A 69,571-nucleotide genomic window follows, 5' to 3' on the forward strand; every position below is an offset into this window, starting at 1 on the left:
GAGCCATGGAAGTTGTTAATTTTGTGAGGCTTGGACGGTGCGAAGGATGATTTTCCGTTATTGTAATCATCGGAATTCAATGCATTGAGCTTAGTGATAGATATATATATATGTCAGCGGTGTTGAGTGAAGGTCATTAATTTCCCGCCATATTGGTTGTAGTCCTCAAGTTGCATATTTGACAATATTCAAGTTTTAAATTTCCAAATTTAAATCTTTTTAGCATCTCTTATTTTTTACCAATGTTTTTAGTGAGTTCAAAATGTTTTTCTAATTTATCAATGCTTGGAACGAACACTGAGTTCCTTGTTTACATACCGATTTACTAGATAATTGATAATTTAATAAAATATCTACTTTGAAAGCCATGCAAGTGAGCCATTTGTCCCTTTTTAATTTTTACCATCTCTTCCTTTCTCCACAAAGTATTTTAAGTGATATATCCTTAGCTCGTGACATTGAACTTAGTTTAGTTATGACTTCATGCATTAAATCATCTATTTCATCCTTAACCAATTAAGGTATTGATAATTCACTCATTTTACTTGGTCAAGAAGCGTTCTCTCAAAATATTAGGCCACTTATATTTCTTGGATTGAAGCACCATTCCCATCATTGCACTTAAAGCTTTTAACCCAAAGTTATAATTCCTTTTAACTTTGGTTATTTGATCAAGCTAACCAAAGGTGGCCATGTGTGATATTTTAATCACATTTTCTTATATTCTTGCCATGTGTCTTTTTAACTCAAGTTTGATCTTCTAAGGTTCATTCTCCCTGGCCACATTATTGAAAGAAATCGTATGATAATGCCACTTGTGATTTTATTTTATTTTTTTAACTTGACCCCCTCTCTTGCATTTCCACCTAGTATTTTCTTTAACTTCTAGTCATCATTTCTCTTAACTTGAGTTACTTTCTCTTATCCTTCTTAGCCTATAAAAAGGTCTTCTTATGTCTTTAAGTTTCAAAAAAAGAATTTCAACTTGTTCTTGCAAACAAATAAAAAGAGATCTTCCTATTTTATTTTCAAATTCCAATCTTTTTGTGTGAAAGGAAAGATTCTATTCTCGTATTGTCAAAGTTTCAGAATTCCATTTTTCAAGAACTTACAAGGTGAACTTGTGGGTTATTCTCTTTTCTTAAACTAGTTTTGATAAAAAGGTTAAGAGATATTAATCTTTGTTCTCGATTGTGATGCTTTGAAGATTATTAAAGTTTTGATTTTACTCAAGCCTTCTATTTGAGGCAAGTGAAAACTCTAGGGTTAAATTAGATTGATCTACTTAGTACTTTTGACTTAGTTGTTTGATGGTTGTTAATTTTAATTTGAACTTTGATGTTAGGGGTGAGAAAGTTTTGCATAATTAAGTATTAAATCGTTGTATTTATTTGGCTTAAATTGATGAGTTTCTACATGCCGAGGTTGTGATCAATCGATTTCCATGAGATTCAATTGAATCAAAAGTGGGAATGATGAGATTAAACTAGTAAGAGATATTTTTGCAATTCAACTAAGTTACCCATTTACTAACTAAACATTGTTGATTATTGGGTGTTGATTATTGGGTTGTTGATGTTATTTATTGTCGATTATTTGGGTTATCGATTTTCACCGTAGTCAATTCTCTGATAATGTTATCATTTCCTTGCTTGAAAAATGAAAAGAGGTAAGAATCTCATTAATATTATTCACATATATGATCATTGAAATGGCAACATAATTATATTTCAGAAGCAAATTGCATGAATAAATGTTTTGTATCACATGTTCATTTTTATAATAAATGTTGTTTTCATTGTTGATGTAAGGAAAATCATATGATTATAATGTTATCATGTGCATTTTTGCTATGTGAGTAAATATAGAAAGTATTATGAAAAGCTTTATTCATTGCTCACATATCAGTAGCGATGATGCCCCAGAGTTGGTATGCCCCTAGAGTGTTCGGGATGTCTCGGAGTGAAGATGCTCCATAGAGTCAGGATTTCCCGTAGAGTTGAGATGTCTTAGGACTTTGGATGAAATGGGATGAAATGAGATTAAATAATTAATATGATGCATGACCATGTGCATACATATCTATTAATGAACTAATTGGTGATAATCATGCATCACAATGCGTTATGTCATATGTTTGCATTTGAGTGAATAATCATGTATGATATCATTTATGGTTTGCATCGACATAGCATGATGGTAAATTAATGCATCTATTTATTCAATTATCTCTCACAGTAAATTTGTATGCAAATGGATCATTATGGTTTGAATGTACCTTGTTGAGTAGTGAGATGATCTCTTACCTTTGATTTGTAGATTTCATTTGTTAGGCTTTGGTTTATTCTTATATTTTTTTAAAATTTGTGGGATGGATCCACCTTTGTGCCATGTTATAGAGTCTCCAAATATATAGAGTCGGAATATTAGGATATATTTGTACCGAAATCCGAGATAGTATTTGTTAAACATAGCTCCACTATTTGGGTGGCTGTAGGTTTACCTGAGCTTCTTCCTACTGTTTTATCACATTGTATATTGATGTAAATGGCGAGATGGTCGAACCTTTAAGAGAGTTTGGTGGTCCTCTTGGACATGGCGATGAGTGAGACGTGATGATGCCGGAAATCATCAACCCTTGAGTTAGGTGGTGGTTAATTAATGTACAAGCTCACTTTTATTTAGTACAAGTGTAATTGTGTTAGGTGACCCTGACCTTTCCCAGAACTATGTTTTTTGTTTTATTTAATGTTGTATAAAGATGGTAACTAGTAGTGTTAATATAAAGAAGCATATGTATATTGATTAAACTCATGTGATTTTCTTGTAAGGGATGTTGTGAAAATTTATTATGCTTTCACATGCGTAATCATAATGATGAGTACAAGCGAAAAAGACTTATGCCACACGTGGCGTTCTTGGGCATCACAATTACACTCTTGAGAATCATAATGAATTACAATCCCCATCCCGCTAAAATTTTAGGAATTAGTTGATAGTTTGAATAGATTCATCTTTTTCTTGGTTTTTGACTGAATATAGTTGAGTGGATTTCCTCACATAGGCATGGCAGCTCGGGTAGTCATACAATTAGAGAGATAGTTTAGTTTGATCACACTACGTCATGTGAGGGTAGCTTCAAGAATAGCATTGTGATGAACCGTAGCTTATAATTAGGCTTTGAACTTACTTTAGGCAAGCTTATGGGCTTCATAGTAATTAGACGAGGAATTTAGATTGATCTAGCAAAGCTCAAAGTAATTGAAGAGATGCCTCCTCACTAGAAACTTGAGCAAGTTCAATCATTCTTTTGATGGCTCCGTTAATGGATGTTGAGAAATTTTTGTGTGTCTCAATTGATTGGAGTTTTGGGTTGCTTCTCCCCCACCTCTTAGCATTCTAGGCCCCTAAAAATATATATATAAACCCGAAATCAAAAAGAAAGAATAGAAATTGAGCCATCTTTTGTCGAGAGAGGCTACCTTCTCTCAAGCTAGTAGTCGGCTAGAAGCGCTTTGGTGCTATTTATCATGTACTTGTGGGCCTCAAGACTCTGGAAGAATTCTTTCCAAGGAAAGAAAATCCCATGGACCGACCCATCGTCTCCATTCTTCTATTTAAGGCAATTCGTGTATTTACTCAAAAAGGTCCCTATCAATCTATTTTAAATTTAAAACGTATCTATAGGCCTAATCTATTTGAACTATCAACTAATTTTTCAGGTTGAACTAGGAGAGTCTCTTAATGCCTTCTTCTTCTTCTTTTTTTCTAACTGGAGTTATTTCACAAATACTTGTCATGTAATGAAGAAGGGGATAACAAGCATATTTGGAGAATGCAGTACGACGAAGAGTTGGATGCTCCATTTGGGATTGATAAATTGATCCCCAAAAGGAATCTATTTAGTCTCTCCTCTATGATGATTTACTTCTAGGGCAAGATCTCTAGTTCAAGTCCAGGAGATCCTGTTGTGCCATGAGAAGTATTTGTTGGGGGTGTCAATTGTTTGGTTTGGGTTTTCATGAAATCCAAACCAAACAGAACCAATAGAGTGAAAACTTAATCGAATTGAATATAAACTAAACCAAAAACCTGATTTTGATCCGGTTTGGTTTTTCAGTTTTCTTTTTTTAACCTACTTACTAGAATTGAACTAAATAAAAGAGAAATTATAAGTTGTGCATTGAATTTTTATTGAGAATTTTGATTTGGCTCAATTAATTGAACTGAATTGAAATAACCCAAACACAAACAAAAAAAAAAAAAGTGATTATTTTTCATTATCTGAATTTTAAAGCATACCGAATTGAAAATGTATGAAATTTCAATTCATCCTTACATCCTTAATATCCATATTTGGAGGAGTAAGCAAACTTACCTGTGAAGAAAAAGTTATAAAGGACTTTCAAATGTCCAAGCAAGTCGAGTACGCAACCAACCGTCATACATAAAATAGCATAGTTATTTAATTGGGTTTGATTATTTATCAGATCATTTAAGAAAAATCTTCCGAGAAAAAAGGTCAAAAAAAAGGTGGAGTGGCTCAGCAATGACATACTCATGTAAGAACAAATCATCCCCATCGGATAGGCCAACCACAGGACGACACGTGGCGAGTGTCGTTTTCGTTACATCACTTCAGCTGCGCAACTGCCCTCTCTCTTTTGCATTTGAAATCGTGTCATCATCACGCGATCGATGGACATTCGAGCCGGAAAAGGTGGCGCCGTCCGCCCGGGAAGCCACGATCGCCTGCGCCAACCCCCACGCTGCGCTCCCCCTGCCCAACCCCGCGGTCAACATCTCCTCGGCCTCGACTTTCCAGGGCCGTGGCCAATCGGGCGCCGCCACGCGTCTCGCGGCCGTTCGCGCGCTCCCACTGGATAAACCATCGACGCCCACGGGCTGGCGCCCAAAGCGTGATTACCATCTCCTTCGCTAAATCGCTGGAAAAGGAACCAGCGGCATGGCCTCCTTCGTCGGCGACTCGCCGCCGCCCGCCGCCGGCTCGGCCCGGCCCCTCGACGGCGACGGCTACGCCGGGTTCGACTACGAGGCCGACTCGCTGCCGCCGGCGTTCGGCGCTCCGCCGTACGGGTCGGCCGAGGAGGCGGCGGAGGGTGGCGGGTTCTCGCCGGAGCAGAACGGCGAGGGTTCCCGCGGGGGTTTCGGCGAGACGGACAGCCCCATCCTGCCGCCCCCGGCGGACATGCAGCCGGAGGAAGGGTTTGCTCTGAGAGAGTGGAGGAGGTGAGCTCTTCTTGCGGCGTTTGATAGCGTTTCAGCTGATGTTTAGAACTGATCAATTTTCATAGAGAGAGAGAGAGAGAGAGTGATGAACTTGAGCTTCTCATGGACATGAATTTGATAGATAAGTGTGAATAGATTGACTACAGTACAGCTCGAACTGCGCGGAATCAAAATTGCAGATGCATGGCAGTCTTTTTTTTGTGAGTTACGCAGATGATGACAAGCTAAAAGCACCGAAATTACTCGCTTTTCAGAGTAATCGTTGAATGGAAATGAATTGATTGCTTCTTGTTCATGTAATTGATGAAGACTTGGGATGCAATTTTTCAGGAAAAATGCGATCAGGTTGGAGGAGAAGGAGAAGAGGGAGAAAGAGCTGCTGGCGCAGATCATTGAGGAGGCGGAGCAATACAAGATTGAATTCTATCAGAAGCGCAGCATATCGGTGGAGAACAGCAAGTCTTCCAATAGAGAAAGGGAGAAGGTAATGAATTCATGCAAATTTTCTTCTTTTTCCGGCGTATACTATGATCCCGGGGTAGAACAGATCAGTTAATTGACATGTGAATCAGAGCTCGCGCTAAAAGACAGTTCTTTTCTTGTCTTTTTTATTCTGGTATGCTAAGTTGCATCTTGTGAATGTTTTATGCAATTTAACTCAAATTGGAAGGTCGTATATACTAATAAAACCTCGCAAGTTTACCTTTTTCTGGACAAATAGAGCATTCTGTGGAGTAACTCTCTTTCTTAAGGACTCTGTTTGCATGATGGACTAGAGCTATGGAAACCTCTGCTCTCCGGGATGTCCGACTGTTGGATTCGATTGGACATAATATTGAATTTTGATTGTTTAGAAATGTTTGTGAGAGATCTTAGCAGCCGTAAGCATCCTGTGGGTCTGTAAAACTCGGTGGACAGTATATCATCTATAGATCAGCCTTTTGAAGTTACTCTAACTCCTTTCCAATTGATCCTTGGTTGTGTATTCAATAAAGTTTGAGGAGAGCTAAGCATGTAAATACCTATTTAATTTGCTTCCCGTACTTGAAATTAGAAATGGTAAAATCTTGTGAGACTATCTTTAAAATCTACATTCTTTTTGCAAATGATCTTGTAGAGCCAAACATTAGTATTGAAGCTCTAGTGTTCCACTTCCTTGGTTCACCTGTTAATGGTATGACTTCTGTATGCTCCTTTCTCTTTTATCGATCTCATCTGCCGATGGCAAGCTTAGAAGCTTCTGATGTAAGAAGTGTTTTGGTAGTCTTCTACATACTGGACTGATGGGATACAAGGAAGCAAAAAGAATAGACAATAAAGACAGTTTTTGTGAAAGTTTCTAACCCAAAACTTGAGTTATTAGGTTGAGAAAGCTACATTTCTATGTGGCACAAGTATCGTATTTAAGCTATGTAGGATATTCTTTAGCACCCCTCGCATGCAAACCCAAATGAAATTTTTGTGGAGTTAAATAACAGGAAATGAGATAAACAAGAAGCATGTGTGAAATAAATGATAGTTGCGGCATGAATGCGGAACTAGACTCTGATTCCTTATCAAAAAGCTCAAACCAAAAGCTTAAACCATTAGTCGGATTGAGACTATCTTGAACATTAGGATCACCACGAACTCGTATTTAAGTGACATTGGATATACTCTTTAACACTTTGGAACAAGAATCTTCTATTTAAGATGTTGTGCAGTCATTTGATATTTTTGCCGTATATTTTTTGTCGCCAGTTATTCTTGGCCAACCAGCAGAAGTTCCACACTGAAGCTGAGAAGGACTATTGGAAGTCAATTGCAGACCTCGTACCCCGTGAAGTTCCAACAATTGAGAAAAGGGGGAAGAAGGAGAAGGAGAAGAAGCCCTCCATCGTGGTTATGCAGGGACCGAAACCCGGGAAGCCAACCGATCTCTCGAGGATGCGTCAGATACTTATCAAACTTAAGCACAATACTCCTCCCCATATGAAACCTAAACCCCCAGAAGCAACAGAATCTAAAAAAGATGCTAAACCTGTGGCACCAGCTGCTGGTGCAACCACAGCTGCTCAAGCTCCCCCTAAGGCTGCTGCAGCAGCAGCTCCGAAGGTTTCATCTAGTGCTTGAGCGCTCTTGGTGCGGACCTGCAATTGATGGTTGCTAGTATTAAAGAGTTATAGATCCATGTCAGGACATTAAGTTCGAGTGCAGTAAATCTTAGGACTTTAGTTTATGTGCATGTTGTATAGATCCAGTCTTTTTCTGTGCAGAATTTAGAAAAAAAAAAACTCTAGCCCTTGTACTTTTGGTGTCAGTTTTGTCAGTTTTAATATTCTGGTGTGTGTGTTGTGTTTATATTGTCTCTGCTTGTAAAATTTCTTGTCCTGTATCATGCTGTTTCAAGTTCTAGTTTTCCTCCTCCAGTACTTCGCTTCGTTGGTTTTATGTCATGTTATGGAGAGTATTCCGATGACCAAGGTCTGCAACACAACCCTCCTAGCAGAACAGCGGTTACTGTTGGTGAAAGGCTTCCTGGTTACTGAGGGATGGTTCTCAGGTTGCTGATTTGGAAATCTCACGCCTCGTGCTTGGAAATGAATGTGGGGTCAAATGAGCATTTAATCGTTTCGAGTTTCAAAAGGTCCTTATAGCTGATATAGATGTACCTGCAGCATATGTTTCAACGTTTATTTGTTACCAGTTCGTCCAGTTTGGCGTTCCACTTTCGTTTCTTTGCCCTTCTTTTGCGGTCATCCAGTCGGTTTCTGGTGCCTGAGGAGACACGTTAGTTGCTGGAACTCCTTTCCCTATCAAAACAGAGGTACACTGGTACAGGCCGAGCATCTTAAATGTCGAGATGTCGATGGATGAACAAATTTACTGGCGTCGCTTTCCTAGCCAAAATGTTTCCATCCCGTCTTGAGAAGTGCATCCAGAAAGGCACCTAAGAAATCTCACCCTCTCCGTATGACAAATCCTTTTGACACAGCGTGCACGACAGCCGAGAAGAGAGCAATCAGAACCATGAAATGACTTTGGTTTATATTGGCGAACCATTTCTCGAAGTCATACAGATGAATGAATCAACAATGCCTATACATAAGTTCTAAACAGTGTTATTCACTGAAACGAAAGAAGTTATCTATATCCTCAATCCACATGCGCTCTGGTACCTACTCACTCAGAAGCCGGTTCTTATTGAGAGCATCATTAGCACGAAGAAATACTCAGGAGTATGAACAATTGCCAAGTAAAGGTTGGGGAAAAACTCCGGTACTTGGGTTTCGGACCTGCGCCACGTTCATTTGGTAACAAGTGAATCATCATCTAGGAAGTATTAGGCTCGCACTGTCGGAGCCAGTGTGAGCCAGGGTGCTCTGTGGATTGGACGCCTGCTTGCCCTTCCGGGCCTGAGAAGACGCTGAAGAACTAGCAGCACCGCCGGCTGACAGCCCAGAGTTATTCCTCTTGTATACGCCGGGCTCCGTCAGCGACTCATCCTTAAGGTTAACATTTCTTGAAAGCATCTCCACCACTTGCTTCATAGTCGGTCTTTGGTTCGAAGCTGCTTGAGTACAAAAGAGCGCCACCTTGATATAGCGCAACACCTCGTCTTCCGGATATTCCGCCAGCTCCGGGTCGACAATCTCTAGAAGTCTCTGTTCCGCTTTTAGTTTCCACGTCTGCTCGGTAATAAGCAGTAGTCAGCATATGCACAGACCAATCGATGCAGTAACATATCTTAAGCCATTCCAATCCATAAAAATTGAAAGACCAAGACATGGTTCTAGCTGCAACAACATTTTTGCAATCTTGTCATTTCAATTCAAACATGAGACCTAATCTCAATGCACGGCTTTCTTCCCAATGCCACTATTGTACTCATTACAAACTTATACACCGCTGTGACTAGTACAACCTCAATCATAAAAGATGCAAAACTGCTATTGTAAGTTAGAACACTTCTATTAAGAGTCTCGAGTTGCTATAGAATATCATCCATGCGCCTGATAAAAAAGTGCACGAGAAACACAGGTAAATCATCTGAATTGTGAACTTTTCTGTACTTAGTCCAGAAACATACCCATTCCACCAAAACCATGAGTTCCTCCCCAAAGGCAGCTTTGCTACTACTTCTGCCACTAACTATTTCGAGCAAGAGTATCCCAAAACTGTAGATATCCGCCTTCCTGGTCAGCTGGCCGAAGAGCGCATATTCTGGAGCCAGATAACCTCTGTGAGAAACCAAAAGAGATAAATCACATAGATATAAAGCCATGAGGTTAACAGATCAAAGTTTAACCAGAATTGTTTGAGTTAACTCAATAGTGATCTCGCAGAAAGGATATGTGGTCAAACGCAAGAGACATGTATATCAGAGGGATACTATTTCTGGTGAGTTCATTCTTTCGCTGAAAACATCCCAAATGATTAAAGTAAAAGAATATGAGATAACCACATTTGTTGCAAGTGCTAACTATACATCCGGTTTGATCTACCTTAAAAAAAAGGAACAGAGGAAAATAAGAAAACCAGACATCCCGGTGAAGAAAATTAACCTGAGAATGGTCCTAGAAAACCTACACTACAAGTATGAACTGTCTGCAAAAGTTCCGAGCAAGAATATAGCCTAGGCAAGCCATGAGGGATATGAAGCACAATAATAATTACTCTTACACTGTTCCTGCTACTCGAGTGCTCAAATGGGTAACGTTGTCTGGGAATAGCTTTGCCAGCCCAAAATCTCCAATTTTTGGATGAAAATTTCCGTCAAGAAGTACATTACTGGCTTTAATGTCTCTGTGGACAATAGTCGGTTTGGCTTCTTCATGGAGAAAGGCAAGGCCTGATGCCATACCCAGACAAATCGCAACCCTCTGAGGCCAATTCAGAATGACATGTTTGCCTTTTGAACCTGCATTACAAAACTAGGAATCATAACAAGTTGAATAGTGGAAGCTTTATGCTGAAAATTTATTTCGGAAATTGTTGACCAAGTCAAGAAAAGATGTCTGTTCGATCACTTATGAGTATCACAGACTTTGAAATATACACTAAATTCAGATAAATGAGAATTACTGAGTAAAACACTAGCGAGGCTATTGTTCTCCAGGTACTCGTACACCAACATTCGATTCTTGCCCTCCACACAACAGCCAATGAGTTCGACGAGGTTTGGATGATGAATATTCGATATCATGTTGATCTCTGTTAGGAATTCTTTCGTTCCTTGCTTAGATTCTGCTGAAAGGGACTTAATCGCAACTTGAGTACCGTCTCTCAGAACTCCCTGTGCCACCATGCAATATTATTATCAACACCTAAGAACATTCTTTGCTGTCCAATTCAACAGATGCTTCAATGGGCTCACCTTATAGACAACTCCAAAACCGCCTCCTCCAAGTTTATTTGACGGATGGAAGTTCCCGGTTGCCGATCTCAATGAAGGATAAGAGAAAAGCCTTACGTTGTTGGTCGGAATCTCTGTGACAGGCAAAACAAATTACAGAGGAACAGTAGAAAACAGTAGGCTGACTTCGACATCATTTCGTGACATGGTATATTTTAGGATACAGTTAAGAAATATCAAAACTTGCTTTCGTGAGTATCTGGATTCAGTTGGCATGCTCCTCTACGAGCATAGGTCGTTTCTTATTTGAGCTTTGCTAAGCATAGAATGCTGCAAATTGGAAGTTGAACTAATCTGAATTACTTTTGCAGCCAGTCTGCTTATGCTTCAAAAGGGAAAATGCCATTAATTTTGGCCGGTGACTCGACTTAGGTACTCGCATACCTACTCGAAACCTGTAACTGAAGCCATAATCATAAAGACTACGGTTTTGACCAAAGCTTGCCTTTCGGTATCAAGAACTCAGAACCAGAATCGTGCTTATTAAGCAAGAACACGGTTGTTGCATAAATTACCCTCAAGAAACATCAGAATGAATGTTCTGATAATGTGAGGGTGAGCAAAAAATTTCTTTCTTTGTCCGAAAATTTTCACATAAACCAATTTTTCATATCCTCAGCAACTCTCAGGGATGCTGATGACGATGCCAATTAGACATCGAACAGACATCAATCGGCTTTCATCGGAATTCTTTGCTCAAGAAACCCCATGTTAAAGAGAAAAAGAGAGAGAAAGAAACAGCCCAAGATTTAAAAAAAGGAAAAGAGTGAGATTTAATCATCCTGCATTTGACAATTTGGAAGCGCAAGAACTTTTGGTATACTTACCATCTCCCTCGGCCTGAGCTGGGCTGCTATTTCTTTTACAGCTACTGAACCCACCAAAGCAGCCACAACTCATTGCTTTGCGCATCTCTCTACACGTAGTAGTACTCAGCTACCTCCATTTTTTTCACCTCATCTCCTCATCCTCTCCACCCTAAACAGACCCAAAATACAACCGAATAGCTGTTCAAAATTCAGCAAAACCACGCTCAAAACTTGAAGAAAGAGCAAGAATATAAAGAGAGAGAGAGAGCAGATACAGACGAGTACAAATCAGTTACTCTGACCCGACTTCCAAACTGCTGAAGAAACAGAGCCGGGGTGGGAAGAACTTGCAGGAAAATTTCAGAGAAAAAGAGTTGAATAGAGGAATCCGTATTTTGGAAAAAAAGATCCATATATTGATAAAACAAGAGCCATACGAATACCTCCTCTTCTTTTTCTGCTGGTAATAAATGGGAAAGAACGCGTGCAAAAGAGAGATTGCCACCGAAACATTTGACACTGACCAAGACATGGACAGAGAGAGAGAGAGAGAGAGAGAGAGAGAGAGAGGGGGGGGGCAGTTCTCCAGTTTACCCAGAACAGACCTTCGGCTCCTTTTCAATCCTCGTACAGCAATGTCGTCAGACGAACGATTCACTCCAATTTCTTTGTCCAGCCCACCAAGAAAGTCAAGAGACTCCTTTTCCACGCACGCCATGTAAACGCCCCCAAGAGCGGGGGGCGGGGGGTGGCTAGAAAAGTTGAAAAAAGGCCTCGGACTCCATGGAAAGACGCCACGGATGGCGACTTCTTTCGGGGTCCTTTTAGCTGCGTCCCGGGGAAAAGCGTGTACCGACTCGGCCGGCACCCTTTTCAGTTTTCACATCATCGGTTCTTGAGAGCCGGCAGATGCGGGCAAGGGCGATCCTGGGGAGAGATTTTGCTCCTAATCATTTCAGTTTAAGTGCATGGATTACAGGTCGCTCTACCAAACGTGGGGCTTCGGTTTCTTGAGGATGTAACCCACCCCACTCCAAGCCTCTTTCCCTCAACCACCCCTACGACCTCGGGGCAAGGTAAGTTCCCCAAGACACGACACTTTGTGCTTCGCTTCTCCCTCGTTTAAGAATTTACTATTATTAGGTTGTCGGATTTTCTAAGTGAATTTTCAAACGTGCCTCTATAAATTAATCATTAACAAGTATAATAATGAGGAGTATCATAATTGCCCAAGTGGTTTAATACACTTTCGAGAACAATAGAATTATTATAGCTAGTTTGTAATCTTGTAAAATTTTCTCGACGGCACCCAAAACTTATATTGTAACTCAGAATCTAATCATAACCCCATATGATGTTGGGGATGATTGGAGATTCGAATTGGTCCAAAAATAATGACATGAGATAGTTAGAACAAAATTGTGATGTCAAATCTCATTTTTTATCCTAATGCTTGATATGACCTTTCCTTCTCAAGAAAAATCGGAATGCATATTTCAAAGAAAATATTTCTTTTAAATAAGCGAGAACTCCTTTCATGTCTATTTTTCCTTCCTTCTGTTTTTTATTTTTTTTTCCCCTCAATTTACTCACTGTATTTTCAGCTTGTAACACTCACAGGGGGAGCTGTCGACAGCAGTGACGTGAGCATGACGTCAGCAACGCACCACATGCTGACATGTGAATGCGCACGGTTTTCGGGTTTTGTTTATACTTTTGACAAATGAAAAGCCCCATGACAGCCACTACTCACAGGGGGGAAGTCAACGTCCCGACAAATCCATCCACGTAATTGACAGCTGGTCTGAGAATTTCTTTTTTCCTTTTTTTTTATTTTTGCTGTGGCTGCACCTCTATGAAATTATTAGGTAGTCTCTCGTGTGACCGGGAGTGAGCATTTGGCCTAGGCCGGTACTCATATTGATGGGGACTGAACCAGTCCTTGCTTTTAGGGCTTCTAGATCTTGTACTGTATGAGTTGATCTTCGATCTTCAAAATTTAAGGTTAATTCAACCCGAACCAACCATGCACATAATATTTTATATTTAATATATTATATAATGTGTTTTTGTCATATTCTAAATTATAGCACCTCTTCATCTATTTTCTTTGTAATTTAATTTGTTGTGAGTAGAAACCAAGATCAAATGACCCCAAAAAAATAGAAACTCCCTTTACTCGCCTCAACCTTGCTCACTTGCCTTGGCCTCATTCACTTTGCTCACAACTTGCCTCGCTCACAACTCGTCTCTCTTCACTTCACTTGCTTCACTTGCTTTGTTACTCGCCTTTGTTCACTTACATCACTACTCACCTTTATTCTCTTGTGTCGCACGTTCATTTTTATGATTTGTTGCTTTTAGCAAGTGTAAGTTTTTATTGTTATCTTATCTTATGTTTACATTTGATATGTATTAATGTCCATAATTTAGTTGTTCAATGTCACATTGTTGATAAATATATAATTTAAAATAATGCATTTTTTTAAGGAATATAAAAAAGGAAACAAAATAAAAAAAAAAAATTGGTCCTAGGTTGACATTGAAATCGAACCGGATCCATATGATCGGTCCGGTCCCCAATCCCAAAAATTACTGATCAACACTGTGTGAGTTGATCCCTAAGCTAGGTGTTGGATCGGTCCAACCACCGTCATGCTCATCCCTACTTGTGACAATGAAGTGATTTTAGCTGCGTTTAAGCAAAAGTTAAACCGCTCGAACAAGGAGAAAGATCAAGAATTGAAGGATTGAAACAATTCCTCCTTACTTATTTTTTTCATTGGCACTGAAAACCTTGATTTCAATTTCCAAAGTGTTTGCACAGAACCTTCTTCGTAAATTTTTCAAATCTACGGCTACACTCTAATTGACAACGAAGGCGCAAACTACAAAGACGCGATACTTGCAAGGAGAAGAGAGGCTTGGAGATAGATGCCGTCTCTATCGTCGCTCAGTCCGCCGCCAAGGTTCCCGCGAGATGAGTCTTCACATAGGTGCGCGATCAACGAAGTAGAGAACGGCCTGATTTAGGGCTTAGCATACGAAGGACATTCAATTTGGGAAGAAAGAGACAATGTTCAATTGGGGAAGAGGGAGACGACTCCGTTTTCGGATAAGGAGATGATCCAAAATGGCATCATTTTATAGACACGGGCGTTCTCATGTAGGGGAGAGAAATGATTTAAATAAGTTGCGTCAACATTTTTCGTTAGTCAAATTGGACAGGACTAACGAAACAATCCGATTGCACCAACTTGTCGAGTTTTAAATGTTATTACACTTTTTGTAAGTTTTAGGATTCGATTATACTTTAACGATAAATTTTAAAATTTTCAATGCACTTATCCCTATATTTGCCTTTGTAAAGACTTCCATGATTATAATCTAACTTTCCCCTTTTTGCTTACCATATCTTTTAACTTATTGTAATGGTGCGAGACGACTCTTTTCATGTGAACTAAGGCCTTTAAAAGAAGTACTTAAGGGTCTGTTCGTTTTATGGAAAATTAGCAATTATTAAAAAATATTTTCCCAAAAATCATTTTCCAGGAAAATGACAATATTTTATGGTATTCGGCTAAAACCTAAATATATTTCGAAATATATTTTCCGGTGTTTAGTAAGGAAAATATTTTCTAAGACTTCACCACTTAGGCATATGTTACTTACCGACTTATAAATCCATCAAATATGAACTTGCCTTTACCAGGCAAACTTACTTCATATATTTGTTCCCTCATTATCGCTAAACGCAGATTTTAAAAAGAAACAAAAGAGAAAAGAAGTAAAGCATATACAGCCCTCATGAGAATCTTCCAGTTAAGTAGCATGTTCTCCATCTGCATCTTTTGTGTTTTAATAAATAAAAGAAAAAAAGAAGCAAAGCATGTAGAACATTTTGTTTGAGCAATGTACAAGCTCAAGGGTAGAATAAATAAATAAAATGATTAGCAATAATGCGGCGCGAGCTTGAGATCAACGAGCTCGAGGTTCACCTAGCAACGGCCGATAACTAACCAAGAAAGAAGAAGATGGGAAACAAAGAAAAGAAAAGAAAAGGAAATTAAAAATAATTCAAATTAAAAAAGAAAAAGAAAATTAAAAATAATTCGAACAAAAATAAAAGAAAAAGAAAGTGGATGAGAAAGTAAGAATTTGTAGAGATATGAGATAAGAGAGATCAAGTGAAAAAAATGTTTTACACATTTGAAAACATTTTCCCTTAACTTAAAAGGTTTTTTTCCTTTCATAGAAAATATTTTCCCAAATGAATTCATTTTTCGTGAAACGAACGTCAAAAAATCCGAAAAACATTTTCTGGAAAATTATTTTCCACGAAACGAACGAAAACTGAGTCTTCATTTGAATGTGTCACTCGATAAGATCTTTCCTTGATTTAATTAGGTCTTGGGTCCCCACTAACTCCTTACCTATCGCGACGGCCTGTTCATCGTCAGTATCGCGCAAATTGGAGAATCCCGGTGCTTGACGGAACCTGTGATGACAACAATCTCCATCATTTTTAGCATTGACTGGCCTGTTGATGTCCACCCAGCCGAATAGGCCAAAAACCTCACCAGGCAAAAAGGACAAACCCCGCACTTCCAGAAGGAGCACAGCTTTTGATACAATCCGTCACTCACTTTAGAGCGATGCACACGCATGTATTGCTCCACAATTTGCCCCCTTGATTAATCTGGCGATTCATGTGCCTCGTATCGTGTTTCTTTTCTTTTATTTTGATTCAAATGATTAAATGACTTATGATCTTAACTAGCTTTGATGAAAACATCTTGTATTTTGTTTAAATTGTGTATCATTCTCGAAAAGAATAAGAGATGCGCATCACTTATGAACCTCGCGAACCATCTAATGCATCTTATATTGAAAATAGAATGCGCGATATTCCTTCTGGTATATTTATTTCGAGCCAATGTAGTCGAAATCAAGTCATGCAAGTACTCGTTCTAAAAATTTAAGCGTTTGAAGAATCATACAACATCAAAAAATGATTTGAAAGGAAGCGAGAATCTATACACAAACTTCCAAGTTGTTATCGGTGTTTTCACATAAGGAAATACATTTAAATGAAAAAAATAAAAACAAAAAATTCAGTAAAATCGCATAAACTGGGCAACACCCGGACAAATTAGTGGACATTTCCGCAGATATAATAGATCAAGGCAAAGAAATAAATAAGTCTTACACCTGTATTTATGCCCATTTTTTATTTCCTGCCCGTTCGAAAGTCTTGAAAAGGAAAACACCACTTATTACATCTCCTCATGACTTTCACTCTAAAAATCATTAGATACGATTCTACATACGTTTATCTGGACATGAAAATAGATTTTGGATGTTTTACGCTAAAAAATAGTCAAAACATGCGTGCAGAAAAATTTAGGAGATTGAACTTCATTTTCTGTTGGTAAGTAAGGTTTCATAACCAAAATTCACATTTATCTAAGTTGAGAGAGTACAGTCTTAATGAATAAAAAATTATCCTTAGATATAACATGACATGTACGAGTAAAGACGTATGTGCTTTGTCCTTTTCCAAAGCAAATGATTCTTAAATCTTCTTCCCACGTTTTGGTGATTAGTCAAAGGCTGATGTTGGCACACCCTATTTAAGAAAATGACAATTGCAAATTAGGGGTGTGCAATAGGAACCACACCAACGTGGAACAACCCAGACCATCTGGTTTTGGGCAATTCCCAAAGAGAGCAGTCTGATTTCTGATTCCCACTTTTGGAATTGATTGCCGATCGGTCCGATTCTCGGTTCCAAGGTGGGAACCGGATGGACCAAACTGACCTGATCGGACTAATTAATTTTATATGTATAATATATATTTTTTAAATTTCTTAAGAAACAAATCCTAATTCCTCTCAATTTCTCTCATTTTTCATTTTATTTTTGACTTAAAACAGCAAATTTACTAGTTCCATCGAATTGAACCGAACTGGTTGATCAATCGGTCCAGTTCCCGATTCTACCTCAAAACCAGATCGGTTGGAACCGGACCGGACTAGAAACCGATTAGTCCTACTACAAATAGCATAATAGAAAATACATTCTCAACATTTTCAAAAATAAAAAAAGGCTTACGTTTTTTCCACGCTCTAAATGACTATAACAATACCTAGATTATTGAGTTGACGAAAATAACTTCAGGAGGCTGATGTTTGAGAAGATCTAAGCACGCCCTATTGAGAAAATCACAATTGTGAATAGCATAATAATAAAAAAAAATTTAACTCTTTCAAAAATAAAAAGGACTTACATTATTTCCATGCTTTAAATGGCTATAATACTACATAGATTATTGAGTTGACGAAAAGAACCTTAGAGAACTAATTAATCAAGACCACAAATGGAAAGGGTGAAGGTGTAAAAGTCATGCATTGTCATAAAAATACAAGACTTTCCGTATTAACAAAAAGAAAAAATGTTATTTTCCATTCGTTTTTATAGACTTCTTTTTTTGTTAGAATTTTTTTATAAAGGATTCATTTCCTCTCTTCTTCTTTTTAACGTGCTTAAGCTTATTTTTATAAATTATTTTTTTGTAATGAGTTTGCATCTTTTTGGTGATCTTTGTTATTGACATATTTTAAATATAAATTAAGGTTAATACCACAAAAAACTCTAAATTGGTATATCCGTCACAAATTTATCCCAAACTAATATTTTGACTATCAAAACTTCAAACTAGTACATTTGTGACAAATTTACCTTGAACTAATTTTTTTATTGCCAAAAATCCCAAACTAGTATGTTTGTGACAAATATACCCTTCATTAAATTAGATTCATACCATAAAAAATCACAAAACTAGTACAATTGTAACAAACGGAAAGTAAAATTTCAAATTGGTACATTAATCAACTATCACGTATCATCCAATTCAATAATTTGACAGTAAAATTTAACGAATACTAAAAAAGATAAATTTATCACAAATATACCGATTTGAAATAATTTTGTCAAAGTATACAAATTTGCAATTTTTTATGGTCAAAAAATTAATTTATGGTAAATTTGTCATAGGTGTATCAATTTGAGATTTTTCATGATATTAACCCTATAAATTATAATTTTAAAGAGTTCACAACTTTAACCAAAGAATTATTTATTGAAAAACTTGAAATAGGGAAATTTACATTTATGTAAGTTGAGAGAGTACGGTCTTAATGAATAAAAAATTATCCTTAACCATAACATGACATGCACGAGTAAAGACGTATAGCCTAATGTGCATAGTCTGTTTCCAAAGCAAATAAATTTTCTTCTCGCATTTCGAGAATAGTCAGGTGCTAATATTTGAGGAGATCCAAGCACGCCCTATAAAGAAAATGACAATTGCAATTAGCAAAATAAAGAAAACATTCTTAACTTTTTCAAAAATTAAAAAAAAAAAAGGCTTATTCTATTTTCACGCTCTAAATGGCTGTAACACTCCCTAGATTATTGAGTTGATGAAAATATCTTCAAGAGGCTGATGTTTGAGGAGATCTAAGCACGCCCATTAAGAAAATGAAAATTGCGAATGGTTTAATAAAATAAAATAAAAAAACTGTACTTTTTCAAAAATAAAAAAGGATTACGCTATTTCTATGCTCTAAATGGCCACTCCCTAGATTATTGAGTTGATGAAAATAAGCTTAAGAGAATTAATTAATCAACACCACAAACGGAAAGAGGTGAAAGCATAAAAGTTGCACATTATCAAAAAAAAAAAAAACAAGATTATCTGTGTTAATAAAAACAAATTTATTTTATTTCACCACATTATCTTATTTTCCATTCGCTTTTATGTAGACTTTTTTTTTTTGTCAGAATTTTTTTTATAGGCTTCATTTCCTCTCTTCTACTTTTTAATGTGCTCAAGCTGATTTTTTGTAATGAGTTTGCATCTTTTTGATGATTTTTGTGATTGAAATTTTTTTAATATAAATTATAATCATAAACAGCTCACAACTTTAACCAAAAAATTCTTCTTAGAAAAAATTGAACTAAAGAATTGTATACAACTAGAAGTTATTCTAGATTGAACTTTGGAGATACATAGTAAATAAATATTGCAAATATTTTTAAATAACAGAATCTTAATCATTAAATTTATCGAATACTTGAATATAAGATCATTCTCGTAAAAAAGCAATGAGTATGTAAACTTCCTCGATTTGTTGGGAAAAAATAGTTTAGGAAATGTTAATAAAATTAGAGTTAAGATCCTAAAAAATTCAGAATTGATATACTTGTGATAAATATATCCAAAACTTTTTTTTTTACCATCAAAAATCCTAAACTGGTAGACATTTGATAAATTTACCTCAAATTAATATACTTGTAATAAATTTGTCCTTCATTAGTTTTCGTTAAATTTTATTATCGAATTGCCGAATTATGTTATTGGCGTACCGGTTTGAGATTTTCCTCTCTATTTGTCATAATTGTACCATTTTTGTAGTTTTTTGTAGTATCAATCAATTTAATTGAGGGTATATTTGTCACAAATATACCAGTTTTGAGTTTTTGGCAGTTGAACAAATTAGTTTTGAGTAAATTTGTCATAAATATACCAATTTAGGATTTTTTGCAATCATTTGAGGTAAATTTGTTACGAGTGGTACCAATTTTGGGTTTTCATGGTTAAGAAATTAGCTTAAAGTAAATTTATCACATATGTACAAGTTTGGGGTTTTTTAGGATATTGATCATAAAAATTATTAGATTGATTAATCTATAGTAAAGGTATATTTTTCCTTTTTCATGAATCTTACCATTAATAGAATCTTGGGAAAAGTATCAAAAAGTTCTAAAGCTATTACATCAACACCAATTTAGTCTTGAACTTTTTATTTGTGCCAATTTAGTCATAAATATTTTAACATTGTGCCAGTTAAATCTTCTTAGCTAATTTTGGCCATATTTTGCTGGCGTGGACTCATGCTAGCCTACATGACACCATCGATGTTAACGTGAATATTTTTTAATAATATATTAATAATTTTTCAATTCTTTAATTATTTTTCTCAATTTTTTTTATTTTTTTTTTTCCTTTCTTCTTCCTTTGACCGATGATTGACCACCGGCCATGACAGGGTAAGTTGGCCTCGCCAAACTAGCGAGGGGAGCCCTCATCGTGGGTCACTCTCACCCGCCCAAGCCTCGCTTGTGGCAAGCAACAACAATCCTCACCCAAGTGAGGGCAACTAGCCTTGCCATGGTTGGTGGTTGGTCACGGCCAAAGGAAGAAGAAAGGCAAAAAAAGAAAAAAAAATGAAAATATACTATTAAAAATTGTCCACGTCAATGATGCCACATATGCTAGCTGACATGCATGTCAATCAAAATCTAGTCAAAATTAATTGGAAAGACTAAATTAGCATTAGATCAAAAGATTTAGACCTAAATTAGTATAGAAAAATATTTATGACTAAATTGACACAAATATAATAAGTTTACGACTTTTTTGACACTTTTTCAATAGAATCTTAGCGAGAGCTAGTTTAGACCATATAAATCTTTGAGGGTGTCTAAAGTTATTTTAGGATTAAAAAATAACATGACCATAAAAAAATAAACAGCTCTTTATAAAGATATTTTTCCTTCCTTTAATCTACCATTGTTACCGACCAAAAAAAAAAAAAAATCTACCATTGTTTACCAACAACAGTATCATAACACGTGATGGAAAAATTATCCACTCAATCATAGACTTATTGTACAAATATCAATTCAGTTTTAAAATTTCAATTTTATCAATTTAGCCTTAAATCTTTTCTTAAAATTTCAATGTAATTATTCAAATCAATTTTTGTTGAAAATTGACAACTATCTTATGTGGTATACATTGTCATGTCAATAATTTCCAATGAAAATTAGTTAGAATGATTAAATTTTTATAATTCCACGCATGTAGTTAAGATTAAATTGACATATATGCAATAGATTTAGGAGTGACATATATGCAATAGTTTATAATTCAATAGATAATTTTTCTGAAGCACGACCTATGGTCATCGACCCGTCTAGGTTTATTAGTTATGATTCCAAAGTTCCCAAGTTCGTGGATGTTGGTGAAAACAAAAGTGGACTCCACTTTTCATTTTATTTTATTTAAAAAAAAATTATGGCGTTTGGTCACTGGTCAGAAAGAACGGACCCGACTTCAAAGTCCTTTTTCACTTCGATGTGTACAAACCTCCTCATTTCTTATTATTGACCAATGCCCATTATTGACCAATGCACTTTGTTCATCCATATCCAATGAGGAAATTTCCAAATTTTTTAATATATTGGTTAAGAAGCATCTCAGCAATTTGACTACTGTAGCACCGCCTTATTTTAATTATTTAACGAGCGTCCGAATAATTTATCGATAAAATCCCTTTCAAAAAAACTTAAAAAAATCTTGAGGATTTAGCAGACCCTAATAAGATTTAGGAATAGAAAAGGTAAAAAATGGAACACTCCCTAGATTATTGAGTTGATGAAAATATGTTCAAGAGGCTGATGCTTGAGGAGATCAAAGCACGCCCATTAAGAAAATGAGAATTGCGAATAGTCTAATAAAAAAACTTTACTTTTTCAAAAATAAAAAAGGATTACGCTATTTCTATGCCCTAAATGGCCACTCCCTAGATTATTGAGTTGATGAAAATAACCTTAAGAGAATTAACTAATCAACACCACAAAGGGAAAGAGTGAAAGCATAAAAGTTGCACATTATCAAAAAAATACAAGATTATCCGTGTTAATAAAAACAAATTTATTTTATTTCACCACATTATCTTATTTTTCATTCGCTTTTATGTAGACTTTTTTTTTGTCAGAATTTTTTTATAGGCTTCATTTCCTCTCTTCTACTTTTTAATGTGCTCAAGCTGATTTTTTGTAATGAGATTGCATCTTTTTGATGATTTTTGTGATTGAGATTTTTTAAATATAAATTATAATCATAAACAGTTCACAACTTTAACCAAAAAATTCTTCTTAGAAAAACTTGAACTAAAGAATTGTATACAACTAGAAGTTATTCTAGATTGAACTTTGGAGATACATTGCAAATAAATATTTCTAATATTTTTAAATAACAGAATCTTAATCATTAAATTTATCAAATACTTGAATATAAGATCATTCTCGTAAAAAAGCAACGAGCATGTAAACTTCCTCGATTTGTTGGGAAAAAAATAGTTTAGGAAATGTTAATAAAAATTAGGTTAAGATCCTAAAAATTTAAAACCGATAAACTTGTAATAAATATATCCAAAGCTTTTTTTACCATCAAAACCCCAAACTGGTACACATTTGATAAATTTACCTCAAACTAATATACTTGTAATAAATTTTTCATTCATTAGTTTCCGTTAAATTTTATTATCGAATTGCCGAATTATTATACATGACAATTTATTAGTGTACCGGTTTGAGATTTTCCTTTCTATTTGTCATAGTTGTACAATTTTTGTAGTTTTTTGTAGTATCAATCCAATTTAATTGAGGATATATTTGTCACAAATATACCAGTTTTGAGTTTTTGGCAATCGAACAAATTAGTTTGGAGTAAATTTGTCATAAGTATACTAGTTTAGGATTTTTTATGGTCATTTGAAGTAAATTTGTTACGAGTGGTACCAATTTTGGGTTTTCATGGTTAAAAAATTAGCTTTGAGTAAATTTATCACATATGTACAAGTTTGAGGTTTTTTAGGATATTGATCATAAAAATTATTAGATTGATTAATCTATAGTAAAGGTATATTTTTCCTTTTTCATGAATCTTACCATTAATAGAATCTTAGGAAAATTATCAGAAAGTTCTAAAGCTATTACATTGACACCAATTTAGTCTTGAACTTTTTATTTGTGCCAATTTAGTCATAAACATTTTGACATAGTGCTAATTAAATTTGTTTAACTAATTTTGGCCATATTTTGCTAACGTGGACTCATGCTAGCCTACATGACACCATCGACATGAATGTGAATATTTGTTAATAATATATTAATAATTTGTCGATTCTTTAATTATTTTTTCTCAATTTTTCTTTTTCTTTTTCCTTTCTTCTTCCTTTGACCGATGATTGACCACCGGCCATGACAGGGTAAGTTGGCCTCACCAAACTGGCGAGGGAGCCCTCATCGGGGTCACTCTCACCCGCCCAAGCCTCGCTTGTGGCAAGCGACAGCAACCCTCACCCAAGTGAGGGCAACTAGTTTTGCCATGGTTGGTGGCCAGTCACGGCCAAAGGAAGAAGAAAGGCAAAAAAAGAAAAAATAATGGAAAAAATAATTAAAAGTATATTATTAAAATTTGTCCACATTAATGGTGCCACATAAGCTAGCTGACATGCATGTCAATCAAAATCTAGCCAAAATTAATTGGAAAGACTAAATTAGCATTAGATCAAAAGGTTTAGACCTAAATTGACATAAAAAAATGTTATGACTAAATTGACACAAATATAATAGGCCGATGACTTTTTTGACACTTTTTCCATAGAATCTTAGCGAGAGCTAGTTTAGACCATACAAATCTTTGAGGGTGCCTAAAGTTATTTTAGGATTAAAAAATAACATGAGCCATAAAAAAATAAACAGCTCTTTATAAAGATATTTTTCCTTCCTTTAAGTCTACCATTGTTTACCAACAACAATATCATAACACGTGATGGAAAAATTATCCACTCAATCATAGACCTATTGTACAAATATCAATTCAATCTTAAAATTTCAACTTTATCAATTTAGCCTAAATCTTTCCGTAAAATTTCAATGTAGTTATTCCAATTAATTTTTGTCGAAAATTGACAACTGTCTTATGTGGTCTACATCGCCATGTCAATAATTTCCAATGAAAATTGGTTAGAATGACTAAATTTTTATAATTCCACGTAGGTAGTTAAGATTAAATTGACATTCATACAATAAGTTTATAATTCAATAGATAATTTTTCCGAAGCACGACCTACGGTCATCAACCCGTCTAGGTTTATTAGTTATGATTCCAAAGTTCCCAAGTTCGTGGATGCTGGTGAAAACAAAAGTGGACTCCACTTTTCGTGTTTTTTTTTTTTTTTTTTTATGGCGTTTGGTCACTGGTCAGAAAGAACGGACCGGACTTCAAAGTCCTTTTCACTTCGATGTGCACAAACCTCCTCATTAATGTATCCCATTATTGACCAATGCCCATTATTGACCAATGCACTTTGTTCATCCATATCCAATGAGGAAATTTTCAATTTTTTTAATATATTGGTTAAGAAGCACTCAGCAATTTGACTACTGTAGCACCGCCTTATTTTAATTATTCAACGAGCGTCCGAATAAATTTTCAATAAAATCCCTTTCAAAACTTAAAAAAATCTTTGCTCTGAGGATTTAGCATACCCTAATAAGATTTAGGAATACAAAAGGTAAAAAATGTCTGGCGTGGACCCATAAAGCTGGACACCGACCGGCGTACGTCGTTGTCTCCGGACGATCGAAATTCTTCATGCCGGCAGCAGCAAATTTAGAAAATTCATCAGTCAACGATGATCAAAATTCCATTATTTTTTCCGGTCTTAATCATTCGACATTATTCAGCCGAAGAATAATTCTTTCACTGGGATTGTGCATAGCGCTGATTCCACCAACGCGCATACGCAAACATCGTACCGAAAGACATTTCATATCTTTCCAGACGTTCCAACTTTCCCATGGCTGCAATTTTTCCAGATGTCCGGATGCTTTCGTTTAAGTCTGGTCCAACATTTCGGGGAAAAAGAAAGGAAAAGTAACGTCTGTTTCAGGGAACATCTAGCGTAGGAGACGGGGCCGGATTAGAAACACGGGCATTGTGCGTTAAAATCTCAGACTGGCGCACTTAAGATTGATCTGATCTCGGACTGGGGTCGAAGGGAGCATGTTAGATTGCCTTCGACCGATATGATTTCGAGCAAAATTGATTTTGCCTAGTCGAACAGGCAGAACAGAACAAGACACCACGCTCGGGTGTAACGATTTCTTAGCCAAGCAAAACTACAAATTAATCCAGCATGATCCCAGGTTTGTTCTATTTTGCCCGACCAAAGATTTCAAGTCTGAGAAGTTCACTTGGAAATCATAGTGAAGGCATGAAACTGAAACCTAATCTAAATTTCACTCTGTCATACACAAGAATTTCACCCAGAACCAAAAGGTAAAACACAAAAAGATCAGGTTTTCTATAGTATAGCCACTTTGCTCTTAGTTTTATTGTTTTGGGCTTGGGGGCCTCAAATCTGCAGAGAAGAGAATCATCGTTTGCTTGAAGCCTTTCAATCAAAGTTGAAAGCCCAAATCCTCTTTTTTTGGGCAACTTTTTGGGCAAATAATGACCAAAAGATTCTTAACCCGGATCTGATTTCAGAAAAACATACAATAATAAATAACCATATGCGAATGAAATGCACAAATTCGGTCTCTTAAAGGCATGACAAGAATTAAAGAAGCAAAACAATGACCGGTCACCGAGATGTGTTCAGTAAAATCCAGAACATCCCGAGTACAAGTAAAAGAGAGGCCTGGAATGGTTATTATAACAGTACTCGAGATGATGAATGAGCACTTGTGTTTTGGAAAATGAATGAATCAACAGATTCCCAACATGAACATACAACAATTTTCCTCCATTTTCTCCAAAAATTATTGACTAATCTCTTCAAATACAAAATTGGTGATGTGAAACAGAAGAAAGTAGTAAATCTTAAATTTACAAAAGCCTGTTTTACACCTAAGCATTTCAAAGACTGATAGATGAAGTTGAGAATTACGGAATGAAGCCAAAATTTAATGGCTGACCCATGAAAAGGAAATAAGAGTATATAAAACTGGGTTGATGCTTAGAAGAGACAACCGATAAAATGATCAACAAATTCACTCCAGCCTCAGTAGAATTCGGGCCTATCTTGTAAGGAGGAAAGTGGACGCTGATTAGTTTCTCTTTCAACACGACCCATTCTCTGAGGTGGCCATACAACGTGGGTCACTCTTCCACGAATCAAACCTAGAGGGATCTGCCAATGAAATGCATTAAATCCATTAAATGAAATGAGAGATTACATCTAGACCACATATAGATTGCGTGAACCACATGCAAATAAGCCTCCACACTTCATCAGAAGCATGTTGACATTATCCTCAGAGAAGAACCGACATAGCATAAGAGTAAACTTTAAAGCAAAGGCAAGTTGCGTGTAAGTAAACACCCAACTCCTACAAATTATTACAAAAAGATTGTACCTAAGCAAGGGGATCAATGCAAGCGCAAAAAGTCTTGAAAGTAAATATAATCTACACGTCTAAGGCACTGATTATTAATAGGATTTCTCAGCTCATTCGGGTCACATGTTGAAAACTTCAACCACTAGTTGTTCCAAAAACACAATGTTCTATCATGCAAAACTCTCTTTACGGCTTCCAGAGAAATTATCCAAGTAACTTAAAAGATCAGAAACTTTTTTTAGCATTCCATGGTGGCAACTTGTGTACAACTTCTCCATCCTATTAAGATAAGAAAGTCTACAAGATCGTTGAGAAAACAAAAATTCCCACAGGACATTACCGAGTCACAACTTTAGTGGCTAGTCAATATGATACAGATAAGCTGTGATATAAAAACCTAAATGTAAGAAAAGACTGCCAACTCACCGGGCCAAAGGATCTTGAATCCAGACTAGAAACAGAATTATCTCCCTCAACCCAAAAATGTCCTTCTGGAACCTTCAACACATCGTCCATATTGGGTGTTCCTATCCAGTCACCTGGCAATCCTATTATCCTCTTTATGTGTTTCTCCTTGTGATTGCTTGGCGAGCTGCAAGAGATTTCGTAATCAGATTACAGAAGCAAAATGATGCTTGAAAGAGTAGTTACACAGATGATCACCACATTTCAATTTACTTAAAATTCACCACCCAATCTTGATAGAACATGAAGATTGCCAAAAAGAGGAGATTCAATGATAGGCTCCCCTGCTATTTCCAAGGTCGATGCTGACGTCAGAGAATTAAGATCCCACACCAAAACCATTTTTGGCACAACAGGTTCTAAGACATCTAATAGGCTATTATTACATTTTAGTAGTTTGATGAGGTCTTCAACATCAAGGGTCCAGCCCTTCCCAGTCTGTGTCTTGAATCTCAAAAATTCGTCAAGGGTCCTCATGTGCATAATGACAGCAAGTGGTTTATATGGTATCAGAATTTTACATATCATGTCTGCAGCATGTTTTGCTCCATGTATCTTGTAATTGTGAGATGATATGACCAGATCAGATAGCACAGATCCTAAGCAGTGAGGTACACTGGTTTTGAAATACAAATTAAGCATCAACAACAGGAAAGAGACAGTTACCTGAAGACTACAACATCACCATGTGAAAATCTGTACTTGTCAAGGCAAAATTTCTCCACCAACACATAGTCATCTGCACTGAGAGCGACTATCGGTCAGCATCATAGACACTTGGACACATAAAGATAATAAAGCAGTTCACCACAATTTGAGTGATCTTGAGCTCATAATGTTTCAAATAATCATCTGTAGAAACATCAAAGGACACTGGTACCTAACTGGTGTCACTTCTTGGATTAAATGCTGGAGACATAGACGAGCCACGAACAGACACTATACTTGCATATCGATCTGAAACAGTAAGCCCAATCAAACCAACTGTAAAATACTTTTTTGTGATATCCCATAAAAGGCTTCGTGTTCCCATAGCAAAGTCCTGTTGTGAATAGACAAACTTCATGAACTCCTTCAAGCCATCTATATCATGCAGTATGATCAACAGCAAGCACCACACGAACAGGAAGTGCCTATCAGAAATGCATTGGCATTCCTCAATAGTGAAAGCAATAACTCCCAGAAGAAAGTTGAAATTTACATAAGGCATAAAGAAATATGCCTCAATTAAGGCTTGTACATTCTTGATGACTTTCAGAATCAAGTCAATGACAAGAAGTTGCCATCTAGAATAGACCTAACAATGGACAAAATGAAAACAAAGGACACTCAAGATTGAGAGACGACAACTGAACTGAATCTCATATACCTACAAGAATTTGCCATACGGAGAAACTGCAGAATGGTAATGCAGCCAGTTCAGAACACTGCACCATAAAACATCCACCACCAAGGCCCCAAACAATGTTAAACATGTTGGTCTATGTGTGTTTGCTAAATCGGCCAGACCCATGAGTTGTATCTTAAGCCCATGGCCTTGTAGCCTGTCTATTTCTAAGAGAGCTTCTCGCTAGTCTTAGGGTGGTCTGAAAATTAGAAGACACGAGAGAAAAGAGAGATAGAGGGTTTAGGGCATTCTACTCGTTCAAGGTTGCTTTTGCATTCATGATGGAAGGCATGAGCGTGAGTTTTCTAATTCTTCTTCTACAAAGTTGTACCAAGCTTCCAAGTAAGTAATGTTAGCTCTTAGAGAAAGTGGTTAGCACATGCTTGTAATTCGCAGTGGGTGTTGTAATAGCTTGTGTATGGAAGAGCTCACTGCATGTTCTAGGTGTGGTTGAACCTCATGTATTTTAATGAAATGGATTAGTAGATTCCATTGCCCATTGTTTTTCTCCTTTTACATAGAAAGGGTTTTCCACATTGATTTTGGTGTTGCTACAGTTTTCAAATCCTCTCTTCTAGCTTCCATTATCTGATTGTGGCCGTTGGTGGTTGCCTTGGTTGGTTAACTTCATGTCTCACCTACAAGTGGAAGGTTCTTGCTTCCCGACAAAACAATACCCAGCGAAAAGGTGAGTCAAATCGTGACAGCAGTTACAGACTTACAGTAGAATAATTAAACAAGATATGCATCAGAGGCAAGATATTGGACAAGGAAGAATGGTGAATGGCCCGTGCCTAGCTCAGTGGAGGGCAAAGAAGATTCAACAGTAATCTAGGATTCCTGTGCATGAAGTTTGACCTGTGTAACAATTACTCAAAGTCGAATTTACTAATCCCGTGCCCAATATCTCTGTGACATATCTCACCATACTCAGAAATACAGAGGAGAGGAGCTACATATCCATAGAGAACCACGGGCAAGAAAACTAGCCATATTTCCCCAACGTCCCGTAACATCACCACCATTTCACATCAAAATAAGCCAGACAAGCCCTGACTCCAATTCCACCACTTACTGGAAAATGCACAAGTGAGAAAACAACAAAAATTTTAATCAAATCAACCGCAATGATGACAGAAGAACAAAAGCTGGGAACCCAGTAGAGAAGAGGTCGAAATCCAAATCATTGTCAAAAACTCACCGCCAAGAACCAACCAGATACCAAAAGTTTCTATGAAAGAAGCGAAATTTCAGAGCATCCGCAAATGATGTGCTAAAATCTTGCGACAAGGCCAACGCCAGAGAAACTGCCAAAGAAAGTGATGAAAGGAAACTCACCAAATTAGGTTGTGGCTGCCAAAGATAATGGAATTTCAGAGATTGGAATCAGTGGCGATGAATCTTGAAAACTATCGTGCGTGAGAGAGAGAGAGAGGGGATTATACAGCTCCCCACTGATCAGAGCTGCGTGACAGCAGGAGCTACAGCAACGAGCTGGAGACTAAAGCCGCTTCAGTGAAGCGTGAAGAAAGAAGGATTAATCAACCAAGAAGTCCGCAGTACTAATTGACAGAAAGAGAGCAGAGCAGATACCAAACTTTCAAAAGAGAAATAAAGATACCATACGTTAAAAAAGATGATCCAGAAATCTGCATCATTACCCAAAAGCATAATAGTTAATTCTAATTCGCTCCCATTTCCTTCCGGAATAAGGATTCAGCAATCGTTGCTTGTTTCTTTTGCACAACAAACTGTAGCCCGTCTCACTCTCTTCCTCAGCAAGCTAACAACACAAGCAAACGCAGCCTTTCACTCAAAACAAGTAAGGCCACTTCGTTTCGCAGAGGAACCTCCCCAGCCCACCAAATTCACATTCCAGACAATCGAAGCTCTCACCTTTGAAATGTCTCTTGAATTCACCAAGGCCAATGATGAAACCCCCGCAACCAAGAAACGCCCAAGATCAAATTTTTCAGAGCCGCGGCGAGCTCAATGAAAAAACCCCACAACACCCTCATCCGAGATCCTAGAATCAAACCCACCAACGCCGAATCGAACAGCTTAGAGCGGAAGAAACGACGTTCTATGGAACTACGATGAAGACCAAGACAAGGGAAAAAAAACTCAAGACAGAGAGAGAGAGAGAGAGATGGAAATGGGCTTACTTAGATCAGACCTGAGGGGAAGAGATAAGCGACGGAGGCGCGCGACGACGGCGCGCGACGACGGCGCGCAACGGGAGCGGCGGCGGACGACTAATGAGAGATGCGCGACGGCGGGAGCTACAGCGACAAACCGGAGACGAAGCGCGAAGAAGGTTGCCACCGGTTTTCTTTTTCGCCCCTTCACTATTGATTAATTACGCAACCTCCTTAAAGAATAAAGCATGCTTTATTGCTTTTTATAAAGTAAAAAAGCAAATTTTGATTTTATGTCAAAATTTGAAAAATTATAATAGCATGAGAAAAGTTAGGAAGCACTGATATTTTTCAAAAACCTTCGTATTATTTCAAACACCCTAACTCTCGATTAATAGGTGTCGAAAATCCAACACATGGTCAGCTCTCTTAACACGCTTCGACATATCATTTTAACATGCATGGAATTAATTTTAATAAATGAGCGGTCAAAATGCAAATATATAAAAAAAAAAAAATAATAAAAATAATAAAGGGGAAAGAAGAAAATTTTTATTTTCTTCATTTGTAACTCTCACTTCCGACACAATTCTCCCTCCTCTCAGTGAGTGCCGCTCCTCTTACGGCGTCATTCAAAATCGAAACAATAAATGATATTAACAAATGATGAATTAATTTTACCAAAAAAAAAACAAATGATGGATTAATATTTTCAATGTAAATTCATTATAGGCTCTTTTTTAATATTTATTTATTTCTGAATTTGAATCAAATTAATTTAATTGAAATAATCATAAAAATGATAATTTATTTTATATATATATATATATATAACATATATTTAATATATAATGTGTTTCAATATGTCGAAATTCTCTATTTTTTGAAGGGAAAATGTCACAAATAGTTCCTGAACTTTTATCTAATATTCAATTTCATCAATGAGTTTTCGATTTGCTCAATTTTGTTCCTAAACTTTCATCTAATGCTCAATTTCATCCTTGAGCTTTCAATTTATTCAATTTAGTCCCTGAACTTTCATCTAATGTTCAATTTCATCCTTGACTATTTGAAAATTGACTAATTTCGTTCTTCCGTTAGTTAAAGTTAATGGAATTGTCTTACATAACTTTTAGTCTCTTAAATATAAAATAAAAAAAGGACATGTGGAATATCCACATGAAAATTACCTTTAAAACAAGTCAAATTGTGGCCATCATCTAAAAAAGAGATATATAACCACTTATTATCTCTATTTTTGTGATCGGTGCTCTCATCTCTAGCCGTCCCCTAATTTTTTTCCTTTCTTAAGATATATATTGACTCATAATTCTAGTAATCCAACTTAGTTCCACATGATCAATTAATGCTCCATGTCATCACTTAACAATTTGAACAAACGTAAGGATTAGATGGGATATTTGTTAATAGTTCAGGGATCAAATTGAGCAAATCGAAAACTCATGGATGAAATTGAACATTAGATGAAAATTTATGGACCAAATTAAGCAAATCGAAAGTTCAAGGATGAAATTGAACATTATATGAAAGTTCAGGGACCAAATTGAGTAAATCGAAAGCTCATTGATGAAATTGAATATTAGATGAAAGTTCAAGGACCATTTGTGACATTTTCCCTTTTTTGAAAAACAACGTGTCAATATGTTATATCGTGTCGTGTCGTGCTTCAACTTTTTACTTTTGTCAATATAGTCATAAATGTTGTGCAAAATTTAGGACTACATTAACAAAATTGCAAATGTAATCCTCTCCAACAACTATCACCACAAATTGTTGACTCGGCGATCCATGTAAATTGTGGTTTTGAGTAAAGCTATTCATGTCATCGTGCCATGTAATATGGCTAACGAAAATTTAATGCCATGTTAGTGATTTTTGGAGACAATTAATTGGAATGACTAATTAAAAAAATATGCTAAAAAATTAGATTTACATTGGTAAAATTAAAAAATATAGGAGCGAATCAACATTTATACAATAAGTCTATAATTGATTTAGTAATTATTGTCCTAAACCCTGAGCAATATGCTAATATGAGTTTGTAAGAAGTGATAATTTGGTCTGTTGGGTGTGGGGTTTTGCTTAGAAATATGTGAATAATATATACCAAAATAGATGTACGTAAGCGACCATGAGATCAGATGAGAGGTATATATTTTTTCCCTATAAAATCTTAAAAAGGAATATGATCCCTTGCTCAAAATAGCATTATACTGTGACATTTTATATTGAAATTAAAATCAAATTGTTGTGATCGCGTTGCAATTAAAAAGTAAACGTTGTCCGCGTGTCATAAAAGGTCTCCACTATTGGTAAGACAAGCATATTTCCTTAGCCTAAAAGAGAACTTAATCTATCCTCTCTTTTCAAAAAGCTGTGAATGCAAATACAAAGCATCTCTCAAAAAAGCTTCGCGATCGGGTGGTCTTCGTAAAAGAAAAGACCGATCATAAATAACTAAAGTATGTTGTTCACAAAACGTTAAATATTATTCAACAAGAGCTACTCCTGTAAGCGAGGTATTGTAGGCCCTTATATGCATGGCAAAATCTTGATATCGCAAATTGAAATCTTTTATTCGCCTGTCGACAGAATTATTGCCTTATTACATTGACAACCTAAAATTAAGTTCTTAAATTGAACTCCTACTTAACTATTTGTTAGTTTGTTCATTGCCGGAAAGTAGTTTATTTGTTGGTGCTATGCATGACCTCTCATTTTTTTTCTCAATTTAAGTTTTATTTATTTCACGAAAAATGATTGTTTTGAAAATGTTTTCCTAAAAAATAATTATTTATATCACTTGAATAATTAATCACTAATAAAAATTTGATTATCCTTAATGGTTTATGTCCAAATATTTTTATGGACATTGAAAATATTTTTTGTTCATTCATTTTTGTAAAAGATGTAGTAATAATTTTTAGGAAACTATCTTTCAAATCATTTATTTTTTACAAAACAAACATAATCTTGTATTTCTATCCAAAAAAAAAAAAAAAAAACAGAGGATTGTATGAAATTGACATTACTTGTTTTAATAACCTAACTACTACCAATTACTCATCAAATTAAAGATTATATGTTTCAATTCAATCGTGTAGAATCATGAGAAATATGATAATTTAGGAAAATTGTACCATAGCTCCAAACTTTATGTACAAAATGCAACCGGGCACTAAACTTTTCAATTGGTTCACTTAAATTCTAAAATATTTACTTAAAAGTGCAATTAAGTCCTCCACCTTTTTATTGGCGAATGCAATTAAATCCAAAAATGATGTTGGAAGGGCAATTTAAGATTGTCACATTTGCAATTTTAAAGTAATACATTGAAAATTTTTAGTACTTTTTATTGAAAGGACTTGATTTCACATTTTGAAGAATATTTATAACTTAATTGAACTAATTAAACGATTTAGCATTGCAAGTGGCAACCCTTGTGAGGTCACTTCATGACGAGCAAATAGGATATGATTTGATTGATAATAAAATATTTGCATAGTGATATATTTATCTTTTTATTAAATAAAAGAAAATCTATATTATTACATGATAGCTCTGTTTATCGTAACGATCATCTTCACTGGTCATGATCATTATCAAGTGGTTGCCTTTTGTCGAGAAAGAGAAATTTGGTGACCACCACAGCCGTGATAGCTAATGGGGCCAATGGCAGCATTGTTGAAAAGTAAGATCGTCTTGAATCAGACATATTAAACCCATCATTGATCTTTATCTTCTTATCTAAGTTATCAGAAAATTTCTATAGAGCGTTTTGGGTTGCCAATAGCAGGGAGTTGACATCGGGCTTATAAAATCCGATGCCATCGAACTTGCCTTGGGCCGGGCCCATCGGCCCAGGAGCCGAGCCCGACACCTGTCGCCGCGCGGGAGCGTCCACAAAATATCTCTCCATTGGTCACCAGACTCACTCACCACATGTGAGTTGGGGTGGGGATAACTAATGAAAATATCTCTCTCTCTCTCTCTACCTGTGCAATTATCAAAACTTAAAAAAAAAAAATAATTTAGGCAATTTCTCCCTCACCTTCTCCTCCTCCTCGAAAGGCCTAAATGCCAACACCAAGCGAAAGCGATCATTGAGAAGACGATGCTCCCTTTCTCGAACCCCGAGACCGGCTATTGTCGGTTAAAGCGCTGTCTTTTTAGATTCCTCCCCACACAGGGCTCCGGTCATGGGCTGGCGGCAACCTGCCGCGGGTCACCGGCTGCTCCCGGTCGTCCCTTTTTGGTTAGACCCTTCTTTCCTTCCCGCAACATCATCAGCTTCTCAACCCTCTCTCTCTCTCTCTCTCTCCTCCCCTGTTTTTTTTTTCACTCTTTCTCGTTCCCCTGTTCACGTTCGATCCCCATCAAAAGATGATATTCCCCGCTTGATACCTCTCGTTCACGCCCCGATTTATCTCCCCTTGAAAGTTTTCGCCTCCCCGGCTCCGTTTCTTGAAGGTAAAATTCGATTTCCTTTCTTCGTTGGTTCGATTTCAAGACTGTATCTTTTGTTTGGTTCTTTTTTTCTCTGTCACTGTTGAGAAAAAGAATTTCGAAGAATTTGTAGGAGGGACTAGTTGGTTTGGTTTGATTAGTTATTGGGTACTGTCGTGTGAATCGCCGTGGGTTGATGATGCTTGTCGGACTGTCAATCTGTTGCTCGTGGGTAAGGTTGGAATATGAAGAATCGGGTCTTGGAAATTGCCGATTGTGCAAGAATTGCTACCCTTTTTAGATAGATGCAGAACCTTGAGCTTGCAGTTTCTTTTCCCTTGCATTAAATGGGTTTTCTTGATTTTTGCTGGCTGAAAAAAATCGTGTGTTTTTTCGCTTCCTTGTAGTTTTTGCTCAATATCCTACCGACCACTTGTGCTTTGCCAATTCCAGTGGCCTGCTACTCTTGCTTGATTGCTTATCAAAGTGAAATTCGAAAACTTTTTGATTTTGTTCATATGGGGTCTGCCTAAATTCCTGTCCGAAAATGGTATTTTGTGTCCTGAGTTGTTTCTTTTTTTCTTTGGCTTTTGATCTTGTAGTTTTGGACGAGGAAGAACTTGTAACTTGGTAATGAAGACTACGAAGGGCAAGGGCCCGGCCAGGAGCTCAAGGGAAGCCTTGAAGCCTGCTGATGACAGGTTATGCAGTTGCTCCTTTCGATTCGAAAACTTATACTGTGTCTGATCAATTCCTGTAGTAAGATCATAGAGCACTTCAGCGGCTGGCCTCATCGAGGCAACCGCCTCACTTAGCCTACTCTAGTATGTAATGTCATATAGAGCAGTTGCATGAATGTGTTTAGTGGGGGTACTGATAGCCTATGTTTCTCTGTTGTGTTCAGAATGGTTGGAAAGAGAAAGGCAGCAGCTAGGCCTGAAAGCAAGCGGAAAGTCAAGAAGGATAAACAGGCCAAGAAAGACCCTAATAAACCAAAGAGGCCTCCCAGTGCTTTCTTTGTGTTTCTGTGTGTATCTTCTTGTCCTCCTCCTTTTTGGGTTTGTTTTTATCTGTGCATGTGGGTGGGTGGGTGTTTATGTAGCTCTTATTAATCTTGTGTTGCTACAGAGAGGAGTTTAGGAAAACTTTCAAGAAGGAGAATCCTAACATAAAGGCTGTATCAGCTGTAAGAACATAATCTCTCACTATCTATTGTCTGCCATCCATTTGGTGTGAATTATTGATGAAATTGATTTGTTAACTGAAATGTTTTAATGAAGGTTGGGAAAGCTGGAGGAGAGAAGTGGAAATCCATGTCTCAGGCGGTAAGCATGACATTTTCCAGATGCCTGTATTAACACTTGATGTCGGCGGGATGTTTGCTGATAATAAATGTGTTGCAGTCTTGGGAGGTGGCATTGTAGCATTAGGTGCTATAATTTAGAACCAACATTGCTTGTTTCAAAGAGCTTTTGGCTCCAATGATTCATGGCCTGTCTTTATCTTGGCAGGGGTTTTTGGCCTTTCGCCTTTAAGAATTCAGTCTATATTTAGATGCTTTCAAGTTTCTGATTGCGCTCTTCTTGCATCTTTTAAAGGAAAAAGCCCCATATGAAGCCAAGGCTGCAAAGAAGAAGACCGAGTATGAAAAGCTGATGAACGCCTACAACAAGAAGCAGGTAAACCATCTTACAGTTATCTGAATTGCAACAAGTTTTTCTGTTGGCATTTTGCTGGCTATTAAACACCTTTATTTACTCACGGTGATAGGAGAGCGTGGATGAAGATGGTGATGAGGAATCAGAGAGGTCCAAATCCGAAGTCAATGATGAAGATGAAGCTAGTGCAGAGGTATCTTTTAATTTGTGGTTATGATTTCCAGCATTATTTTTGTTCCTAGATATCATCATGGAATGGTTTTGGAGATGATTGAGTGATCATCTTTCCGTCTTTCCTATTGGGAGTGAAACTTTGCTTGTGACTGTCCTTACGCTGTTGGCATGACCACAGCATATTTGAAAGTTGCCTTTTCACTATTATTTGGTGCCTTTCCATATATTAGTACTAGGCAAAGAATGCCACACCAGAGAAAAAAGTGTCGAGAGAGATGTGACCATTGCACTTGAGGGGGAAGAAACTTTAAACTGCACAGCTGAAAATTTTGGGGAAAGTTTTTGGTCCATCATGAAACTGTTTTAGAGCTCATATTGCTTTAACATGATTACAATGCCTCCAAAACAGGATGTACAATAAATAGATAATATTGCAGGCGTTAGCATAGAATGATGCATCTTGTCTCTTGCATTGGCCGTGGATTGATCCACCCCTACGTATTTGTTTTGGGCTGTAGGAGGCTCAGGAGGATGAGGAAGAAGAGGAGGAAGACGATGATGACGACGACGATGAGGACTGAAGAAGGATGTTGTGGAACTCCCTGGTCGAATAGGTCATCTTGTGGACAATTCTGGACTGTAGGTATACGATGCGTTGAGCTCGCATATGGCACTTCTGGTTCCTGAGTCTAAATTCTGTTTTTTGTTTTTTTGGCTTTGGCCAGATTCCTATGGCTTGTTGTATAACATGTTCTGGTCCACAGAAAGTGCTTGTTGTTGTTACCCAAGTAACATAATCTATCTTATGTCTCCGCCGTTTATGGTCTAGCATTTTGTTGCTTACAAGGCTTGGTTGGCTAGTTTCATGACCATGCACGTGCAAAAGCTGGCAAATTTTGCTCTTCTATTTTCTGCTTTTTGTATTGTAGAGTAGTGCTTTTCTGGTTGAAGCAACTCGACTCCCATAACGAAGGCTGTCAGTCTGGTCGGGATCCTTGGATGCACAATACACACTTCCGAGTGTTCAGTACGAGGCCACGTTTAACAAGACTCGCATGAAAACAGAGTACTACGATGTTTATAGAAACCTATTATTCTTTGTGACTCCCGATATATGATTATACAGATCGTTATTTAATGATGTGGTAGGAAGATCATCTTTTGTGAGTTTCTTTGGTTATTGCTAACGTTAATTACTGGAACGGGACCCTCTCTCTCTCTCTCTCTCTCTCTCTCTCTCTCTCTCTGTCTGTTCATGTTAAGCGGCTGAGATCATTTTTAATGCATGGTCAAGATCGCAGGGTGTTCGCTCCTGATCTTCTTTAAGAAAGTAGAGAATGAGATGCATTGATAATGCTTCATCAACAGAATTGTATGAAAAGACTTGGAACGAATTTCAACCTTAATGGAATTTTCCTGATGCGCAAAGGAAACAGCTCAAAACCCTCCAAGTTAAAGATCTCTGCTCCTGTATTTTGGAAGATTCTCTTGAAGAAAATAGAAAGCTATGATTACGCCGCCTGAACATTCCTCATTTTGAGTTGAAAATTATTATTATCATCTGAGTGCACTAAAGAAGCCTCTGGGCTTTACGCTTCCATGTAAAAGAATATGAATATTCATACAACAAGTTATATTGATCACACATTTATATACAATTCTAAATGGGTAGCAACTAGCAATGTGATGAATAAACATATGCACAATGATGTATTATCTACAAACACAATCTATGTCCAAGTACGACCTCCACCGGAAAAATCATTAGAAATGAGGATCGTAGGAGACATGAACAGGATCCGGGACTACGAGAGGAAGCTTCTGTACGTACATAACCAGTCTCTTCATGTTCTCTCTGGCGATGGAGTTCAGGTCGAGGATCTCGACGCCGCTCATATATATCCACAGGTCACCAGAGTCTACTCTCTTGAGACTGTCTCGGCAGAATGGGCAGGACTGAGACCTGGCGCGCCTGAAGCAACCGAGCAGATGAAACATACATCAATGGAATTGGATATTCAGTTTAAATCAAGCAAATGACATGACCCATCAAGCACTACCAGCACGACTCAACATTTTAATGTCCAACTTTTATTTGCAATATTCAAGATGATGGAGTAATCAGACCTAGATTTAAAAATTGATCTTACACACTGACACGGCAATGTATCCCTTGCATGATTATTCTACTGTTGGAGAGACTAGTGCTGAATACATGTGGCTAAATGTCTTTCTAATTTCAGTGAGTGGTTGTTCTCTAATACAGGGGATGTCCACATTCAGGCATACATTTTCTGAGCAGGTCTAAATCACACAGACTCCAAAACTGTCATAGTGTCCATACACCAGGATGTAGCAACGCACAGATATTTCTCTTTTAACATGAAATGACTTACCAATTACGGTAACACTTCATGCACATAGAATGATTGCAATGCGGCAGTACAATCTTGCTACTCATCTCCATGCAAATGCCACATTCCTCTTCCCTCTCAATATCAATTTCAGATAGTTTTCCCTTGTTAAGTTCATCTTTTCTTTTGTACTTGGCAGCACATACTTCTTTTTGCTTCCTCTCTTCCACGTCAGATATTCCTCCGTGAAGTTGCAGGAGAGAGGGAAATATCACACCTACTCATGAAAAGCAAAGGTTGATGTAGGATTCAGGTGAAATATCCTTTGGGATAGTATTTATGAAATTCTGATAGGACTTAGAAGAGGCATCAACAGTGAAGGGAAGAGCCAGAACTTCATTCCACTAACCATAGAACTCTTTAATGCTAGCTTTTCTTTCATGAATAGACACGGTGGTCTTGCCATCTACATAAGCCTGCAATAATTACCATCAAATCAGCACATCCTTGAACAGAAGAGATGCTTTCTTTAAGTCCCTTCCAAAATTTGGCACAAGGAGACAACCACTATGTCATTAAAGAACAAAAGAAAGCAAGGAAGTGCAGTCTACCTTGTAAATGAGAATCCTGAGCAGTCCTAAGGTACCGGCGAGGTGGCAGTCAGTCCACTGAACAAGAAACAGCAAAAAGCGAGCAGCTGGGCTACAGGATAATCTCATCTGAAGACAGGCACCATCGTATTCCCGAGGGTAATCCGAAGCTCTGATGTCCAAACAAAGAGCAGTACCAGTTAGCTGCTGAATTCGTCAGGCTCGGTGCGATGGCAGAGACAACATTCTCAATAGATTCACTATACACCATGTTGGATCAATTCAAGAAAAACACCGCAGCAAAGGTTAAATACAAGGCAAAAGGGTAAGTTGGTCATGGAGTAACTGAACAGATAACAAGGCCGAACGAGCTCAATTCGCAGGGAGGGAGCAAGGACAAGGGCTATGGCACATCACACGTTGAGTGGTCATCAAGATCTGTTTCACTGCAGAGCCCGTGTAGACACTTCACGCACAGTCCCTTCTTAAATGAACAAGAAGTCTCAGCATCCGAATGGGAACTGAAATATGCTGCGATGCGGAAGAAAAGAGATAGCAGGACACAGCACAAGCTTTCACCTCCAAATTCAAGAATCTACGACAGAACAACATCTACCGGCATCAACGCGCGAAATCTTGCTCAGCCGGTCGCGCAAATCAAGAACAGAGAACCCAAGAAAAAAATCACAACAAAAAATGAAATTTCCAAAAAAGAAACATAAAACAAGAAAGATCCCCAGATATAGAAATATCTATAGCGGACTGCAAGAGGATAGCGGGTTTACAGAGTATTGGCGAAGTGAATGTCGGCTTCGAGCGACTTGAGGGAGTCCTTGAACGATTTCCGCATGTCTCTCTCCCGCCTCCTCTCCCGCAAATTCCCATCCAACGACCGCAAAAGACAGAGACGACACCCCCGTGAGCGAGCGGTCTAGCAGCGCTGGCCCCCGGCACGGCACGACCCACAAAGAGAAGAACGAACCCCCCGCCGCCGCCGCCGCCTCCGCCGCCGCCACCCCCGCCGACAACGGAACAAAAAACGCCGCCGAACCAGCCCCGCGCGAGCACGGAGCCGACCCACTTGGACGAAAGAGGAGACACCCTCTCTCTCTCTCTCTCTCTCTCTGTAGAGTTCGTGCGGGCAGGAGAGGTGTGTCAGAGCAGAGGAGGAGTGGCGTTTCGGACTGGGGGAGAGAGAGAGAGAGAGAGAGAGTGGAGAGGGTGGGGGTAACTTGGCTTTCGCTTGGTTCGCACGTAACAGTGCCGCTCAGCTCTCACCAGCACTTACATTTATATTGTCAATTAGTTTAAACCCAGCAGAAACCGAGGGGGTAGAGAGAGAGAGAGAGAGAGAGAGAGAGAGGGGGAGGGTGAAAGTACGAAACTGCCCCTGGATTTTCTCTGAATTTCTTGGTCGGCCCCACCAGCGTGCCCCGATCAACTTGGATCGGGTTGATCGGGCCCACGGATGGGGTCTACACTAGGGTGAGTATGACTTCAGGATAAAATATGACAATTGAATTGAACTGGTCATAGGAATCGGGCGTTTGCGTGATTATTGATTCAAAAAAAAAAAGGTAGAATTTGTGCTGTGCAATTCGATTCTTATTACTAGATAAGCACGATTATGTGTTTTGAATTTTTTATTATTTGTTTTTATATGGTCAAGTTTATTAATTATTGTCATTGACATATGGAGGATTTGTGTTGATGTATTTGCGTCCTATCTTCTTTAGCTTGAAATAAAAAAAAGGAAAGAAAAAAGAAATTGGCTGATTTTTAAGTAAATTTCCTATGACCAATTGAGACGGTAGATTTTAGATTTTCAAGTATGCAAGATAAGTTTTAGATTCTAGAGTAAGTTCCATTTAAAATCCGAATCGATCTAGAAACCGCTCATCCTAATCTGTGCGCGCCATGGTGGTGAAAATCATTGACTTTTGAAAAATTGTTTTTGGTGGTCTCCGGCAAGGGGGACGAGCCTAAGGGATAGCTTTGCTCCTAATGCAAATTTAACAGATAATAGGAAAAATATGAATTTTATCTGATTTCTATGCATATTTGAACTTTTTCCCCGAAAAAAAACAAAATACTGTTCAAACTCTGTCTACTAAAATTGACTTCCCTAGCAACCGGTAATGTGGACACGGAAGCAACTTATGTAGCCGCTAAATGTCCAGCAAATCGCACGCAGCACTCACTTTAGTTTAAAAAAGTAAGGAAAAATCACCGAAAAATGCACCTTGTATTTCACTCAAATGACCATTTACATATATTGTTATAAATTTAATGTGAAAATGATAAGATTTTACAATTGAATCGAGGTGAATTCACCATAAATATATGATCCAATCCGAAGGTCACTAATTACTCTATGGAAAGAGATAATTCATTAATCAAATCATTTACAGGCTTTAGTATTTTCCACACTTAGATTAAGTCAAAGTAAATCACATGTATTATCTCATAACCTCTCACAAAGAACTCGTTCAAAAAACTCACCGAAAGAAAATATGATATTCATTTTATTTGCTCAACTCTATCTAATATTAGAATTAAAAAAAAAAAATCTAATATTAGAGTTGGATACATATATTTTATTCCTATCTAGAGTACAAAAACTTTCTGACCAAAAAAAAAAAAAAGAATTCAAAAACTTTTTTTAGGAAATCTACTCAAATTAGGAAACTCACTCAAACTATTGATATATTCTCAACGATTTTCGCATTGACTTGACACTTAAAGTCGATTCATAATGCTTATTATCTATCTCAACTCTCTCGATGCCATGATGGATGCTTAACCATCATAAACGGTCTATCAAGCTCAAGTTGAGCCTGAAATTGTCTAGAAGAATGAACTCAGTTTACATGTCTACGGCATATTCCGATGGAAGAAACTTCCTCAAGATCACATCCTCTTTTGACATGTTAGTTTTGCGCATAAATTTTGGTCACCAATGTTAATTCTGGCATAAGAGACATGGGTGAAGGTGGGCATTGTGGTTAGTAATGTGGTCCAATTACAACCTTTGTGATTCAGTTTAGAGAAAGAGATCAGGGATGAAAGTGGATGTTGATGGAGATTCAAGTTGAGTTATGTTGGTAGAAAATGATACCTAAATTAAAGGGAGCTAGACCTCATACTAGGAGAGATTATTGAGATATACGTGTGAATTATGTTAGAAAAGTCACACATTAGATAATTAGTGTGATGTGGAGCATTTAATATATTTTAATAGCCTACAACCCACTAGGTTTAGACTTTTGAGTGAAGATATATCTAATTGAATATATGGGTTTGGATTTAGGTTCACTGCCTTGTACTCCCAGCATATCTCTACAATCTAAAATACTGAATACACACTCGAGTTCCACATTTGACCTTTACGAACATTGTGTACCTTCACATCAATTAGCATTGCATCATCCTTTGCGAAAATGTCATTTTTTTCTATCGAGTTTTACATTTGACCTTTTATAAACATTGTGTACCTTCACATCAATTAACATTGCATCCTCATTAGCGATAATGTCATTTTTTTTCTAATTTTCTATCCCTAGATCCTCAATTCTCATACCAGCCTAGAACACTGGAACCACATAAGAAACCAAACCACTCCGGCCTCAAGTGAGATACTAAAATGAGTTGGTGAGGAAAGATAATTTATTCTTTCAATATTAGGTTTTACTTTAAGGTATATAAGATAGGTGTACGTCAGAATAGGGATATGTAAATGGTTATTTGATGAAAGGTGAAGTGTATTTTTGGTATTCTCTCCTAAAGGGAATATGATAATCATTGGAGTTTGAAAATCGACACCTACATGAATAAATTGAAAGAGAGGGAGATACTCTATAGTTGTTATGGAAGGACCAAAGTGAACTATTTTGAGAAGGTGAGGAATCTAATTGTACTAAAAACAAAAATTCCAGAATATCATTGATAATGAGACAAAAGAAGTGGGCCACTTGAGCCTTGTGTCGCCATTAATAAAACAGAGGAAGGCAAAAAGGAATCGCCAACCACATCACGCGACTTGTGATTGTACTTTGCATCCTACAGCTTCTTGTTTGCGAATGCCAATTTTGATCTCCATTTCGTACCACAAATTTCCAAATGCCAAAAAAATAAAGAGAATTTTCTCGTACTTCAATAAAAAATAATTAGGCATTTTGCTGAAAGACATCAACTTGCATTTTTATTGTTGTTGTTAGTATGTGCTTAGCGAGATGGTTCATTCCATATTCAAGTTCTTTATTTTACATTTTTTTTTCGAAAGCAAAATTGGGAAAGAGGTTGGACGAATTTGATCTCTAGATCTAAGGCCTGGGGTCGAATACGCACATAAAAAAAGATAAGAAAGAGATGACTGGCAATGGTTGCATTACTAGTGAGAGGGTCACAACACCCTCATCGATGCCTATAAAGCAATGCAACACCCATATAGCTTTGTTTTGCTCGACCGATTACTTGTGCATGGATTGGTTTGGCACCCTTTGACTGAGCACACGGAATCGTCTAACCCACAATGATGAAAAGATATTTCATGCGATAGTTGCATGATATGATAGGGTGTAATAAAATTGAAACAAGTGACTGCAGAAAGAGATAAGTAAATGAAAGTCCTAAAAATTGTAAAAGGTGCAATTAAGTCATAAAAATTATCAAATTAATACAAACGAGTCTTTTAATTAACTTTGTCTAACTTGGTTAAAGAAAAATGATGATGTGGCTTTTTTTTTTAATACTTTCTCTCTCTTACTTTGCTAAAACATTGTTTTCATTCAAATTTGATTTTGAATACAATTTTTTTAAAAATGAAATAAAAATAACTTAATTTCATAAAAAGTTGGAGAAAGCAAATGGCTAGGGTTGCAAGCCCTTGCCATCCTTGCCTCACCATTGTCGAAAAAGACCCAACAAAGGTGGGATGGTGAACAATTAAGGCTTGCAACTCCGACTGTATGGTTTCCCAATTATTTTTTTTATTCAACTTTTCTTTATTTGGATTTAAATGAGCTGTATTAAAAGAAGAATTATATTAAAATGATATTGTTTTAGTCACGTGGATGGAATCATTATGTAATAAAGAAAAAGTATTAAAAACTCATGTAAGTATTTTCCGTCAATCAAGTTGGATGAAGTTAATGCAAAGACTGAATTGCATCAATTTAATAAATTTTATAATTTTATTATATTTTTTACAAACTTTAAAATTCAATTATTTTTGTCATTATAAATTTTTAAATTTCTGGAGCATTTTATCCTTTCAAAATTAGGCACCGCCACCAAAGACGACAAATGTATCACTCAAGTAAAAGTGAGCGGTCGGTCACATCACATCAATCTTGTCATCCGCGCAATAAATACTAGATACACCACCCCTCCCCCTCTCTCTCTCTCTCTCTCTCTCTCTCTCTCTATTTAAATTGTAGATAGATTGATGTGGGGTCACTTTTAGTGCCGGAAAACGACGAAATTTAAAGCGCACAAAAAGATAGGAAGAGGAGTGAGTTCGAAGACATCGACATTCGCTAATTACAGGTTGAGTGCGATTGCACGTAAGCACCGGTTATGGCGTATTTTCAATGATTATACGAAATTACTTGGGCATCCTCTCGAGTTTGACAGAATTACTCGGACGCCCCCTTACGTTTTCAAAATTGCACTCTACGCCCTCGTCAAAGACCCTCTTGGTTTCAAAAGATTAGTAAAGTGCTGAATGGTCATGATTATGTTCTTCAAAGTATAGCAAGAACATAAACAATTAGTTACAATTTCACCAAATTCCATGTTCATACCATGAGTTCTCATGTACAATCAATTGACGTAAATATCTTGTTAATGAGTATCTCAAAACATTTGTTAAATATACTTAACAAGAAAAATATTATGATTTTTAATAAGTGATTACACGTAACACAAGAGTCGGTAAATTGAAAATTATAATATTTGCTTAAATGCATTTTAAATGAAGTATCTCTAAAATACTCATTAACAAAATCCTTGACATCACACTATAGATTATTGTGTGTATTGAACTGTAGTTTAGAAGGCACAAAGTAACCAAAGCAAGTCAAAGACGTTAAACAATTTTTGAGGATTTTAAATGATGTGACAATAAAAATTTTGTAAGTTAACAGACAAAACCAAATATACTTTGGAGTTGATTGTTATCTCGGGTCATATGGCTTTACACCTAGGGATGCAATCAAATTGAGTTAAGTTGATATAGTGCCAAATTTCAGCTTAACTAGAATTATCGATTCGAAGCTTGAAACTTAACTCAAGCCCCATAGAGTACTCTTTTGCTGCTTGAACTCGGCCCCATATAAAACTTGACATATACATTCGAGCTTGACTTGATTTTGACTAGATTTAAAGTATGTACAATTTAACATACTCAATTCGAACAAGATCGACTGAGATCCAATCACGAGGTGAATCACGCTAGACCGTGAAAGAAGAGGATGTATAAGTTAGAGTTTAGACATTCGGGGTTGAAGAAGAAAAAGAACAATGGTGATTTGAAAGGGAGAAAGACTCAACTGGTTTTTTAGACATCATGAATTTTGTGTATTTCTGATCAAGCGGGTCGGGTCACTTTAACTTGGACCCCGATTGCTTTGCGTGTCTCTTCCTTGGTGACGTGGAGTTTTGTAAATTCAAAGTCAACTTTTCATGGACCAACCAGGAGTTCGAGTAATTTTGACAAAATCGAGTGGGTGTCGATGTAATTTAATCCAATAATTTAATCTATTTGGAGAAAATTACACAAAACTCCCATATACTTTGGAAGTAGTATACGTTTGCCCCTTAAACTTTTGACGGTTATACATTACCCCCGAGCTTTCGTTTTGTGACAACTATTAACCCTTAGTTATATGTTCTGTTAGCATGTGCAATTCACATGACTTCTCAAGAGGAAAAGTGTACTTTTTTTTAAAAAGGAAATCTCTCTTTTCCATTGATTTGCATAAAATGAAGAATAATAAAGTGGAGAGAAAATAAATAAAATAATAATGTCAAAAAATTAGTCCATAAATAATTGTGAAGAATAAAAAAATTGATGAATATATTAATAGAACTAAACGATACTTTAAGGAAAAAATATTAAGTAAAATGTAAAATGCGTCAATAACAAAAATGTCAAATTACAAAAAATGAATAAGGAATTATGTACTTTTAAATGGTCAATTAATGAAAATTTCGATTTATAAAATTATATAAAAAAAATACTACCTTATATTTATATTAATCATTTTATATGAATTGAGGATATCATTTTCTTTTAAAATTTTTCTGAAATATTTCTTTTAATTGAGTATAATGTATTAATTAACCCTCTAAATATGTATTTTTTTTTTTTGTCGATACTACTCTATTCCTACTTTATACCCACTCTCGGACTTTTACCTCGTCTCTTACAAGGCGTGAGAGTCGAAACCCACTTTTGAAACTTACGCGTTCCCACCCTATTCCCCTTGAGAAGGTGGGGATTTGAACCCCTCACCCCCTCTTTCATGTTGGAAGGGTGGCCACTGGGGCGAATCCCAGTGGTTTCTAAATATGCAGATTGAATAATCTGTTTTTGTCTTTGACATGTAATTGAGGCATTTCCCCCTTATTTATTTATTTAATTTGTGTTTATTTTTTCTCAAATTATCCTTTTATTTCTATTAAAGTGGCTATATGTATCAAATTTTAACAAATTCTTTGTTAAAATGTATTTCTTTCAATTAGTAGTATTTCAGTTCATTTAGTTTTCTACAATGTTGTATATCTTTCCATTTTATGGAAATCAAAAGTTAAGAAAAGATTTCTGCAAAAAATAAGAAGAAAATATTTTCTTACCCTTTACAAGTCATGCGCATTCACACGTTAACGGAGCAAATAACAGAGCCAACGCTGTAACAAAAAATGAGAGAGCACAGAGGATATCGTCCGACAGTAGTTGAAAGTTCGGCACGAACTATACTACCTTCAAAGTCTACGGGAATTTTGTATAATTTTTTCCTAATTTTTATTAATAATTTCATTTTTTTCCAATTTGGTTCCTGTACATGCGGAACGACTCATATGATTCCATCCAGAAAAAAAGGTTCTTGTGCATCTCACGGAATCTGTTTTTCAGCACGGAATCTTTGTTTGACCCCTCAAGTAACTTATTGCCCGAGTACCTTTTTTAAATATTCCAATAATAAGACCAAATACACAATATTAAAATCGGAATTGGGAATCTAATTCGTGCAATCAAAAGCAGATTACAATACCCAATTCTTTATTTGTATTGCTGCTTTTTCGTATAATTATTTCTCTGGTGACAAGGACATCCCAACCAACCGAAAAAGAGGAGGAAACAAGGATAACCACTTTGGCTTCATTCGTGTTGTGTGAAGCAACCATTTGCTTGCAGGACCGACACACTCCCTATCTGCTAAAATTATTAAAGAGAAAAGAAAATGTGGGATTATCCGGATTAAGTACTTAACACTGTTTTCCTTTAGCTTCTATTTCGTCAAACGACAAAAAACGAAGAAGAAGAAAGAAGTTTCGCGGACGATGCTCGACGACCATCAACATGTTCAAGATCCAAGTTTGGGAGATCGAGAATTGTCCGGTAAATAGGTTCTAGTTGCATTCATGTCGGAACGACATGACGCAAAAACCTGACCCTTTTACTATTAACAAAAAAAAAACAAAAAAAGCTTTACGGTTACATTGAAATACTTTGGAAATGGCATGAAATGATGCAGAATTCTTATCCTTGGACGCGTGTCACTATCCAAATCCCCTATCTGAGCATGGAAGCTTTTGGAGGAATATCGAGTTGGAGCTAACTGCCAAGCAACTACTACCACCATAAAAATTTGGCGATTGGGCTATGAATTATTATATCATTAATTCTCGGATGATTTTAGAAAAATTATAATTTGGGTTTATGTAGTTTAGTTAGCACGCCATACAAGAAATGAAGTATTCCTTGCGCACTCGCCACTTCATTGATTTGGCGTGTTCTTTATGCAAACGAGAAGAGAAAAAAAGGAAAGGGGGGAGGGTCATTAGAAGAAATGCGGTGTGCAATTAATTATGTGAAATTGGCATTGTCTTTTGACCTAGTGGGCATTGGAGATGAGGAGATTGTAGGTCCCTTTTGTAAGGGGGAATTTGCCCCTTCTGTCTTCTCAAAAAGGGCAAGGGGCAAGAACTTTGCTTTCGTTGGCGCGGGTTTTTCTATGATCCCAATTCTCGAGGTCGCGGCGGCTGTCGGGATAGGGATGAGAATAAATATCATTGCTTAGGAGCGTTGTCGGATGAACGTGATGATGAACATATAAATGAGGCGGGATCGGTGCCTCGTTCCACTCCTGACTTCCGTTTAGCCCGGTGAGGACAAGGAGATAGGACGGCCATAAGGTGGCTAGCTATAGTGTTGCTATTGTTAGGTCATCATCACTCATTAAGTTTGGGTTGAAATCACGGTCGCCGCGGAACGCGAAGTCGGCTGTCATCACATGAAATTAATAAAAATCGAAGCACGATGGATGTATCGCGGTCTTAGCTACTTATGAATTTAAGTGCAATAGCTGAAACCGGAAGACCTTAAGCAAGAAAGACCAAAGGCGTATCTTCCATTAAAGAGCCACCAACTTCCGGCGATTTAAATTAACCCCCCGGCTCTGAAACTTGATTCGAAAGGTGCACCGACTTGTAAGTTTTGCATCAGTGTTAGCGTCTGTTGCGTTCAGAATAAGTTCTTGCCGATTTGCTGTTAACTAGCATCTGCTGCCGAACCCCAGCCAAGGGTCTCCGCCGTGGCCATTCGCCTGAGGATGAATGCCGCCTCAAGCAAGGTTGGGCTCACCCGAGACCGGGAACCTTGGGCATCTGGTGTGACCTGCCAACGAAAACCCTTGCCTGAGGCACGTACTGGCATATGAAAACAAATCACCCGAGGGTCACTCCCTCATATAATTACATTATAGTTGTGCTAGATGTGATATTACAGCCTTATCAACCGTTACAAGGGGAGCGGTATAAGACCGCCGCTGCAGCACTTGTCCACCAAAATGAAAGACACCACATCACATCAGCTTTCATAGAGAACTGTATAGAACGAATGATCAAAGTTCAACTGTTCAGAAGATTTTACAAATTCCACCGAGCCAAGTGATTGCTAAAAGTATGATGACGCGGTTATAATCTCCTCCATGTATAGACCTCTTGGAGATGAAAATTCCCCGAGTCAGACGTATTTCTTTTCCTTGTCTTGTTGCCTTGTCAAAGCAGATAATGTCGGACACGGACACTAACATCCTAATAAAAGGCCAAACTCTATATGCAGACAACAACTGAATACTTTCCTCCTCCCAAGCAATAGAAGGTCAGAATCGAAAACTACTTATAGCAGCTTGGATTAGGCAAGAGCCGCAAAATTTCTGGCTGTTTAGCCCAAGAAACCAGCTTAAGTATAGATTGCCAGCCTGATGACTCCAAAGTTATGACTTGTTCGAGGGCTCGTTCTGTTGGACCAGCATTTACAGTTATGACTCAATCCGTCATATTGCAGAAATCTGATCAATCAAGATTTCCTTCGGAACCCTCAGAGTTATATTATGTCTATCCCAACCAGCTTCATCCAGCTGCTGCAGAAAATCTTCGAACCTCTTTTCCATCTCGGAAAGGCTCAAAGCCAGCTGATTGTTTACATCGGCTGCATTGTCCCAGTTCTCATGCAGCCAATTAGCTTGCCACAGACCCCGCAACACTGATGAACTTGTAGCTCCGACCTGATTAGATGAGATTATATTAGAGAAACAACAATGCATACATGGAGTTACCTCATATCTGGCCCCATTGCTTAAGTTAAAAAGCCATACCTTAAATGCAATGAAGATCTCAAAGTCTTCATGACTTGAATTTACACTAAGAATGTATTCCTCCTTTCCATATAGTTTCAAAAGTTCACTTACCTAAGGGCGCAAAAAAGATGTTTTAGCATATTTCTTTTCCAGCCAATTAAGAACTAATTCGTTTTTTTTTTTTTTTTTTTTTTTGGTTCGATCAAGAATTGACTCTTGACTCTAACGAGGAAATCCATCCATCCAGCAAACTAATCTAATCAGGTGAAACCCGACCAAGTTAGGTTCAAATAAGCAGCTTTGTTTATTTAAGAAATCAACTTGAGAATTGGGAATTAAGAAGTTCACTTCAAGTGGCCAAGAAAATATTTTTGCACAATCATTTTAAGTTAATGGCAAGCTCATCCAAGTTCAATAAAGGAAACAGTATTCACTGCCGATTGAACAATAGTCACCTTTTGATCTGTCTAAAGTCCCTTCAGAAGCATAGTAAGTAATGATAAACTAATTAAACTGACTTCTTCGAGCACAAAACTGACTCCCCCAATACTGTATGCGTTCTTCAAATTAAAAAAGTCACATCTCATTTTGGCCAAAAGAGGTAAGAAAAAATCATTATTATTCAGCCTAAATATGCAACCCAGTTTGACAGGATGAAATCCTGGACCCTGGCAGGGAATTTGAGTCTGAAAGTTTCCTCAATACTTGATGTAATAGGAAATAGACTTTAACCATATGAGGCCATAAATTCTGCATACCTGAGAAATAGCCTTCTCACCTCTTATCATCTCTTCAAATGGCACACCAAAACGTATATATGGCTTCAAAAATCTTTGCCAAACAAGAATATTTTCTCTTGCATTGCATTCATCACATCCTAAATCAATTAGGCATTACGACTGATCAACTGAAGAAGAATCAGAATCACAAAAACCTGAAATATGTATAAATTTACCAGGAACTTTTGAGCTTGACACATGTGATTTTACAAGTATTCGAGCACGCTTGATATTTATCTGCCAAAATGATCGCATTAAATCATCAGTTAAGAAAAACAATGATTATAACAATCTACCTCCTTCTACTATCCTCCTTTGTCTAATTCTGTCTAACCAGCAGAAAGCAGGGTCTTCGAGAAAAGTGGAAGAATAGCATAGAATCTTGAAAAGGGTGTTCTACTAACACAAAAACAATTATCATTCCTAGCCTTCTTTCTCTTGATGGTCAATGATAGGTGTGAACGTACCGTATTGAATTTCAACACTGAGAGAGACTGATATCGTAACCAAAGGTGAAAAAGTCTCACGCTCGTCCAAGTCAATGCTAAAGACTGATAAGATTTAACAAGACCAGGTGTATCCTGCATTGGTAATTGCAAATCAATGTGAACTGATGTTTCTTTCATGTACAATACATTCCTAAGTTAAAGAAATAGGACATCACCTAATAGTAAAGCAGATGACTTACCAAAATAAGTATCCCTATAGCTAAACCGAGCAATTGAGCAGCTACTTCCCAAACTTCCTCCTGAAAACATTCTACAATCATCAGGAAAAGCAGAAGATGGCCTTCATGGAAGATTAAAGAGACAATCTAAGACGAGGCTGTTCCTGGCCCTTTCTTTTTACTAAAATGCTTCCTGACAAAATTCATAAGCATGCTTCTAGCCAGTTCGCAGCTAGCTGCTTTCATTAGACAAGCAGCTACTATTTAGTTATGCCAGCATCAGCTTCCATATTGACACTTATTATTCAGGAGAATAGAAAACAAATAGAGCATAATATAGATGATGATCAATTGGAGTGACATTGCTTTTCATGCTACAACAGAGCAATGCAGAAGAAACTTTGTTCACATGTCAATCAATGACAACAAAAAAGAATCGAAGATGCATCCAACATGTAATAAAAGTAGTAGGTTAAAGCTCTTTTTTAAATACTTTTTAACATGCATTACTAGGTGAACTATCACATCATTTCCACAGGAAACACGTGCTCCATATCATGCAAATCAGATTGACTATTTGCTCAATACTACTGATACTTGCTTATGAAGCTTCCAGAAAAAGCACGGTGCTGCTTTGATAAGGTTTCAGAACATTCTGGACTTGTCAGGAAGCACAAAAGACAACTTAAGTAAGGTTTAATAGAAGATTGAGATTCTCAGAAATTATTAGTTATGTTCATCCAAATCTCCCCCAGGCCCGCCTAGTCTGATGGTGACAGCCTGCTAGGCTGATCTTAGCACGGGTTAGGCATCCACGGATGCCATTTTCATAAAATGATCAAATCTAAGTGTACCTAACCTTGTCAATAAGCTATTTGTGTAAAATCCATCATCAAATGAGGACAAAATTAGAATAGATGCTTTAAGAATGAAACAGATAAGGAATGGCAATAAAACACCAAGATCACAATCTCAAATTTGCATTATCATGTGCACTGACATTTGCAGCAGCACTGTGGTAGTTGTACCTTGGCTGCTACTTCACCCAGATTTCCAGACATTGCAAAATGGTTTTGAATCACACGGAAGGAAGGATCTTTTAACCCTCTCGCAACAGCCTGTTCATATGATGTTTCAACAAACAAAGAAAAATTAGATTAGATATGGCAATAAGCAGAAAATCTTTAGCAGTCGGAGAAGCAGTCCAGTCATGTGTATATAGATGGAAAAATGCAATCAAATTCCTTCACAAAATTAATACCAAGTGCGAGGTAAAGCATGTGGAGAGCCAATACACCTATTCCTACCACTGCATGGAAGCCCAGTTTTTTTTATCATCTCATGCATTTATGCACTCTTGCTTTAATCTTAAAGGAGCAGACTTGAGTAGGCACTCTGAATTTTTTTCTGATTTTTACGAAAGTTAGGAATCCAGCCCTTAGCCACCACCAAAAAAAGGCAAGGAAAAGAATGAATCGTCCAAGAGTCCACTAAGCAAGAACAAGAAAAGCCAACATCCTTTTCCTTTTCTTCTTCCGCTTAACTTAACTGTTTCAATTAAATTTAGTCTGCTTTGGTTGCTTATGTAAGTCTGAAGAGCATGATATTCAACAAAGATACAATATAGAAAAAAAAAATATTTTTGTCAGAATTTACTCCTTTCCAATCATTCTATCCATCTCTCTTTTGCTTCCAAACTGTCTTCTTCATGCTACGGATATTTTCTTTTGGCTATCTATGTCAAGATGGCCAATTCAACTCACTCTAAAACTTACACTTAACTGATAGCATCCTAGCTCATGGTCAATCTTATATCAAGGGCTTTTTCCATTCTGCATATAGAGGTTCAGCTACCCAATCCTTGAAAGCCATTCACCTTCCCCCATCTATGGTCCCAACTTCTCATTAAATAAGTTTCATTATATGTTGATATGTAAGATGAAAACTTTAATCAAACATGAGGCTCTTTGAATTTGAAAATTATTATGGTTTCATGCCAAAATTCAGTCAATGTAAAAGTATGATTCAAAGCTTATTAACAACAATCAACACTCAAGAGTTTTGTATCTCAAGTCCCACCAAATCTCGGCCATACCTACTCTGGAACATTTCAGATAGCCCACAGCATGTAAATAAATGGTGAACCAAAGGAATTAAAGCTAATTTACAACAGAGTAATTAAAGCTTAGTGACAGGCCTATGCCTTTTGGAAAGAAACTTGCAGCAAGCTTAACTTATTATTTACCTTGGCAAGATTACCGAGAGATGCAAGCGGTAAGAAATAGGCAGGATAAAGTTGAGTTGTCAGATCAAAGATGCTGCACAAATTTAATAGTGTCTTCTCATGAGAACTAAGATTTGATATCCAAATAACTGATGCCCAATACAGTGAACAATACCTTCCAGCGCTGCCAATAAAGTCTGCATACATTCGCCACTGTTTTGGATCATCATCAAAGACGTTCCCAAATCGGCCACCTGGAAAATTAACAGCTATTAGAGCAAATTACAGTGGAAGCAAATTCTAACCTCAAGCTATATTCAGGATATACAGACCAATAAGTAAACGGCCAACAGCTCCAATGCCATCCTTTGACACCCATCTGATTAACAGATAAAGAAGCAGAGCTCATTCCTACAAATGGATTATTTGATTCACATGAAAGTGGAAATGGAAGATTATAGACAATAACTTACATAAAAGATTAACGGTGGGGGAAGCAAATATCTGCATGAGTGCAGTGTTCAAATACAGCAGCAGGACATAGTTATGTGCCTGCATCTGGGTTTTCCAGTCTGCGTGCATATAACTTTGTCTCTATTCATTGCTGCATGCTTTCTACGTCTGTGTGCATGTATCCTGATGCACGCATTGTCGGGTGCGTGCGAGAGAGAGAGAGAGAGAGAGAGAGAGAGAGAGAGAGAGAGATGTTACCTAATGGCAGCAGCAGAAGCAGCGGCAGTGCTTCCTGAGAAAGAGCCCACACCAACAGCCTGCACTATCATGCTACAAGTTAGTGATGTTCTTATCCAGAATCCATGGCATGACAAGTACTGAATTCCAAGTTTTCTAGCACGAAAATCCTTGATACAGAGCCAGATAATGGCCAAAACTACACATTTAACACAACATATTGAATATAAAGCAGAATATTAGGCTTGACAGCTGACAGTGACATGCCTTTAGGAGACTCGAGGTGACCAGCGCGTGACAAATCCATCCAGTGACATTCGTGGGAAACTGTAACAACATATACTGCAAATAATCATCCGAAACCGACTCTGCAAGGAACATGAGAAAGCACACAAAAAAGAAACATAGTAAAGACTAAAGAACACAAAAACCACCAAAAGCAGAAATCACAACAATCGAAACCTTAATCCAGACAACAGATGCTGCTCACCTGGAAAGCCCGAGGGGAATATAAAATCTTTTACGGAATCAGGTAGCAACGCTAATTTCAGGTCATCAGCAAGCGTCCCCTCAATTTCATTTTCGTCCGATATGTGTTTTCCAAGAGAAATTTTCGACAGCGAGTTGTCATGTAATGTATACCTGCATACACGAGAAGAGCAGAGCAAAAGTCGGGAAAACGAGAAGCGCATTAACTTGCCACAGCAGAGCTTTTCAGCCTATGCCTTACGGAGAACATGATCATCATTTCCATAACGACATAAAAACTAAATCCAGAACAACATTCTTTTCCTCCTCCACTTAACAAACCGCAGCATCACTTTCAGTTCGGGCGAACGGCGGGAACTCGAAGGGCATTGCGTTTTCTTCCCCGAGCGATCGACCTAACCTCGGCTCTATTTCGCTCCTCGGCAACGTCTCAGAGAGCTCCGAAGAGCGATCGATTCACTATGATGAACGATGCAAGAGAGCGTGATTTGGTCTGACGAGCCGAAACTCATCGAGCTCAGTTTCGATTTCAGCGTTCATTCGCACGAAATCCACGGCGGAGCGCAATCGAGAACATTCGGGAAAAACAGAAGGAGAGCGATCAGCTGACGAACCTCTTAGCGGTGCCGTCGCCGTACCGCTCCACCAGAACCACGGGAGACGGAGCCTCGCACCTGCTTCCGAAGAAAAACCGCACGTCACGAACGCGGCGGGGTGGAAGGGAAGGGAAGAAGCAGGTTCCGGAGCTTCACCTGGGAATGGCGGCGTCTTCGTGGTCGGCGGCGCGTGGAGGAGAGCCGCGGGAGCAGGAGGAGGGAGGCGGCGGCGGCGGCGGCGGCGGGGCTCCGCCGTCTTGGCGGCTGCTTCTCCGCCGGCGGGGGCGGCGGGAGAGGAGGAAGGCGCGGTGCGGGAACGAGAGGTGCACCGTTTGAGACATGCTGACTCTCTGTGTTTTTTGTTATCTTCTTTCCTCCCATAAAAGATCGGTTGACATAAAGAAATTTGGAAAATTTTGTAGTAAGAGCCTCATAAACTATTTGTATCTCAAAAGAGGTCCCTAGAGTGGAAATTATTAAATTTTTTTTTTCCAAAAGTCCAAGGACAATTTAGTCTCAACGCATACTCCCAGCTGACGATACAATGAGAAAACGGAGAGAAAAGAAAAGGGGAAAAAAAAAAAAAACCTTAGCCATGACAAGTGTTTCACTGGTTTTGGATCTTGCAACGACATTCGCCAAGTGTTATGTTTTGATTTTTATTTAAGGGGACTTAGGTTTTGTCAAGTACTAATAGAGATATACTATAGTCTTGAATTTAATGGAATCGTTTAGTACAATCTTGGAATCAATGATAATCAATATTAGCTTAATTCAAACACACTTCAATAAGCTAATGAAAGACTAGTAAGATCAAGTAATTTATACAATATCGAAAGTAGTCCAATAATGCTGAACAATAAAAATAATATTGATAAGGCACTACTCCTAGATTGATTTGAAAATACAACATCAGAATCTAATCAATAATACTGAATAGTGGAAACAACATCGAATAGGTATTGCTTTTAGGTGTATATGAGAACATAATGTTGGAATTTAATTGACGACGTTGAACAGTAGAAATAACATTAGGTATGTGCTACTACTATATGGATATAAGGACACAACGTCAGAATCTAATCAATAATACTATCTAAAATATAGACACTTGTCGGAATTGAATCTACGATAGGAATCTGAAACAATAGCTAAACTAGGTTGGCTAAGATAATTATAAGGATAAGATAAAGGATTTTGATATGTTGTTTGGGAGGCTCTTCATTGGATGTTTGTAGCATTTATATGCCAATTTGGTAACCGTTGGTTGGCTAATCCCTCCTTGAAAGTCGCTTTACATTCTCTGCTTAACCGCTTTATTCATATCTTGTTGCCTTCTGACTTGTTCGACGATGTAGGCATGACTTGTTTTGCAAGTATTAACTGCACTTTTGATTTTGCGTGCCCTTTTAAGTATCGATTGTTCCCACCTAAATTTTGGTGCCAATTCTATTTGAATTTTACGTCTACAATAGTGTCTGTTGGCCTGAATACGTGGCAATCAACTACTTTATTGAATCACACATTTCCACTTGTAGGCCCATCAAAATCTAGCTCAAGGGCTTTTGAAAACCTTGGCTATACTTCTCTCTATGACTAATATGAGGGTTGATGTTGATCATAACCAGCACCTGACAATGAGGATAATTTTGAATGTCAATATCCCTCATGGCCAACACATGGCTGTAAGGATAATTTTATGTGTCAACAATGAGAAAAATGGCATGTTGGCCGGCTAACGAAAATTTGACTGGCTGATGAGTCAGAGTGTGTTTTGAGACTAAATTATTCACTTGACAGCCTTGTTTGGGACATGATTCATTTTAAGGATTTTCTTGAATAAACGGTCTCACTTGGGGATTCTATTTGAAATTTTTCGAAAAAGATAAAGATGTTGACCAATTTCCTCCTAACAATCGTGTAATTATACCAATATGTTTAAAGATGCATTTTTGCGAAATTCTATACAAAAGTGGGTAAGGTGAAAACTATCATATTAACGCAACAGTTTGCGAAGAAAGGTTTCAAAATTGAACCAGCTCGTCGAACCAGTTCGATTAGTAAAGATGTGTTTTCCGATCATTTTTTGCCCTTTTTCTTTATTTTTATTTTTTTGTTCTTTTGGATTGGTATGTTCGGTTTTAATAGCATTGATAAGTTTGGTTCGATTAGCGGTATGACTTCCAACGTAAACTTTTTTCATTTTATTTTTAGCTTGATCTAAGTTTTGCAAACACGTGCTCGAAACATCCGTGATATATAAACATTAAGATGCAGATTCCCATGTATTTTTTTTTAAAAAACATTTATAAAATTCGCATAATATTTTATATTATGGCGGGTCCTAAACTTAACACTGAACAAATCGGTTGTTTTTGCGGTTCGATTTTCAACATACTGAATTCAAGCAATCCTGTAAACAAACCGCACATTGGCCAAGAGCCGTTTCATAACCAGTTTTATCTTGATTCCAATACAAATGTCGTACCATATATATGTAGTTCTTGCAATTTTCAACTAGAGATCTATCATTTCATTTCGCGATCCAACGACTGCGAAATGCGTGTCCTTCTTCGACTTGATAGCAAACGCCATGCCTCCTCTGCAAGAAAATCCAATCCTCTCGACATTCTCAACCCACCAAGAAGAAGACTTTGACATTAATCGATGGACGGGGAAACTGATCAAGCCTATCACCATCACAGAAAGTAATTGTGTATTCGAAACTGTAGCATCGACAGAAACTAATCGCGTCCAAGCAGAGGTATGGGAGTCGCAGGATTGACCTGCAAGTAACCCATGAAGCTGGGTTCTAAGAGAATCGAGTACACTACAGAGACGTAATGACAGGTAAAAACCAAAATAATCCAACGCTACATCACAGAAAAAATAAGGAAAAAATTGCCTGCCGACCAGCTCGAACGATGACTTCTCAAGGACCCCTCAAGAGTCATGCCAAAGATTGAGCAACCGTTGGACCATCTGATACCATCTCCTAGTGAGAAAGCCTGGTCGTAAACAATGGCCCCCATCCTGCTCGATATATATGCCCGCAAAAATCAATATTTTGACAGAAAAAGGAGAAGAAATAATGACTGAAAGAATTGGATCTTTTAAAAGTCGGCGGCTGCTCCATTTTGTTTCAGGCGGTTTTCCTCCTTAATCCTCTCGAGCTCTTTTTCACCAGCAGCAATCAAGCGTTTGACTGTATCATATGTCGTAAGCCTAATGCTGCAGGAAGGCCAGATGGGCAAACATGTTCAGTGTTATGTAAATGGAGATTAGCGTATCGTCATAAGTATGCATGCAAGCAAGTAGATTTAGATCATGTACATTTGTATGAAAACTTGACAAGTCTCGCAATTTCCCTGGTCCAACACAAGATTTCGAAGGCACAAGATTGATATGCACACTAAAAGTACTAAGAGGCACCAGAGCATTCTAAAAAGAAGGAAACATAATAAGTACCTAGATGAAAAATGGCCGAAACCAAAAACTTTGGGTTGGGTTCATGGGAGTGGGAGAACAACTAGGACAAAGGAGGAGCAGCTGACACTAATATTCACCCCTTGGAACTTCATATAACTATTTTCTAAACACAGAAAGGAAAAACAAAATAACAATACAAAATACAAAAAGCGCACAGATAATTCCATCAAAGAATATCACTTCAACTTCTCTGCATCTCATCACAGATATGAAAATTATCTCAAGGGGATTGATGGCTAAGATTCTAATAAAACCCCAGTTGATACTTTCATGAAGTAGTCATCATTTATAGGCCACAGCCAAATTAGGCCAACAAAGCTGAAAACTTGACGATTACAAGGAAATTGTATGTATTTCCCTAGTCCCAGAATTCACAAAGCACAATGGAGGAGAAACTCTGAACAGGAATTCAGGAAGAAGAGGAGGTGAGAGAAATCACAGTAACCTGCTATTTGGTAAGTTTTTCAATGCATTTGGCAAAAATCCTCGATATAAGCCAATCACTCCATCCCGTTCAATAATACCTGCTTGAAGGAATGAATCAAGATTCATATAAGAAAGCAAATGCACAAGTGCTTGCAGATATAGTGCAGATGCTATTAGATGACACAGGAAAACTATCTGTTGAAAGCATGCCTAATCGAAAACCCCATCAATGAATCTGAGCTCAAATTATGGTATATCAGAGTCTAAAAAAAGAATCCTCCTTAATCATGTCAGTCAATCCATGAGAAGCCAAATGCAGATTCTAATATTGAGACCAGGGGAAAGCATACAATCTCTCACATGACATCATAACTAAGAAATCAAAAAAGAAGGGATCATATTTGGGTGACATTCACTATCACTGGTGCAACATCCTTGTTAGCAATCATGTATTCTGATCTGCTACTGTATCTATCCTTTTAGTGATGTTGCTCTGATGCTGAGAACACAGTGATGATGACAAACTGCCAGGATCAAATCACCTGGAAAAGCATCCAGAACTGTCTTGTAAGGGACACCCTTCATCTGCATCTGTCTTCTGACGGTGTCTAGGGGATAACACGTTATTGTGGCAAGGCCAGCTGAGAGCAATGCTGTTACAAGAGATGCTTCAGTCCTCTTTTGATATTTCTCTGGCAAAGATTTTTTTATCCTGTTATCCATCAAAAGTATCATCTCGATCTGGCCTTCATTGAGGATGCATGATTTAACAGAATATAAAGAATAACATGAGAGCACTCACAAATCAAACATGCAGAAGTTCACTGCAATGTAAGGAGCTATTCCTATTAGAGCGGGTCCTAGACCTTTGTAAAATGATGCCAACCCTTCCTCTTTCAGCATGCTCAGGGCAACCTTAGAGAAAAGAAAGAAAAAGAATCAACCAACATCTGTAATGAGAGGTAATCTCTGCATCTGCATTGCATCACTTGAAGAGATTGAATATACCTGTGACATTGATCTATGTCCAGGTTCCACTGCCAAGCGCAAACGTAGGACATCCAATGGGTAGGTGACCTACACGGGAGTAGATAGATGTCCTTACACTGATTTTGTCACATAAAAAAATATCAAGAGAACCTACGTTATGTTCATAAGTAACAGTGACTGGAACAGAACCTATACTAGAAAGACAGATTATAATTTTCAGAAACTCCCAATAAACCCAACTTTTCTTGAGGCTCTGCATACTTACAAAGGTAGAAGTCATGCCAGCACAAGCACCAGCCATTAGTCTTCCAACAACAGAAAGTTCACCATCTTTTCCCTTAAAGAGTTTCTACTATTCCAAGAACCAAAAAATTATAACGTTAGTGTCATGCAGTATGCACTGACTTCTCCATCACCAATTTTGGGAAGGGTTAAAACAAGATGGCTTCATACATACCTTGTAAAATTCATAAGCAAATAGTTGGACGGCGCTGTATGGTATAATTCTTATCACCTGGAACATAAAGACATGGGCATAATGCACATAAACATAGGATTTTGTGAACCAATAGTGAGTTATAAAGCCAACAAACCTGCGGGAGGTTGCCCTTCCAGTAACCTTTCATTCCTTCTTCTTTGCCTATCATTGTGATAGCCTGCATTCAAACATATTGAATTTCTACTAGGTAATGGATGGGAAAGGAAAAAGAAAGATTTACAGAGACAGCGCTGGATCAAAGATGGGTGTATAAAAGTCCAGAAGAAGTAGCGCATTCTGTGTATTCAAATTTCCATGACATCATTGGTTTTTTGGGCCAAAAGACCACCTTATTTCATCTTCAGCATGCAATTATTTTGATACACTACCAAAAAGTTCTATAGTGCAACTTCACAAGATGGTCTACCTAAATTTTGTTGAATAATACAATTTCATTTTTATGTGACACGACGATCTTAATATCTCATCTTACAATTCCAGTGAAAGAATTTGACAGATTTTTTATGTGGTGCTTAGAATAGAGTAGTACTAGAAGGGAAGTCGATGAGAAATTAACAAACAAGTTTGTTGATTGAAGTAAGAGCGAATATCTAGTTAAAGGATTCCAGATTTATAGAAGAAAAACTGTAAGTATGGTGTCAACAACATTTTATGCCCTGATATGAAAACTTGTGGGTCGCGAGATGCAACAATCTTGTATATGGATAACTCGCTAAGTTAGACACATATCTTATCTGACTCATAAGACCATCAGACATTGAAAGAACTTCTTCTTTTATCAAGGCTCCATAGGTTGTGGGCACCTGGTTTTCTAGTATGAAGACAAAGCAACTTAATGCTGAGACAGATAATGTCATACTTGTCTCAGAAGGAAGGTTCTCTCACCAATTTCCATTAAACTGTTTTTTTCGAGAATATTAACTCCAAATGAAATAACTCTTATTCCAACTTACCAAGATTAAAAGATCAGGACAAACATTTCAGCTAAATGAAATTCCAGCTATATCTTACCTCGGCAAAACCAATAGCCTTCTTTGCACTTTGTTGTCCAACTCGAACCCCATGAGTCTGTCAAAGGCAGCAAATTCACTAGAGTCTAGTGAGCCCCGAGCTCAAGAAAACTACCCTTATGAATAAGTGATACCAAAAAGCAGGCACAGCAAAGAGACAATTTCAACACTTCCAGTCAAAGCATTTGATATAACCAGAAGAAACATCCATTCTCCACTCCAAAGGAACATGCACTCATGAAGATGACCCTAAACTGAAAAAGCAAGGCAATCAATCCAAAAATCCAAACGACCTCGGCCCTGCATTTGTCACATTATTCCTCACAACCTGTTCCGTCAGAAATATATCCCGAGGAAGAGGATCATTCCCATTTGCAGTCCAGCAACATACTGTCCAAACACATCATTTCTCAAGGCCGCGGCATAACAGTAGCTGAATTTGCCACAACCGATCGGTTGCACTATAGCCCGGAGATATCAAGAACGTAAATCAGTAACCGAAAAACAAGAACAACATTTGAAGATTATAGTTTTTCAATTTTCATAGTTAACGTAGCTTATTCCCCTACAACAATCCAAAATTCAAATAATCGGTAGTCACATCACTTTCCTCGAATCAAAACACACGAGGCCAAACCAAAATTCATCCTCCCGAACCAAAGGAAATGCCACTGAATTCGAAGCCCGCCAAAACCAACAGAAGCAGAAAATAATAATAAAAAAAATAAAAAATAAAAAGAAAACAGTGCACCTGCATAAGAAGCTTAATCCGGTCGAGCGGAGCCGTGACGGTCTTCGCGGCGGCGCCCGCGATGGCCCCGGCGACGAACAGCGCCGCGTCCCTCGGCACGAGGGCCACCGTCGCCAGCGGGTGCTTCAGCAGCTGCGCCGGCGTCGGCTCGCACTCGCTCCTCCTCCGCCGCTCCCCTTCTCCGCCACCGACAGCGCCGCGAACCCCCCGCCGCCGCCGCCGCCGCCGCCGCCGGGATCCCCGGTCCTCAGGCACAGCCGCGACCGGCTCCACAATGGCGGCCCGCGGCCCTCCGCCGCGGCGGCGAGGCCCGGGATGCCGCGGCACACCAGCACGCCCTTCTCTTCCCCCCTCATGGCCATGGAGAACGGAATTCAAAGAGATAAGGCGAAAGAACGAGGAAGAGAGGGAGGTGTAGAGAGAGAAAGAGCGAGCGCGCTAGAGAGAGAAAGAGAGGTTAGTTGCAGAGTGGAGGGAGCGAAACGAGCAGGAGGGGGAGGGGCAGTGAAGGATGGAGATCGTCCTTTTCCTCCTTATTTTAATTATATTTCGTTATTATTATATATTTTTTTGGATTCGACTTTCCTTATTAATTAATCGCTTGCCAAGATTATGCATAGAAAATCATCCCATAATCTCGCCACGTGGATCGCCACAATAAAAGCCAATTTCTCACACGAAAATGCATAAAATAAGAGACTCGTTGTACCTGAAAAGAGGAAGAGGAAAAGGACGGTTATAAATATATTTCAGAGTGGGCCCTCTTCCCTTTATGATTAATTTTTTTGAAACATGACACGGCCTTAATGTATTTAGCCCATTAAGATATTGAAACGTGCGAACTGCGTCACTAGACTCTTTTTATTTTTAAATTGAAAAGAAAAGTGGCAAAAACCCTTGACCATTCAAGATGCGACACATTTACCCAAACTTCTTGATGGAGGTGAAAATCCATCTAGGGTTAACCTTGGACCGGGGACCCTAGATCGGACTAACCCTGCCGATCTTGTCCGGTTCCCAAGAAGACTAGATTAGTCATTGGTCCTAGAATTCTTAAACCAATATTGTGCAAATTGGTTCTCGGTCTTGAGAATTTAGGGTTGAACCAATCATAACCACATAATATATTATTTATAATTCTTTTAAACCTAAAACAAACGATGTTAACAACATTAAATAACTTCTTAATGAGGAGTCCAAGTAATTTTACATTGTTCTTTAATAACTTAAATTTTTTTATGTCTTTTACAACGTCCAAACCATAATTTACAAATGAAAAAAAAATGTTTCTGTGAATAGTCATCACGGAATCCAAAAAAGTATAAACAACATCCTCTTCTAAGACTCATTCTCTTTTGTCTTATTTGTCCTCTTATTTTTCAATTTGTCAAAATCAAAAGAAACAATTTATCCGTTTGTCTCGCTCACTTTTGGTCACTCGTGCGCTCGATACTCATCCTACTTGTTGCTCGCCTCACTTGACGCTCGCCTCACTTGACGCTCGCCTTACTTGATGCTCATCTCTCGCCTCTCTTAACTAACTTTGCTCGTCACCGAACTTATTAGATTGGTCTAGTCCTTGGTCCCAAGCTCAATAGGGTCGGTTCTCGGTCCCAAAAATTGAGAATCAATACTGTGCGGGTTGGTCCTAGGGTTAGGGTGTGGACTGATCCAACCCGGATCATAATCACCCCTACTTCTTGACATAAAAAACTACAAATTATGTCAATTGTAACACATTTAGAGTAAACTTTTTTTTTTTATGAAATAAAATATCTTAAACTTATACCTATGCGACACATTTATCCACTATTAAAGTAGATGATTTTTCAGTCAAAATAACTTAAGTCACATGGACGACATGTTAATACAGTTTGTTTTTCTAGCATCCATGTAAGCAAATTTTTAGTAGTACTGATCGATAGAATTTTAACAGAAGTAAATATGTCACATAAATATAAATTTGAGATTTTTTGTGTCACAAAAAAGTTTAGTGTAAATATGTCATAATAAACATAGCTTATGATTTTTTGTGCCTTTTGCCCATTTAATTTTAACCTAACTTATATAGGTATTTATTTTAGGGGTGAGCATTTGTCCAAAGTTGATCCTAGACCAACCCAAGATCGGCCCAACCCCGTCAATCCTGATCTAGTTCTTAAGGGGATTGGGCCGATCCCTAGTCCTAGGACCGTTGGAACCTATGCTGTGTGGGGTTGGAATGGAGTGTTTCGCTTGATTGTGTTGGCAGCGAGAGATGTCTCTCCATGTTTTGGATTAGCTAGACATAAGGTTTTAGTGGTTTTCCTTTCTAAGTTCAATGAATCCAAGGGTTGTAGATGACAAGGCAATTAAGAGTTGTTGATTTGGTTATAGCGATGGCTCCGCAACATTAGTTTCACTTGACGGAGTGGCTTGGTGGTTTGTTGCGGGGTTGTGTGAGGGCATGGTGTTGACCCCTACTAGGTGGGGAAATATGTGAAGCACGAGGTGGGTAAGTTTTAGGATCTTCCGTTGTGTGTATGATGTATGTATTACTAGATGAATTTTGTTAAGACTATGTTCTATAGAGTTTTGAAGATTCTCAATTGTGTAATTGAAGGAAAAATTTCAAACGGACTGCAATTTTTTTTTGTTGTTGGTAAAATGTAAGAGATATATTGATTTTAAACCAAGGAACTATACAGCTATACATCAAGGAAACTGGCACCAAAGACTTACACTCATGAAGACAAACAAGTCAAAGCGAGTGGAAGGGTGCCGAGAAAAGGGGAGCCATAACCTACATAGGAACAGAAACAAGCCAAAACAACGGCAAAAAGCAACCAACAAAGCGGGCACCAACAAAAGGAAGAAGATGGAAGACCCAGCAGCATGAGGCAACCCTTAAATCAAAACAAAATGGGGGCAAGCGTGAGAAGGATGCCGCTGAAAAGGAGGAAGGGGACAGGTTCCCAACTCTAGGATTGGTAGATAAGAGTGTCCACACCGTAGAAGGAGCTTATGAAGAAATCGGACGTAGCCCCATCTCCAACTTCCACGACACCAATAGGACCTCCGAATAGAAAAGGGTTAGGAATAACCCCTTACTCAACTGAGTCCTTCACCCGAATAGAAAGAGCAGGTAATAGAAGGCTTCCCCTCTGGAGCAGGAAAGTGACAAAAGTCAGTCTGCAAAAATGGAAGGGTTAAGACATTAGCATCGCATCAATCTTTGATTTGTAGTGGTGGGAGGCACCTAGTGGAAAGACAAGGCTTTATCCCTAACAACCTTTTCAAGGTGCTTCTTCATGGCCAATAGAGAGGGAGTCCTCGCACGGAAAAGTATATCGTTTCACTCCTTCCAAATGATGTTGCGCAGGGCACCAAACACAAACCAGGAGAGAGCAATGTGAAAAGAATCTCTAGATAAATATTTGATAGCCAATTGTAAGTTATCCAACCACAATTTATTCCACTAAGCGAGATTAAATCTAGAGGCCCAAAAAGTAGCTAAGGCCCTAGTAGTAGGACACCCAAAAAATAGGTGGTCGATTGAGTTTGGACAACAAGAGCAGAAAACACAGTTCACATCAGAGATTCTGCCATAGGTAAGGAGCATTACCTGAGTGGGTAATATGTTTCTGGTAATTAGCTACAGCAAGAACTGGTATCGAGGGACTAGCACATTGTTCCAAATAAAAGGAGCCCACTGCATGGACTGGCCTCTCGACCGCAAGACATCCCAAGCGGACACGACGGAAAAGGTTCTAGATGGGTGGCCCAGCCAGAAGAAGCGATCAGGGTCAGAGTAGAGCTTGGGAAGGGTGTGATATCCTGAATTTTTTAACCTGCTTTCTATTGAATTAATTGGGCATTTCATTGACGCGTTTATAGGGCTATTCTCATAGTAGATCACTCTCGAGATAACTAGACCGTCGGGGTAAGCCATTAAGAAATTTTAAGGTAATAGACTTGAGAATTCAATTAGGAATTGGCTTTTCGACTGTGCTTATTTTTAGAGGCAATTACGGCACAGTTAAAAATCGATTTGAGATTAAAAATAGGTCTGTTTGACTGAGATGTGTGCCCGATCGTGGGTGACTCCACTAAATTGGAAAATTCTCATCGATTAATACTAATCTGACTTTACTGTCATTTTGGTACATTGTGTTAGTATTTGGATCATCGAGATTTTTACGACAACCGAGTCGCTAATGTGTTGAGTGGGTTCATTGTGGCTCGAAGAAAATCAACCACAGGTCACTTGCCCTAAAAAGTTCTGAAAACTGCTCGATAGCTTAGGTCACACTTAAAACGCGCCGAATGGAAATTAACCGCGAATTCAAGTCCGATTTCAGAAATTGAAGATTATGTCATGTCACAATGAATTTTAGAAATGTCGACTCTTCTTTTGAGGAGTTTTCAGTGAGTCCAGGATTTTTACGGAAAATCGTGTCGGACGATTTAGAAAATGAACGGAAATTCGGATTGGCCAATTTGAAGGGATTTTTCACATCTGGTGTAAGTGAATTGATGAATGGAAGTTGTTTGGACTTTTTTTGAATTCAAATGGGACCTCAACTGAATTTGTTTGTTCAAAAAATCGGATTCCGAAGAAAAATGAATTAAAATTCGAAATTGAAGAAAATGGCTGTTTTTGTTGCCGGAGATTTGTTGTTTGAGGGAAATTCTATGCAACAAAGCAAGTGAGGATCAAGTACTTTAGCCGGGGAATTTTCGGAGACCAATTTGGACTAAACAAGAGCATTTGAGACTAAGAATTTTTAGTTATGAGATTTTTTTTTAAAATTTTTCTTCTCTCTCTATTTTCCCTATTTTGGCCAACGTCCCCATGCCCACTACTCTCCCTCTCTCTCTCGTGCGCGTGCAGGACCACCCCACTGACGTCTCTCTCTCCCCCTGCCGTATCCATTTCCCTTCCTCTCTTAATTGCTTTGATTTTAGTCAAAGCCTATTCTTACTTTTTCTGTTTCTTTTGACCGATGCCTTTGTCCCCACTTTTCTCTCTTCCTTTGCACGTCTCGGAGCCCTGTCTTTGCGTTGCCTTCGTTCTTTTTTTTTTATTATTCCGCCTGAAGTCTGCAGCATCATAGAAGCACCATTCAAGCTTTGTTCACTTCTTCTCTCCGTGCCACTTATCCGTGAGACAAGCTTCTTCAGTCAATAACATTCTTCACCAAAGCTGATGGTTTGACCAAAGCTCGTGCGGCTTCTCTCCTTTGTTCAAGACTGCTGCCGTTCGCCCATTCGGTCCATCAACCGAGAGAAAGCCCAGCAGCTTCTGACTTTATTTTTTTTTTCTCAGCTCGAGTAGCGAGCTTGTGGGCCATTTTTCGGGCCCGAGCCGTGCCCCATTGCCATCGCCACTTTGGAGAGGATCGAACCCCATCACGTCCTCGTCGCTTTGATTTGAGTGGATCATTAATCAAGTGAGTAATCTCACTAATTCTCGCTTAGTAAACTAATTATGCTTAATGGTTGATTAGTGTTAATTAAATATGATTAGGTTGTTAGATTAGAATGGATTAGTGATTATTAGTTAATTGTATTGCATATTAGTTAGGTGGTTAGTGTAATTAGCTCGAGGATAGCTTATATTATTTATTGAATGCATATCGGGATTTTTCCCGACCCTTATCGGGCTTCAATTAGGCATTACAAGCCTAAATTGGATTTTTAGTATTTATTTATTAATTTTCGAAATTAATTAATTAATTAATTTTCGGAAATTAGGTAGGGATAGCCGACAATTGAAATTTTGTGCTGATTGTCATAGTGCACTCTGTTTATTTATTTGAGTTCTACATTGTGTTGAATTGAATTAATTGTGCAATTTGAGGAATTATTCCTAAATTGATTGTAATTGATTGAAATTGAATAATTGATTGGTAGATGGCTGAGTATGGTTATTTAGCATTAATAATACTTTGATGAGTTGTAAAGTGGAGAGAATCGTGAGATTGATTTGGGAATACTCTTGGCTGAGACCGATCGGGTACGAGGTATAAACATACGTAGTTCGGTGATAAAGAATCACTGGTGAAAACGGCACCTTAAAGAACGCATGTGTGCTGTCTATTACATGCATCAATATAGACATACGTGGTTCGATGATAAGGAAATCACTGATGAAAACGGCGT

At 37.8% G+C, this 69,571-nt stretch overlaps 7 protein-coding genes across 24 annotated transcripts; 2 read left to right on the forward strand and 5 right to left on the reverse strand.

Annotated features, from left to right (window-relative positions):
• Positions 1–4,755: 4,755 nt before the first annotated feature.
• Positions 4,756–7,658, forward strand: LOC104420032 (clathrin light chain 2). The gene is made up of 3 exons (XM_010031966.3): positions 4,756–5,250; positions 5,581–5,734; positions 6,991–7,658. Exons 1-3 carry the CDS (start codon positions 4,967–4,969, stop codon positions 7,360–7,362), a joined length of 810 nt encoding a protein of 269 aa, XP_010030268.1. The 5' UTR covers positions 4,756–4,966; the 3' UTR covers positions 7,363–7,658.
• Positions 7,659–8,254: 596 nt separating this feature from the next.
• Positions 8,255–12,406, reverse strand: LOC104419622 (putative serine/threonine-protein kinase). 6 transcript variants are annotated; one of them, XM_010031530.3, is made up of 8 exons: positions 11,898–12,016; positions 11,734–11,800; positions 11,473–11,623; positions 10,607–10,719; positions 10,315–10,525; positions 9,913–10,150; positions 9,320–9,470; positions 8,255–8,918 (listed from the first exon to the last, which is right to left on the reverse strand). In XM_010031530.3, the coding sequence occupies exons 3-8, from the start codon at positions 11,555–11,557 to the stop codon at positions 8,559–8,561; spliced, it is 1,158 nt and encodes a 385-aa protein (XP_010029832.1). In that variant the 5' UTR covers positions 11,558–11,623; positions 11,734–11,800; positions 11,898–12,016; the 3' UTR covers positions 8,255–8,558. The 6 variants fall into 6 exon arrangements, with proteins under 6 accessions (XP_010029832.1, XP_010029759.1, XP_010029912.1 ...); XM_010031457.3 differs by lacking the exons at positions 11,734–11,800; positions 11,898–12,016 and adding an exon at positions 12,060–12,406; XM_010031610.3 differs by lacking the exons at positions 11,734–11,800; positions 11,898–12,016 and adding an exon at positions 12,060–12,406 and having other exon boundaries at positions 11,473–11,652.
• Positions 12,407–26,103: 13,697 nt separating this feature from the next.
• On the reverse strand, positions 26,104–30,928 carry LOC104419186 (mitochondrial inner membrane protease subunit 2). 11 transcript variants are annotated; one of them, XM_039303526.1, is made up of 7 exons: positions 30,748–30,928; positions 30,468–30,597; positions 29,910–30,081; positions 28,070–28,317; positions 27,851–27,923; positions 27,146–27,311; positions 26,104–26,511 (listed from the first exon to the last, which is right to left on the reverse strand). In XM_039303526.1, the coding sequence occupies exons 4-7, from the start codon at positions 28,248–28,250 to the stop codon at positions 26,383–26,385; spliced, it is 549 nt and encodes a 182-aa protein (XP_039159460.1). In that variant the 5' UTR covers positions 28,251–28,317; positions 29,910–30,081; positions 30,468–30,597; positions 30,748–30,928; the 3' UTR covers positions 26,104–26,382. The 11 variants fall into 11 exon arrangements, with proteins under 11 accessions (XP_039159460.1, XP_039159471.1, XP_018726383.1 ...); XM_039303537.1 differs by lacking the exon at positions 29,910–30,081 and adding an exon at positions 29,773–29,878 and having other exon boundaries at positions 28,070–28,226; positions 30,737–30,928; XM_018870838.2 differs by having other exon boundaries at positions 29,910–30,072; positions 30,737–30,928.
• Positions 30,929–35,017: 4,089 nt separating this feature from the next.
• On the forward strand, positions 35,018–37,854 carry LOC104419103 (high mobility group B protein 1). Its single transcript, XM_010030683.3, has 8 exons — positions 35,018–35,200; positions 35,779–35,877; positions 36,081–36,203; positions 36,305–36,362; positions 36,457–36,501; positions 36,775–36,855; positions 36,947–37,027; positions 37,527–37,854. Exons 2-8 carry the CDS (start codon positions 35,810–35,812, stop codon positions 37,587–37,589), a joined length of 519 nt encoding a protein of 172 aa, XP_010028985.1. The 5' UTR covers positions 35,018–35,200; positions 35,779–35,809; the 3' UTR covers positions 37,590–37,854.
• A 720-nt stretch (positions 37,855–38,574) lies between these two features.
• LOC104419020 (E3 ubiquitin-protein ligase AIRP2) lies at positions 38,575–41,219 on the reverse strand. The gene is made up of 5 exons (XM_010030558.3): positions 40,738–41,219; positions 39,974–40,124; positions 39,772–39,838; positions 39,405–39,639; positions 38,575–38,980 (listed from the first exon to the last, which is right to left on the reverse strand). The coding sequence occupies exons 1-5, from the start codon at positions 40,800–40,802 to the stop codon at positions 38,773–38,775; spliced, it is 726 nt and encodes a 241-aa protein (XP_010028860.2). The 5' UTR covers positions 40,803–41,219; the 3' UTR covers positions 38,575–38,772.
• Positions 41,220–49,893: 8,674 nt separating this feature from the next.
• On the reverse strand, positions 49,894–56,633 carry LOC104418868 (protein root UVB sensitive 5). 3 transcript variants are annotated; one of them, XM_010030370.3, is made up of 15 exons: positions 56,419–56,633; positions 56,281–56,340; positions 55,668–55,819; positions 55,445–55,545; positions 55,199–55,257; positions 54,820–54,866; positions 54,663–54,741; positions 54,509–54,581; positions 53,292–53,381; positions 52,285–52,344; positions 52,064–52,177; positions 51,773–51,833; positions 51,576–51,694; positions 50,836–50,928; positions 49,894–50,745 (listed from the first exon to the last, which is right to left on the reverse strand). In XM_010030370.3, exons 1-15 carry the CDS (start codon positions 56,601–56,603, stop codon positions 50,515–50,517), a joined length of 1,524 nt encoding a protein of 507 aa, XP_010028672.2. In that variant the 5' UTR covers positions 56,604–56,633; the 3' UTR covers positions 49,894–50,514. The 3 variants fall into 3 exon arrangements, 2 of the variants coding, with proteins under 2 accessions (XP_010028672.2, XP_039162013.1); XR_005548109.1 differs by having other exon boundaries at positions 50,691–50,745; positions 51,596–51,694; XM_039306079.1 differs by lacking the exon at positions 50,836–50,928.
• Positions 56,634–58,930: 2,297 nt separating this feature from the next.
• Positions 58,931–63,946, reverse strand: LOC104418775 (probable envelope ADP,ATP carrier protein, chloroplastic). The gene is given in 11 exon segments (XM_010030255.3): positions 58,931–59,493; positions 60,197–60,275; positions 60,720–60,889; positions 60,980–61,092; positions 61,186–61,254; positions 61,433–61,516; positions 61,625–61,681; positions 61,761–61,823; positions 62,678–62,734; positions 63,428–63,595; positions 63,598–63,946. Coding segments are annotated over 11 exon segments (1,170 nt in total). The 5' UTR covers positions 63,790–63,946; the 3' UTR covers positions 58,931–59,375.
• Positions 63,947–69,571: the final 5,625 nt, after the last annotated feature.

The sequence above is a fragment of the Eucalyptus grandis genome, chromosome 1 (assembly GCF_016545825.1).
Source record: "Eucalyptus grandis isolate ANBG69807.140 chromosome 1, ASM1654582v1, whole genome shotgun sequence".
NCBI lineage: Eukaryota > Viridiplantae > Streptophyta > Magnoliopsida > Myrtales > Myrtaceae > Eucalyptus > Eucalyptus grandis.

Coding starts and splice junctions, on each gene's coding strand:
- LOC104420032 (XM_010031966.3), top strand. CDS start 4,967: ATGGCCTCCTTCGTCGGCGACTCGCCGCCGCCCGCCGCCGGCTCGGCC. Junction 5,251..5,580: donor GCTCTGAGAGAGTGGAGGAG/GTGAGCTCTTCT, acceptor GCAATTTTTCAG/GAAAAATGCGATCAGGTTGG. Junction 5,735..6,990: donor CCAATAGAGAAAGGGAGAAG/GTAATGAATTCA, acceptor TTTTGTCGCCAG/TTATTCTTGGCCAACCAGCA.
- LOC104419622 (XM_010031457.3), bottom strand. CDS start 11,557: ATGCGCAAAGCAATGAGTTGTGGCTGCTTTGGTGGGTTCAGTAGCTGT. Junction 10,151..10,314: donor CCTCGCTAGTGTTTTACTCA/GTAATTCTCATT, acceptor TTTGTAATGCAG/GTTCAAAAGGCAAACATGTC. Junction 8,919..9,319: donor TCATGGTTTTGGTGGAATGG/GTATGTTTCTGG, acceptor ATTACCGAGCAG/ACGTGGAAACTAAAAGCGGA.
- LOC104419186 (XM_018870804.2), bottom strand. CDS start 28,394: ATGCCTTATGTAAATTTCAACTTTCTTCTGGGAGTTATTGCTTTCACT. Junction 27,924..28,069: donor TAATCCAAGAAGTGACACCA/GTTAGGTACCAG, acceptor CTCTCAGTGCAG/ATGACTATGTGTTGGTGGAG. Junction 26,512..27,145: donor ATTCAAGATCCTTTGGCCCG/GTGAGTTGGCAG, acceptor TTTCATTGGCAG/ATCCCTCTAGGTTTGATTCG.
- LOC104419103 (XM_010030683.3), top strand. CDS start 35,810: ATGAAGACTACGAAGGGCAAGGGCCCGGCCAGGAGCTCAAGGGAAGCC. Junction 36,502..36,774: donor GGAAATCCATGTCTCAGGCG/GTAAGCATGACA, acceptor CATCTTTTAAAG/GAAAAAGCCCCATATGAAGC. Junction 37,028..37,526: donor AAGATGAAGCTAGTGCAGAG/GTATCTTTTAAT, acceptor TTTGGGCTGTAG/GAGGCTCAGGAGGATGAGGA.
- LOC104419020 (XM_010030558.3), bottom strand. CDS start 40,802: ATGCGGAAATCGTTCAAGGACTCCCTCAAGTCGCTCGAAGCCGACATT. Junction 40,125..40,737: donor ATTCACTTCGCCAATACTCT/GTAAACCCGCTA, acceptor TTTGGACATCAG/AGCTTCGGATTACCCTCGGG. Junction 39,640..39,771: donor TAGCATTAAAGAGTTCTATG/GTTAGTGGAATG, acceptor TTTCATGAGTAG/GTGTGATATTTCCCTCTCTC.
- LOC104418868 (XM_010030370.3), bottom strand. CDS start 56,603: ATGTCTCAAACGGTGCACCTCTCGTTCCCGCACCGCGCCTTCCTCCTC. Junction 54,742..54,819: donor TGTTGGCCGTTTACTTATTG/GTCTGTATATCC, acceptor TTAATTTTCCAG/GTGGCCGATTTGGGAACGTC. Junction 52,178..52,284: donor CTATAGGGATACTTATTTTG/GTAAGTCATCTG, acceptor TTACCAATGCAG/GATACACCTGGTCTTGTTAA.